This window comes from Carettochelys insculpta, chromosome 19 (assembly GCF_033958435.1).
Source record: "Carettochelys insculpta isolate YL-2023 chromosome 19, ASM3395843v1, whole genome shotgun sequence".
NCBI classification, from domain to species: Eukaryota; Metazoa; Chordata; order Testudines; family Carettochelyidae; genus Carettochelys; species Carettochelys insculpta.
Genome location: NC_134155.1, coordinates 11,799,975 through 11,871,905, shown reverse-complemented (window position 1 = coordinate 11,871,905; position 71,931 = coordinate 11,799,975). Strand labels below are relative to the sequence as shown.

General features: G+C 47.9%; 1 protein-coding gene across 1 annotated transcript; it reads left to right on the top strand.

The window, feature by feature from the left end:
• The first annotated feature begins 15,530 nt into the window (after positions 1 to 15,530).
• On the top strand, positions 15,531 to 57,129 carry CCDC92B (coiled-coil domain containing 92B). The gene is made up of 3 exons (XM_075013334.1): positions 15,531 to 15,681; positions 42,155 to 42,202; positions 56,375 to 57,129. The coding sequence occupies exons 1-3, from the start codon at positions 15,552 to 15,554 to the stop codon at positions 57,127 to 57,129; spliced, it is 933 nt and encodes a 310-aa protein (XP_074869435.1). The 5' UTR covers positions 15,531 to 15,551.
• Positions 57,130 to 71,931: the final 14,802 nt, after the last annotated feature.

Sequence of the window (71,931 nt, the reverse complement as noted above, 5' to 3'; positions counted from 1 at the left end):
GGATTGTATTTCACTACCACCCTTCTCTTCAGTCTGATTGTATCCTGGAGCAATGACCTCATTTAGGAGACATCTGTCTGTCCCTGAATGTCTGACCTTGATCTTTTGCAGATCTGTCTTTTATACAGTGGAAAAATCAATGAAGACTGTGAACGCCCAATGAAACATGATGCGTTCAGAAATCATCCCCTTGCATTTCTCCACCACCCCAGCCCCTTTGTATAACAGATAGTTTTCCAGTGTAAGAACAAAAATCATTTAGGGAAGGGAAAATGAGAGACTAAAAATAAACCTTCATTCAGAGCAGACTATGAATAGAACTACATTATGCATTGGCAAATGTGGATCTGATTGTTACAAATGTGCGGACAGTGATAATAATGCAATAACATTTCTCTGAATTAGTAAGTCTTCATTATGCTCATTTAATCCATCACCAAACTGCTCAGCATTCCAAAAGGAAGTCATTTGCTATAAGCACCTCATTTGGAGAACAGCCCACAGGAGCAGACATGAATGGATTTGTGTGAGAAAGAGATGGAGGTCCTGATTATATTTGCTGGAGACTACCTCTAACACAAGCTCAAACTGAAAATAGGATCCCGCTCCCACTGAATAATTATTCATCACTATTTTTTCTTTATTTGACCAGTTCTGGTTTGGTGTAAATTGAGTTCGCACCATAAAAAAAATTACTCCAACTTCTTGGGCAGGTACTTAGCTTGTGTAAATTAGCTCTGCACCACTAAATAGTGCCATGTTGATTTACACCAGTAGAGGATCTGGCCTTCTGCTTATTAAAATCACCAAGTCTCAGAGATGGAATACACCTACGAAATTACACCCAGTCCATCGTTGAAATCAACGGAGCAGTGACAGTTTACATGAGCTGAAAATTTACCCCATTTCTCGATCCCTGGCTTGGTCACTGTGACCCAGCACTTCAAAGACCTTATTGGGCATGAGGGGCCAAACTGCCTTTGAGGACCTTGGTCTGGGCCACCTGGAGCAAGTTACTTTGCTGCACTTCCCCAGCTGTTAAATGGAGAGAATGACGTTGGGTCATCCTCTGTGAACTGCTTTGAGAGCTATGAATGAAAAGCTGAAAAGTGAGGTGTACAATGTATTATACGTGCAATACCCAAAACAGATAACCTGATGGTCGCTGCTTCTCTGATTGCAGCTTCTAGGAAACACTTCCACCCACTGATCAGTCTGTGACAAGTTTTGGTATCACATATAACTTGCAAATCCTCCCGAATTGGTGAGAACATTTGATTTTGGGTGCTGACACAAGGCACTCTAGCGAGCTCAAGGTGGCTGGCTTGGAGGCCTGCTGCAAAGCTTAGCAACTTTCTCTGACTTTTCCCTTAAGAAGGCCAATGAGAAGAGTTGCATCTGTGTGGTGTTTTGTGAACCTTTTCATAGCTGAATGATCTCAGGGGCAGATCCTCAGCTGATGTGACTACACATAGATTAATGACTTCACCAGATTTACAGCAATTTACACCAGCTAAGAATCTGGCAGTAGTCCCTGTAAGCTCAGTGATTCAGCGGCTGCCCAAGAGAGAGTCAAATGCTGCCCAGATGATTAGCAGACCACCCATAGCCTCCCACATCATGTGTTTCCAGTGTTGGTGCACATCTGTACTTGCCTTGGTGTACATAATAAAATTTATTCTACACATTGATCTGGCATAGTATATATTATGTTTGGCATTCAGTGTGTCTTTTATACATATCAGAGCTACATTATGGAACAACACACATGGATTCCAAGCATATCACACACTAGGCCAGATCCAGGGTAGTCCAGTTTATATGTATACATATACAAAGAAAGTGAACAGACCTTACACCAAATTGGAGGCAAATAATTCCCTAGCAATGCTCACTCATTTTCACTAAGATTTTGATTTTTTTTCTACGTTTTCCAAACTAATCCATTTTCTCCATTATTTTTACCACTTCCCACCAATTTTTTTTTATAACAAAAAATCCTGGTCCTGTATGATATTTGCTGGGCCCTATTGCTACACTGACCAAGAAAGATGTGCTCTCACCTCGTCTGACTGTGGGCTCATAAAAGCTCACATGATGGGGAGCTTATTGTATATGAGCACAGAAATAAACCCAACCTGAACACACTCTTAATTTTGCAGTTATAATTATTGCAATGAGTCTATCCAAGTTATCTTTCGAGACTGCCTATCGGTTTGGTTTGGGGGATTTTGGGGCCGGGGAGGGAAGAAGAGCAAGAAGGGTCAACACTCCAAAATGGATCAGAGGCAGTTTCTGTAGCAAGGAGTATGTCAGGTCTGGCGGTGGAAGAGATGGATGCCAGTGGGGTTCCCACTAGAGCAGCCGTTTACAAGACCTTCTCCCAGGTCTCCTTTTGGAGTTCTACCTGATCTGATTGCTAGTTTCCATGCCAATCCACTGTGGGATGGGATGGATCTGCTTTTGCTCCTTGGCAAGGGAGTCCCTTCCTCTTCCAGGGATAGCTCAGTGGTTTGAGCATTGGCCTCCTACTCCCAAGGTTCTGACTTCACTCTTTGAAGGGCCCATTCAAGGATGGGGCGAATAAATTTGGGGAAAATACCGTTTGGGGTGGTCCTGCTGTGAGTGCAGGGGTCTGGACTCCACCACCTCTCAAGGTCCCTTCCAGCTCCACCAGACAGGTATCGCTCCAAGGCCTGGCCAGAGACTTTCAGCACCACGGACAGCGCTGCGCCACCCCCCACCTGCTCGGGGCGGGTTTCTCCTTCAGTCCCGATTCAAACCCCGCCACTGACGCGGGCCAGCACGGGCGGGGCTGAGATCAGCCCAGCTCGGACTCCCATCGCTCCCGCGTGTAAACCAGGGGAGGGGAGGGGAGGGGCTGGGGGGAGGGAATGCCCCCCACCCCCCGCGGCTGCCTCCCTAGGGAGGCGCTGGGCCCCTCCCGCGCCGCATCAGCATCTTTCAGCGCCGCGGGCGCCCCCCGGGGGATGAGCTCATCACACGTCGGGCCGGCCCGGCTCCCCCCGCCCCGCTCCGCTCACGTTGCGGAGTGTTTACGCCGCGGCTCGCTGGGATCGGCGCTCCGCCCCGAGCGGGGGGCCTGCGGCTTGGCCTGTCCCCCTCGCCCGCCGGACTGGGGGCCCCGCTCTGCCATGGAGGCTGCAGCTCGGCAGGGGCGCCGGGGGCCGAGCCCCTGGGCCCAGTGCGCCAGGGGGGGCTGAGAGAGAGCTGGGGCGGGGGCGCGTTGTCCCCCGGCTGAGGTTGGTGGGGGGGGGGACGCCGGGGCTCGTCTGAGGCTTCCTCCGCCCCTGCCAGCTTCGCCCTTGTCCAGCGCCAGGGCAGCGCGCACCTCCGTGGATGACACCCTGCAGCTGCCAGCAAGTTCGCCTCTCGCCTCCGCTTTCCCCGCAGGTGAGAGCATGTGGGCTGCTTTGGGGGGGCTGCCCGCAGGGAGAGCTGGGCTGGGGGGGTGTCACCATGGAGACCTGGGCTGGGGGGCTGCCCGCAGGGGAGAGCTGGGCTGGGGAGGGGGGTGTCACCCTGGTGATCTGGGCTGGGGGGCTGGCAGCAGGGGAGAGCTGGGCTGGGGGGCTTATCACCCTGGAGATCTGGGCTGGGGGGCTGCCCGCAGGGGAGAGCTGGGCTGGGGGGGGTGTCACCCTGGAGATCTGGGCTGGGGGTCTGGCAGCAGGGGCGAGCTGGGCTGGGGGGTTATCACCCTGGAGATCTGGGCTGGGCGGGCAGGGGGGTTATCAGCAGGGGAGAGCTGGGCTTGGCCATGTGGTGGTGGGGAGACGCAGGAAGTGGGGAGAGCACGACTGCATGAGAACTCTCGGTGGCAGTGTCCTTAGCCGAGTGAGACTAAAGGTCCAGAACAGCCTTCCAACTGGGCCGGCGGGACCCAGGACAGGATGACTTTGCCTGATGCTCAGATCCCTCCTCTTCCTTGGACCAGAGTGTGTGGGGGTGGGGAATGAGGCTGTGCCTTCCTTGCCTGGTTAAACTCAGAAAATACTTAAAAACTAAATTCTACTGGATTTGGATCCTCTTCCCTCACCCTGCCTCAACATCTCTAATTAAAACAATGCCCCGTTTCCCTGCAGGGCTGTTTCCCCAGGGCTGGGGTGGTGGAAGGGTAACCGACTGGGCTGAATCCCAGCTGTTTAGTGGCTTGGGGTAGTCCTGATAGCCCTGCCAATGCTAGCTTCTTGAAAGCCTCTATAACCCTCTTTCTTGCATCTCCCCCCTCCCACCAGAACATTCCCCTGTGTGCACTATCTAATGGTTTAAAGTGGTTCCAAGCTGCAGTCCCCTCCTGCAGGAATTAAAGAGCTAACACAGATTTAGCTTCTCCAGCTAGGCCAGCAGAAGTAGGATCTCCTTAAGAGGCAGACAGGCTGATGGCTCTTCCTTCATGTAGCTGCGGGTGCATGATTCAAAAGCACAGGAGACTACTTATTTCCACTGGCAAGTTGCAGAGTCCATAAGAGTTTTTTGCCACTGAATTCAGGGAAGGCAGGATCAAGCCATAGGAACCACTGACTATGATCTCTGTACAACATTGATTATCAACAAAATTCTGCCCCCACGAATGCTAACATGAACCGAGAGTAATCCCAGAGAAAGCCAATGAAAAGCAGAAGTTGTCCTTGTATGTTTAACTTCAGGCATGAAGTACAAGACATTAGCTGGTGGCTGTAACCCAGGGTGATACGGTGAAATAACTGATAGGTTTTTCATTCACATGTACCCTGATGGAAGGTTTAAAGTAGAGTGCAAAGAGGAGTCGTTAGGTGAAATCCTGGCCTTGTTGAAGTCAAGAGGGTTTTGCTAGTGACAGACTGGGGTGGGGGGTCAGGATTTTGCCTCTAGTTTCTGGTCCTGGCTTTGCCACTGCCTCTGGGACCTGAAGAATTCACTTAAGTTAATCTCTTTTCCCCCACATCTAGGGAAAGTTAAGTGTCATAATACCAGTGCAAATTACAGATGTCAATGGTTAACCAGTAAGCCTCACTCTAAACAGATGAGGTTTACTGGTTACAGTTAATTGGTAGGGTCTGGAGCAGCCTCTCACCAGTCACAGGCAGAGGGCTGCTCCACCCCATGGGGCCCATCGTGTGTGGGGGTCCTCCAGCTCAGCTTGAGCAGACCCCATCTGCAGTGGGGTGTTGGGCTGGAGTGGCCCCCCATCTCTCCCCTCATTTACCTCCACCGCCCATTTCATCAGTTAAACTTAATGTTTAACCAGTTAATTAGTTAAACAGGATTTTACATCCCTAGTGCAAATGAGGTATCAGCAAGCAATATATATAAAATGCCCTAAGATCAAATCCAAGTGCTGTAGATGTATCTAACAGATCAATCTCTATGCTGGGAGTTTGTGTTACTTTAGAAAAATGCAGCAGGAGAGCAGGGGCCAGATCCTTCCAACTTTATTTCCCTAAAGTAGGTCCCCTAAGTGCAAAACTAGCTAGCTTGGTATTTATGAGGAACCAATTTACATGAGTAAAGCGTGGGCCTTAGTACTGTATTGTTCCTTGGTCTGTATATTGGTATTAACGCACACGAAGACACACCCATATGCACGTATTCGAAATACATAATCTCACATCACATCCTTTTTCTTTTCTAAAGCCAACATTAGGGTATTCAGTGTCATGTTTGCTCGAAAGCATCTTCAACTGCTTCTGCGCTGTGATCAGGGGTGGTTCCCCTGCGCATGTACACATATTTGCACTGCTTCTTATCAAGCTCACAGGAGTATAAACTGTGTAGCCTCTATAGCAACAATGATTAAGCCATCCTGAGCACAAACCTCCTCTGCTGTTCATGTGGCTACACTATTTACACTCAAGCTAGTGCAAAATGTGTGTATAGAGGCAGGAGACTCACCCCTACCTCCTTAGACAAGTTGACAATACAGCTAAAGCCATCCAGCAGTAGATTAGAAACTTCATATATCATTTCATCTACTTTTCATCTACTGGTTGAATTATGACTCCATTACTTGTTTCTGTTATTAATTAGTATTACAATAGCACCCAGTGGCAGATACAGAGCAGGGCCCCTTTGTTTTAGGGGCATTATGTACACACAGTAAGAGAAAGTGCTGGCCCTTGCGAGTTTACGCGTTCAAGTGACAAGACAAAGGGTTAAAGAAAGGAAGTCTCATACTCATTTGGCAGATGGGGAAATGAGAGCGATTAAGTAACTTACCCAAGGTCACACAGAAAGTCTGGGACCAAACTGGAAACTGGATCCATGTCTCTGGAGACCCAGTCCAATGCCTTAGCCATGACAGCAACCTAAAATGAACTGATCCTGTTGCCCAAGGGTTCTCAAACAGGGACTCTGACCAGTGGTCCCTCTAATCTTGTCCAACCATGTGTGGATTTTTTCCATTCACATGCAGAATAAATTATTTTATGTGCACTGTGTCATGTGCAAATGTGCACCACCAGTAGAAAGAAAACCAAGCTGTGGACACTCTGCTAATCAGCTGGGTGGCATTTGACTCTCTCCTCAGCAGCCACGCAAGTGCACGGCTTACAAGGAACATTGGCCATGATCTTATTACATGTGGGGTCACCAGGTGTCAGCCTCCACCCCAAACCAGCGTCCCTTCCAGCATTTAAAATGGAGTTTAATATAAAAATGGTTTTTCATTTATAAGGGCGGGCAGGGGTTTGCACTCACAGGCGTGCAGAGTGCAAGAGGTCACCAATGCAAAAGTTTGAGACCCACATCTCTTTTCTATTTTTTCCTTGGTTGTTTTATTTCAGTCTGCAATGTTTTACTAACATAAATCCCCTGCTTATCTAAAGAGCCTGTGCAGTACAAACTCCTTCCAGGTCAAGCACCCATGGGGACCACATGGCATGGTTGGCAGCCAGGATTCTCTCCATTTTTGTCCATCCATAGCTGGAATAAATTTTGTTTTGTGCACCAAGGCATGTGTGGATGTGTACCACCATAGAAACGCACACTGCCAGCTGTGGGAACTCTGCTAATTAGCTGGGCAGCACCTACCTCTCTCCTGGGCGGCCGCCCAAGCGCTCAGCCTACAGGGAACACTGGTTGCAACTGACCAGCTTCCTCCTTATGGCTCTACCAGTCTCTCTCAGTGCAGCGTAGGAAGATCATTTCTAGGGGCAAGAGTCACGTACCTACTTAATGCCCACTGAAAGCTTGGTCCCACTGCCGAGACTGACAACATGAGTGCTAATTAATGCTGATTCAGGGGTAACATTTTGCACTGAAAATACAAAAATATGTAACAGTGTTTAAAGGGCTACTGTGGGCCAGATTCCCTTTGCCACTAAAGGCCCGCTCCATCTGCTCTGCAGGGCATGAGATAATTAAAGTGGGAGTATAAGGTGTTCACTCACATGAAAGGTTCCTTCTAAGTGTCAGCTTTGCTTTGAATCTGGCTTTACTGCCTACTGGACAGACCCCACTGATTTCACACAGCCAGCCAATGGTACAACCTTCTAGTCACTGCCCACATGAATCTGCAACTCTGAAGTGAAAAGTTCTGCTTCTTTCCCTTCTATAAAACCCAGCCTCGTCTTCCTTACTACACCGCCCAGTGCCCCAGATTCCGTCTTTAGGAACAGGCTGGTGGAGGTGGGGGGAAGGCTCCTCTTTTAAAATATAAGCAATATAATCAAACCCAGTTCCTGTATCTTCATGCACCAAACGGAAGGATAATGACATTTCTGCTTCATCTATGATTTAATTGTTTAAAAAAGCAGCTCAGGTGCCACAGAACATGACTTTATAAAAGCAGCTCATTTAGAGGAATAAAAGGGCATCACCTTCCAAGGATCTCTCCTACCAAGTGAGAACTTATGGCCAGTCAGCCAGGACAACAGGGAGCACGCAACATTGTGGTCACAGTTTGCAAGCCTAAGCACCTAAGATTAGGGTAACTAAAGTAATCTTAGCCACCTATCCAATCAGGCTTATTATCAGAGGCCTTGAGCACACACTGACATTGACTGCAATATGAACTGCAGGTGCTCCAGATCCCAGAAATTCAGGCTACTTTCCATTAACCTCCACACTGATTGCACGTTATGGGTAAGAATTAACCCCATTTAATCACTGGGGGCATATTCATACAGAAAGGGCCAGAGTTTGAAAGGTATTTAGCTGCCTAAGGAGCAGAGAGGTCCCTGGTGGGATTTTTCAGTATCAAGAGCACCACATCCTCAAAAGCTTTCTGCACAAGGCTCCTACCTGCACATTCAAGGGCCTGAATAGCTTTGAAAATCAGGCCCTCTATGCCTTGCCAATGAGTCAGTGGAGATGCCACAGTTTCCCAATGTCCACACTTAGTTGCTAATGCCAGGTATAACATTTCCAAAGGGGCCTAAATCCCAGCAGCCCATTGGAATAATGATACTTTGGTCCCTAAATCACTTAGGTGGACTGACCCCCCCCCGTGACCCACAAATGTGCATGAGTACCAACACTGTATCCTCTCCACAACTGGCTTGTGTCGATTTGAATCAATCCCCTGGTACCAGACTAGCTGTTAAAAAGAGTCCAAGAAGATCCAGTTTTGTTTATTCATTGGTGGAAGTGACTCATCAAGGCCTTAATCCTGCTCCCACTGAAGCCAAGAGCAAAACTCCCTATGACTAGTGGTGCAGGATCAGACACAATGTTAACTGGGAAACCTTTAATTTCATCCATCCAGAATAGACAGACAACAGCCAGTGTTCCCTGTAAGCTGAGCACTTGGACAGCCGTCCAGGAGAGATTCAGGTTCTGGCCAGCTGATTAGCTGAGCACCCACAGCCACCCATTGCTGGCAGCATGTGCGTCTATTCGCGGTGCACATCCACACATGCTTTGATGCCCACAACAAAATTTATTCTGCACATGGATAGAAAAAAACTAGAGGGACCATTGACAGCAACTTATCCAGAGCTTCACAGGAAAAACTTTCGAGCCCAATACCTAAGTACCACTTGAGATACATTCAAACCTTCAAATAGGGAGGAATTCCACCAACGATTTGCTCTCTAGCTGGGAAGTAGCAGTAACTACAAGTTTCCAAAATGGAAACCCACCAGAAAGGACATACCAAATCAGACAACCCAAGAGGTGCAAAACATTTCCCCAAACCAAAGAGAAATATCAGTTCCTTGGATTTTATTCCAAAGTTTTGCTACAACCGTAACTCCCCACATAACTCCTGAAATGGCAACAGAACATATCTGCTGCATGTATTTTCACAATGGAGAACTTTTGGCAGACTCTGCCTGGAAATATGCAGCTATTTCAATGTGATATATTACATCCAAGAGCCAAAATGCAGCCTTGTTTTCTGCTGAGATATTACAATTGTGCTAAAAATGTCACAGGCCCATAGAAGGAGTAAGGCACCTGCCTTCCATTGCCAGTCAGTGCTCTTTAGGTATTCACTGGTGTTTCCAAACAAGTGCTCAAAGATATAGACAGGTGCTTTTGAAAATCCCATGAGCTGCTGAAGCTCCTAACTCGCCTTGACTTCAATAGGAGTTAGGCTCCTAACTTAAGTATTTTGGAAAGTGCCACTAGGTGGAAATCAGTGTCTTTAATCAGCTAAAGGATTTCTCTGAGTGCCTCTTTCCTTAGCATAATGTGGAGAGAAAAAAAGTTTTGCCTGCCTGAGGGGATTCAGGCCCATTTGTGTTCTATTTTAAAAGGAAAGGAAGAGAGAGAGGTTGGACCTAGGGATATTAAGTTTGTTCATTTAAAAGTGGCATGTGTGATTAGTGACTAACACCCAGTCCTCCAAAGAGAGCTGTGCAAGAATGCTCTTATACCTTTACAAAGCCGTGTCTACACGTGCACACTACTTCGAAGTAGCGGCACTAACTTCGAAATAGCGCCCGTCACGGCTACACGTGTTGGGTGCTATTTCGATGTTAACATTGACGTTAGGCGGCGAGACGTCGAAGCCGCTAACCCCATGAGGGGATGGGAATAGCGCCCTACTTTGAAGTTGAACGTCGAAATAGGGCACGTGTAGACGATCCGCATCCCGCAACATCGAAATAGCGAGGTCCGCCATGGTGGCCATCAGCTGAGGGGTTGAGAGACGCTCCCTCCAGCCCCTGTGGGGCTCTATGGTCACCGTGTGCAGCAGCCCTTAGCCCAGGGCTTCTGGCTGCTGCTGCTGCTGCTGCTGCAGCTAGGGATCCATGCTGCATGCACAGGGTCTGCAACCAGTTGTCGGCTCTGTGGATCTTGTGTTGTTTAGTGCAACTGTGTCTGGGAGGGACCCTTTAAGGGAGCGGCTTGCTGTTGAGTCCGCCCTGTGACTCTGTCTGCAGCTGTGCCTGGCACCCTTATTTCGATGTGTGCTACTTTGGCGTGTAGATGTTCCCTCACAGCGCCTATTTCGATGTGGTGCTGCGCAACGTCGATGTTGAACGTCAACGTTGCCAGCCCTGGAGGACGTGTAGACGTTATTCATCGAAATAGCCTATTTTGATGTCGCTACATCGAAATAAGCTACTTCGATGTAGGCTTCACGTGTAGACGTAGCTCAAATCTGCCTGGTTCCCAGAAATGTACAGTAGTAACAAGACCCCTAATTTAGGCAGTGAAGTTTATGTTTATTCCAAGTAATCGCCATGGAGAATTTATTTACTAGTAATAACCCTGTTCTGAATTCTTGGGTAGCTCAGTGGTTTGAGCATTTGCCTGCTAAACCCAGGGTTATGAGCTCAATCTCTGAGTGGGATGTTTAGGGATCTGGGGTAAATAGATTTAAAAAACAAAAACGGATGGTGCTTGGTACTGCCAAGAGAGCAGGGGACTGGACTTGATGACCTTACAAGGTCCCTTCCAGCTCCATGAGATGTGTATCTCTATTTATTATTATGAATTTAATTGAGATCAGGCTCCTGCCTGGGCTTTAAAAGGATCAGTTTTTTAAAACCCCATTTGAAATATTTACCTGTCAGTATATCAAAGATTTTGCATTTAATTAACAGATACACATTGAACAGTAGCTAGGGGGCCCTTCCAGAGATTAAGACCTGAAGACACCACTCTGGAAGTGTTCGTAGTGTGCTAGACAATATTGACCTTGCATGGTCCAGCAAATTCTCTTATCTGGCACCGGTCAGGTCCCCAGGGTGCCAGATGAGAAAGGTTCGACCTTTAGTTTCTGTTTAAACAAGGAGTCTGGTGGCACTTTAAAGACTACCACATTTTCAGGGCATTGGGTAATAAGCTTTCATGAGATACAGCTCACTTACTCTGATTCTGAAAAAAAGGAAAATGAAGAGATGGAAGTATGCAGCAGTGACCAGTGCCGGGATTCAAGGGGGGAGGCACTGGCCATGGACCCCTGTCCTGCCCCTTCTCCTCTCCCTCCTCATCCAGGCCCTTCTTTTCCTCCTATGCCCCTCCCCAACCTACCCCTGCTCCGCCCCCACCCAGTTCTTACAGCAGAGGCACCCGGCTGGTTCTGGTGAGTGTGAGCTGTCCCTCCCCTGGAGTAGTGCAGCCTGAAAGTAGCATGCGTGCTCTTGAGCTGCACTGCTCCAGGGGAAAGGCAGGACCATCCCTGCACCCACTGGAAGGGGCAACGCTGGGGTTGCCTATGCTGCCTAGGGGAGTGTGAAATCAGTGCTAGCTAAGTCAGGGTGGGCATGGCTCATCGCCAACAGTGATGAGAAGGCGAGAGCACCTGAAAGGGAAATTACCTATTGTGATGTGCAACCCACTCCGCGTTTCTATTTAAACCTTGTTTCAAGGTGTCAAACTGGCACATGAACCAGCTCAGCAGTTTCTCCTGGCAGTCTGCTTTGGAAGTCATTTTTTGACTGAGACGAGGAACATGCAAGTCTGAAACTGTGTGTCCAGGGAAGTTAAAGTGCTCCCCTACTGGCATTTGTATATTGCCATTCTTAATGTCTGATTTGTGCCCATATATTGTTTAGCACAGAGATAGTCTGGTTTGCCTGCTGTACATAACACAAGGGGATTGCTGGCATACGATGGCATACATTAAATTAAGAGCTGAACCTCTCTAGTCCAGCACTCTCGTTTGGCAACACCCATAATCCAGCATGATTTTAATGAGCCGGACATCTGCTTATCATGGGCGTGGCTGAGTTTCCCGCAATCTCATGAAGTTTGTTTCCAGCCACCAGTCCTGGCTCTCTGTGTTCTGTGCTGTTATTTAGCTGTAATTTACCCCTAAATGTCTTCTAAGAGCCCAATCAGCAGTGGAAGTGTTGGTAATGCTGCTAGACAATATTGACCTCTTGTGGTCTGGCAAATTCTCTCATTCGGCTCTGGTCAGGTTCTAAGGGTTCCAGGCTAGAGAGGTTCAACCTGTGCACAATGGAAAAGTATTATTAACCAGGCCCTAGAGTGTACTCGTATATCAGTATGTGATCACAACACTAGCATATGTAAATACAGCATAAAATATATACTGCTATTAATTTAGCTTTAGTGCCTGATTTTGGAAGTCCTGATTTTAAGGCTCTCACAAACGTTTACAGGCTTTGGCAAGAGAAAGTGTTGAAAGTGGTGTTTGCCAAGGCTTATTACAGTAATCAAACTGATTTGATTGGGAGGTGGGGAAGTTAAAATGCACAAGAGTAAAGATTTGTGTGCTATATGCATAAGCTGAAGGGTTTGCTTAATGCTGAAACTGTTACGGCAAGACATCAGATGCAGAGGAAAAATGAAATCGGAGTAGCCTCTAAATGACGTAACAATGCACTCTATCAGTGTTCCCTGTAAGCTGAACACTTGGGCAGCCCTCCAGGAGAGATTCAGATCCCACCCAGCGATTAGCAGAGAGCCCACAGCTGCTTACAGCCGGCAACATGTGTTGCTACTGGTGGTGCGCATCCGCACATGCCTCAGTGCACCTATCTGCACATGGACGGAAAAATGAGGGGTATGTGCACAAAGGTTCTGAATTAAGGCTGCACGGATATTACAGTTCAATGCAATTCTAGCTGCTTCTAATGTTCTAGGACTTGACTTTGCTATCTTAACATTGTTATAAGTGTGTGTGTAAGTAAAATGCCCTAGTTTCTAAAAGGTAAACAAAAAAAGTGCACTCCATCCTTTGTGCTTGCTGGCAAAAATGTTCCAAGCCATCAACATGGTTTGCTACACATAAGGTGCCACAGGACTTCTTGTTGTTTTTGCAGATACAGACTAACATGGCTACCCCTCTGATACTTGCTACACACAGAAATCTATTGCTTCCCCCCACCTTCTGGATCTCTTGCATGGAATAAGAACGGCTGTGTCACCTCCACATGTGATGGTGTTTCCCAGATTTACAGACTCTTTGAGCAGTAACAGAGAGGGAGCCGTGTTAGTCTGTATTCTAGAAAACTAAAAAAGCAGCCATGTAGCACTTTAAAGACTAACAAAATAATTTATTAGGTGATGAGCTTTCGTGGGACAGACCCACTTCTTCAGATCATAGCCAGACCAGCACAGACTCAATATATAAAGCACAGAGGTCCAAAAATTGTTATCATCCCCACCCCTCCCTCTCTCTGCTCTTCTATCTGCTTTGTCAACAATGATAATTTTTCTGATTTGTCAACCTTGGTCATTTTTGGACCTCTGTGTTTGATATACTGAGTCTGTTCTGGTAAGGCTGTAGATCTGAAGAAGTGGGTCTGTCCCACGAAAACTCATCACCTAATGCATTATTTTGTTAGTCTTTAAAGTGCTACTGGACTGCTTGTTTGTTTTGACAGATTCTTTGAGATTTAGCTTTATCTCTGCTGTCCAGGCTAAGGCACACTGTTACAGAAGAAATTAACATGAAGCGATAAACTTTCTAACCTCTGGGGGCTCAGCCTCCGGGAAGCTGAGCTGACATCACCACTCATCCATCATGTGAATTACCAGCAAAGATGGTTCTTCTTTTAGAAGGGAGCATGAATCTCCTTACCACATAACACTGATTGGGTGCGATAGAGCATATTGTATTTATCGTGCATTAGATCTCATGCACTCAGAGTACATAGCTTCAGCAAAAGGTAACTGATGGGCCAAGTTCATCCTGCTTTAACTCCACACAGGGTGACTTTGTCCCAGATGTAGCTATGCTCTGGACTTCACTCGGGTATCTGCTTTTAAAGCATCGCTTTAAGATGTATGGAAAAGAAAATACCCAGCCACATCTTCTGCATAAAATATCTGCATCTGTTTCAGAACTAAACAAGTTCAGGCCAAGGCAATATTAGGATAAGGGATACCCAAGGAAAACCCTGGAGCTGCAAGAAGTGATCATGTGATTCTGTAACTTGTAACTCCCACCCTGAACTTCAAGCAGTCAGTCCTGAACCAATGTCCCATCATAATTTTCATGAGATTGATAAACTGAGACCTAGAGTGAATACCATCCCTCACCTCTCAGCATGTTGTGCAAATTAATTCAGTCACATTTGGTGCACTGATACGAATGTGAGGAAAGCTATCAAAAACTCCCATGAGAAAATGTGTAATTCTGTCCTCAGAGCAAGGTTGGAATAGTGGGTAATAAATAAGGCCTGGCGCCTTTGTTCAGCAGTGAGGATAAAACAAAATATTGAATAGCTGCTCAATCCATGAGCACCAAACATTCTGTGCCCTGAAGGGAACAGGGGCCTATCAGGTATATGCACAGGATATTATCGTTCAATGCAATTCTAGCCATTCCTAATGTTTTAGGACGTAACTTTGCAATCTTAACATTGTCATAAGAGTGTGTGTGTGTAAGTAAAATGGCCTAGTTTCTAAACAGTAAACAAAAAAAATGCATTCCATCCCCTCACATCAGCAGATACATACATGGTTCACCAGGCCTGGATCGCCTGCTCGATGTCAGATACAGTATGTGAAATTCGTCTGTCTACAATAGGCAAAGTAAGTCGACTGCAGATACACAATTCTAGCTAAAGCGATTGCAGAGCTACAATCAATGTATCTGCACTTGGCTTACTTGGTCATGCTTACTAAAGGCTGAAGGGAGAGTTTCTCCTGTCAACCTCCCTTACTCCTTGTGTCTCGTGAGGCATACAGGGGTCAACTACAACCCCTGAGAGGTCAATTTCACATGTTCCCTACCAGATGCGTGAAAACGAACCCCGGAAGATTGACCCTAAGTGGGTCGATCTTCCAGGCTAGTATAGACATAGCCTTAGGAAGTTTGCTTAATCCCTGCATATCCATGTCCCAGATACACAAGGGGGTTCATAAAACTTCTCTGCCTGGTCCGCCAATATGTACGTGGCAGTATGGCAGCAGGGGTCATCTATGTAAAAAGCCCTAGTGATATCTAGGTAAAGGGACTCAGAAGAGCCCCAGTGTCTGGCAAGAGGAAAACTAGAGTTCGATGGCTCATAATATTTCCTATCTTGGGCAGCACAGGACTCCCCTCCTTCAATGTCTCTTACAAAAGCTGCAGGAATAATTTTCGCCTCCCCCGCTGACTCACAGGTACAGTACAGGGCTGCATGTCTGATCATGAACCATTGGTTTACTCCCTCCAGGCTTGGACTGTTAATTTTGTTGCGATGGAGACTCTGTCCCTGGAGCACCAGATCCAGAGCGTGCAGCGACATATCGCCTTTCTGAAGAAGGAACAGATGGCATTGCTCCATGATCTGCACCTGGAGATCCTTCGACTGCAAAAGCACTGCACAGGTGAGAGTCTGATGTCACCACTACTCTTGCTTAAGAAACCGATGTACATCTTCCCAGAGAATAGGTACCATAGATATGAAAGCTATGTGCACATGGAAATGAGATACTCTACCAGCATGCTGTACAGGAATTGAGTAGTTATCCCTTTGAACAGATGTGAACCTTCTAGTGGTGCTGGCTGTGTTCTATGTTTTAGAAATCAACCAGAGAAGCGTATGTCCATACTTAGGTCCTGCATGTTTCTGTAGGTTGAGTAACATGGTTATCTAGGCCCTAACATGCCGGAGCGCTTTTATTTTTTTGGTGTGGTTATTGCTGTGTAAAGAGCGAAAGACAAGGGGAAAATGTTTTTTCCTGGACAGGAATTTGTGAGTTTCCTTGAGGAGAAGACATACCGAAGCTTAGAAGCCATCAACCAAAGAACAACATGTCGTACGATAATTACTCAATGATAATGCAAGAGCCAAAAATCTACAACTCACCTCCAAAAGCTCCCCCACAATCCCACACTTGCAGGGAAGTTCCAATACATTTTGCAATCCAGAACCAAACTCCACAGATGGCCAGTGTTTCCTGTGACTGTGCTCTTGTACACCTTCCCAGGAGAAATTCAAATGCCGCTCAGCTGATTAGCAGAGCACACATTGCAAGGTTTTATGTCTACAGTTGGTGCACATAAAATTTGTTCTGCACATGGATGCAAAAGATTAGTGGGAACATTGCAGCTGGTCGCTATTCTACCAGCCAAGAAAACTGTGAAGCTTTTGAAGTAATGGCTTTTTTCACAGACAGAAGGTTAAATCCTGTTCAGCTTGCTCAGATAATTTAGGGTGGAGGCTGTTAAAAACACAAAACAGGGCAAAGGCTCCACCATGCAACCTGCACAGGCAAATGAGACCTACCAAAGGTGTAGCTCCTCATCTATTGTGGATGCTCCCTGCTGTGGACCAGTGACCTGGCAGTGGGTAAAGCCAAGGGACTGAGGAGTAGGTAGAGCTTTGGCTCTGCGTCTGTTGCTTGCTGGCCAGATGCAAGAAAGGGAAGAGAAGGTGGGAGGGCAGCAAGCACTTTTGCAAAGACTGGAGTAACTCCCTCTCCACGGAGAGGAATATTTCCCATGCTGCAGCAGAAGGTAAAATTTCCAGCTCAGGTGATTCCCGTGAAAAGGTGAAAATCTGAGGTACATACTCAGGGTGCGTAGCCCTGCCTACTGCCCCACGACTGCCGTTATCCTGCTGCTTTTACATGCTAACTGAAACAAAGGAGCTCTAGCTGAGCTGGAAATTACAGCTCCAGCTGTTATAGACATGTCCAAAGGAAGGTGTCTGAGCCGTCTCCTGGGGATACTTGCTTGTCATGGCTGTGCTTTAAGGCCAGAAAAAAGTACCTAGCCCTTAACTGGCTGCTGAGAATAATGCTGTCCTCTTTAAGCATGTTATTTTATTTGTAGACAACGGAATGGTTCATAGAGTAAGATAGTCTAAAGGGCCAGGGTGGGCAATAAAATTTTTGATAGGGGGTCACTCCAAGAATTTGGAAAGTGGTCTAGGGCTGCATTCTTCCATGATATTAATGGAGGAGGGGCAAGGTCTGGGGTGGAGGTTGGACGCAGAAGGGAACTTGAGGTAAGGGACTGGGGTGAAGGAGGAGGTGTGGGGTCTGAGAGGAGTTGGGGAGTGGAGGTTTGGATTGTGACCTAGGGCAGGAGGGAGATATGACTTTGAGCAGGGGACTTGGGTGCAACGTTTGGGAGGGGATGTGGGTGCAGGAGAAGGGGCAGACAGTATGGGAGAAGGAAGTGGGCAGAGGGTTTGGGTTATGTGGGGCAGAAGGGGAGGAGAGGGATAGTGGTTTGGGTGGAGGGAGGAGCTGAGGTCCCAGGGGCAGGCTCTGGCTGGGAGACTTACCTGGGCAATTCCCAACCAGCACCTGGGCAGACTTCTCAGAGCCCTACCATGCCAGGGGCCATGTGCTTCTGTGAATAGCCAGGAGCCTGAGGGAAGGGATGCTTCACTCAGGAAGCTCCCATTGGCCAGAAGCCAGCCAATGGGATTGTGCTGGGGACAGGGCAATGCATGAAGCCTCTCTCCAATCCGCTCTCTATTGACGAACAGTCACAGCCCTGGAGCTGAGCAGCATGTGATGGAGGCTGGGGAGGCAGGGAGCTTGCCTGAGGCTCCCTGCTGCGTTCGTGGGCCGGATCTGGGCCATGGGCCATATTTTGCCCAGCTCTACTACAAGTCCCCAGTCGCAAGTTCCAGCCTGAGCCCAAACATTCTGCAGTTTGTGCCCCATCTGAGCCCTGTGAGCCTGAACCAGCTGTCAAGGCCTGTTTCACTGCAGCTCAGAAATACCCTGAGCATCCTTGAGCCTGACTCCTCACACTGTTGGCACAGTTTTCATTTTACAAATAGCCCTGCGATCCTCACCAGGCACACGATGATCTCGCTGAATTCCATTTGAATAAGAGCCACTGCAAAGCTGCTCTCCCAGGCTGGGAGACAAAAAACTGCCTTGGCTGAGATATATCCTCAAGACTGTGAGCTGGCAGAGACCAAGACAAAGCAGGTGCTTGTGCTTAGAAGCCATCATTATAAAGCTACCCTTTGTTTTAATTCTACAATAGGCCACAAGGCACTTTTGCAATGTTCAGCCACTGCGTGTTGTGTGACTCACTATTGCTTTATCTTGCATTAGCTATATTGCAGCAATTCACTGGTCTTAGGTCTGAAAAATATATGAGAGATGATCCTGCGGCTTCTGCCAGTGATCTCTATCTTCAGAGGGATTTTGCCTCTTGTTTATTGATTAAGACTTAAAAATAGTTCATTGTTTCTTCCACGTGCCTCAGGACAGGAAAAGGACTAGGCTTCATTGATAACAATTGGGATGAGATCATAGCAAAAGTGTACTTCAGAGCTACAGGAAATGTGGTCCCTTTCTCTCTCTCCCCTTTTGCAGTGAGGAAATATGAAATCAATTCCCTGACTCCCACTCAGTCCAGAGCAGCTCAGTAACATGCAGCATCAGCAGCCCTCTGGTTTGGCTGCTTTCTGAACGAGATGCTGGATGGGTGGGGTAAGGCTAGCAGCATAAATATACTGGGTTCCCCCATACTCACATTGCTGATCTGGAAAATCTTTCCTTGGCATGAATTTTTAATCAGGACACCACCCTGCAAGCTGCAGCTTTTTCTTGCTGCAGAGCAACCTCCCACCATTTCTACGAGGTTTGGCATTTTTGTTGCCTGAGGAACTTTGTTTGATACAATTGTGCAAGTGACACAAAGCAAGGACTAGCCCAAGGTGGGATAACAGTGTAAAAGCAGTTTAATGCCCATATTTTATATAGTACTACCCATCATTAGAATCTCTGCATAATACAAGGCAAAGTCCTACACCCAGTATCCTCTGCTCTAGGCCAGATCATCTGTATGAGCTATATCATCATCCTTCAAATATACTGTACACAGCAATCCAGATCTGACAAGGGCATGGACTAGATTGTGATGAGGCCTTGATCTTTGATTATATTTCCCAGGTTCTAACAACACACAACTAATGCCAGCTCTGATTTCTATGATTCTACTTTGCGCTGATTAGGCCTCAACTGGGGTATTGCGTCCAGTTTTGGGCACCACATTTCAAGAAAAATGTGAAAAAACTGAGACAGTCCAGAGATGAGCAGCAAGAATGATTAAAGGTCTAAAGAACATGAGCTATGAGGGACGACTGAAAGAATTGGGCTTATTTAGTTTAGAAAAGAGAAGATTGAGAGGGGACATGATAGCGGTTTACAAATACCTAAAAGAGTGTTACAAGGAGGAGGGAGAAAAATTGTTCTCTTTGGCCTCTGTGGCTAGGAAAAGAAGCAATAGACAAACTGCGGCAAGGGAGGTTTAGGTTGGACATTAGGAAGAACTTCCTACTAGGATGGTTAAATGTTGGAATAAATTGCCTAGGAAGGTTGTGGAATCTCCATCCCTGGAGATAAGAACATGCTGGACAGACACCTATCTGGGATGATCTAGACAGTACTTGGTCAGCCTGTGAGGGCAGGGAACTGGAATCTGTGACCTCTCAAGGTCCCTTCCGGGTCTAGTGCTCTGTAATTCCATGAATGCAGTATGAATGCCAAACACGGAGAAGTTAAAGAACTACTAAGGGCCCAACTCTGCAAAGTTACATGACATCAGAAGCATCCACAGAGTTGCAGGGAAGGGATGTCAGAGGCCACACCAAGGAGCTTCAGACATGCAGGTCTTATCTGCCCCCTGGGGGAGGGATATCCCAGTGGCTAGAGCACTAGCCTGCTAAATCCAGGGCTGTGCACTCTGTCCTTGAGGGGGGCCATTTAGGGATCTGGGGCAAATCGGTTTAAAAAATAAAACTACCAGGATGGTGACAGACCCTGCTGTGAGGGTGGGGGACTGGACTCAATAACCCCCAAAGGTCCCTCCCAGCTCTGTGAGACAGGTATATCTCTCACTCTATATATAAGATCTTTAGCTGTTCCCCTCCTGTACAGTGCCAAAGTTTTGCAAAATTTTAGCTCCAGCTCTGCACATCTTAGACAGGAAGCAAAGGGCAGCAAGCCCACAGCGTTAACATGTGCTAACTGGAGAGCCACATGAACATTCTATGACCCTGTGGGGTTCACACACCAGCCTTTGGGAAACAGAGTCACTTGAAACTCTTGTTGTGACCATGGCAGGAGATGGGCAGCTCCAGACCGATAGCTGTGCTTCATAAAAGCCTTTCCAGGCGTACTTTTTTGTCTGAAGACAAACGATTCACTGAACTCCCTCCCTTTGCTGAAATTTACTCTTAACTTGTACAGTATCGTTCATCAATAATTCAGCAATGACTAATTGCTCATTGTCTACCAGCTCCTTTCTCTGGCTGACTCCAAGGGAGCAAAGCTCCGTCTGCTGTGATACCATCCTCTTCTCCCATCTCCTTCTGACTTCTGCTGTTCTACTTTCTTAACTAGCCACATCGGCAATGCTTCGAGCTCTGAGAAGAAATAGATTCATCGGGCATAAATCAAGCTTGGAAATGCCCTGTGGTGGTAACTCCATTACATAGTTGGACATTTTAGATCATTGCTGCCCAACCCTTTCTAAGGAGAGTACCATTTTACCAGAGGTACAGCCAGATGTTCAGCTGATATACATCAGCAGTGCTCCAGTGGTTTCAACAGAGCTCGGCTGATTTTCGCAAGTGGAGGTGCTAGTCATCAGACTGCTGCAGGACTGGGACCAGTCATCAACCTTGTGTCCAACACCTTAGCATTGGATTGCCCCTCGAAATCATTGATGCACACCCAAAAATCTTTGTAAATGAAATTCAGCATAGGCAGCCCCAGTGTAAGATCCCACTTTCCAGTGTTGTTCAGTTTTCTCCTGGTTAGGCTCATGATGCATTTCACCCTTGCAGGGCTTTGAGCAAAGACCACCATTGATGTGCTGAGGATAGCTAGCCACTGGGAAACAGCCTGGGACAAGAGTAGCCTCGTCACATAGGCCACTGATATGACATCAGACTGCCGCAGTTAATGGCCATGGTCATTCAAGGATGAATCTGATGTAATATTTCAGCAATGTTCTTTACCTCCCTGGGGAGAACCACATGGCATTTTGTCTGCTCTAAAAAACACTTTTTGCTGCCTTGGCAAATTCTCCCTTTTCCCAACATTACCCTTTCAGAACAGGCATTTTTCTCCCTTAATTCTAACTTCAGATTCCGAAGCAATCCTAGACACGGGTTGCTATGAGTGGCGAGCGCCCAGCAGTAATGCATGCACAAACTCCTGCTTGCAGTCAGTTGTCCCATTTGCTTGTCATGTCGGTTTCACGCTGGTATTGGCACAATGTTGCCAGAGGGTTACTAACAACCACTCATTGGGAAAAAGCCTTAAAAACAACTCCCCACCTCCTCCTGCAAACTGATGAATCCGAGATCAGCAGCAGCCCTTTGTACAGTTGTCACACGTGCTGCAGAATCATGGCCGCTCTCTCTGCACCCCCGAGGCCCGAACACCTATCACGCACCTTCTGCGTGCAGCCCCAGTAGGAGATTTGCCTGCCTGACAACCAACACCACCAGCCATTTCTCTGTAGGCGGTGTCAAGTGGACCACACGAGCGTTCCCTGTAAGCTGAGCACTCTCATAGCTGCCCAAAAAAGACTCACCTGCCCTCCAGCTGATAAGCAGAGTGCCCACCCAGCAGTGTGTTTTTCCTAAAGGTGGTGCACATGTGCACATATTAAAATTTATTCCACCCACAAATGGAAAAAGTTAGAGGGAACACTGACCGCAGGTTGATTAATTCTGGCCCACCCATGCTTCCAGCAGCACACTGTGCTGTCCCGCCTGAAGCATCCAGGCAAGTCAAAGGATTCCAGGAACCTCAGTTCACCTTTTCGCAGCTTTAACCAGTAAAGCTTCAGAAAGAAAAGAACGTAAATTCATAGAAGACTCAAGCATGGGAGCAAAGGGAGCTAAAGGCAGGTGAAGTCTGCTGAATATTTGGCGGTCATAAATTATAATTGGTTAATAGCATCCACAGCAGTCAGAGTGAGATTCCAGGGTAGCAGTTAGTCAAATGGAGTTACCCTCCAGCGAGGGAGCAAAAAGGGGGAGGAAATGCAAAACAAAAGAATTCCAATCCTGCTCACCTGATTAGCAGAGCACCCACAGCTAGGATTTTTGTTGCTAGCAGTGGTGCACATTCACTTATGCTTCAGTGCACATAACTAAATTTATGCCGCACATAGAAAAATCCACACATGGCTGGAAAAGATTAGAGGGAACACTGCCTGCCCGCCCCTCCAGTTGTAACCCAAATGTCACCAGCCATTTCTAGCCCAGAAATTTTACTTTCCATTCTGGAATGTGACCTTGGGCAAAGAACTTCACCCTGCCACGGTCACCGAGACCCTACTAAGCTTGGATGAGACCTCCCACTTGTTCTATGGGGATCCACTAGGTCTGGTTCCTCATTGCCTTGCACACTGGGCCATCATTTATGTCACTGCACAGTGAGGGTAGAGGGCTCCTCTGCCAGGGATAGTTTTACACTCACTTTTCACTGCTGTACATGAGTGCAGAAGGCCCATTACCCTCACTGGAGTCGCTGTGGTTTGCACTTATGTGAGTGCAGAATCGGGCCCCATATTTCTGAAGTGACAGCATCCAAGAAATTTTTCCCAACCTCCCTCTTCTACGTTTAACCCACCCACAGCACATGTTCAACCAGCTATAAGCAGACCAAATTCTTCTGCTTGCCAACATAAGACAATATTGACAGTCAGAGGTTGGGTCCTTGTTTGACAATCCGGATTGTCTCGAGAAATGGCAACATATAAACAGGTGCCTGACCAGTGGCTGCTTGTACCAAGAGAAACGAAATAAGCAAATGTGAATCACTTGTGTTCACATTCAAGATGCTGGGAAAGTTGAGCACTCAGGAGCAAAAGGGTGGTCATTTCCCATTGACACAGCCACGCGGGGGAGCCACCCCATGCTCCCCAAACGAGGCAGGGGACACGGTTAGCTGCAGCCAGGTGGCCATGTTGCAGTGTATAGGCTCTTTACTCAAGCCAGGACGGCCCATGTTTATGCATGGAAACATTGGGAGCTCAATGGCTCTGTACTGCACATGCTTGAGTTTCTACTGTTAGCCAACCTACCTCATCTTCCTTCCAGGTCAGGGCTGTTCCTTGGCTTGAGCATGCAGGCTTGGCAGCATGTTGCTCAGAAGCTGTCCTATTTTCAAATGAAATGAAGAAATCCAGATTAAAGACAGGCCATCAGTGAGGAAGGATTTTAAGCTTTGGAAACAAACCCTGGAGGGCGCTCGATGTTAAAACCACGAGAAGTCCTGGAGCACCTTACAGACTAACAGATTTTTGGAGCATAGGCTTTTGTGGGTGAAGACCCATTTCGTCAGATGTGTTTTTGCTGATACAGACTAACGTGGCTGCCCCTCTGATTCAGTGACGTTGATAAGCTTTAGTTGTAGTCAGCGACGGGCAACCAAGGCTAGAGAGCAGGATGCATGAGTGCCCCTTCCTCAACTCAGTGGGCCACGCGACTGTCACAACCAAAGGGGTCTCTCTGGCTAGGGTAGTTTTGCTAACTGCGCTTGCATACCGAGGACGTGCTGACGGAGCCGCAGCCGCGCTCTGAATGGAAGCAAAGGGAGCGCGCGGCTCTCCCAGTCAGTGCTGTGCCCCCTCGGCAAACACCTCACTTCGCCTGCCTTTGCTTTAGGTGCACGTCACTTTGCTAATGCAGTAAACCCTCGATTTAACAGACCATGATACAACAGACTTCAGAAATAACAGACGCTGTCTGCCAGCCCCTACTAAATAAATGCCAGGGACTTACCAGAGCCACTGCCGGAACGGCTGGGGCTGCTGGAACTGCTGTGGTTGTATTTTAATACAAGATACACTGTCCCTGGCATGGGGCCGATTTAGGTCTCATAGTTTGATATAGGTAGTAGGGACCTTGATCTTGCATTGTAACCACTAAGACTACTCATGTGAATAAGGACTTGCAGAATCTGGCTGCGTGTACATGCCAGTGTTTGAGAGAGAGAGAAAATCAGGAAGAGCAAGTAAGGCTTTGAACCGCAGCGGCTGGGAACACCAGGGCCAAAAGAGCTGGGCAGAGGGGCTGCAGCAGGGTACAGGAGCTCTCCTCCCCCAACCCCGTGTGCGGGGAGCACGTTGGTGCCCAGCCACCACCGCCTGCATTGGTGCTGAGCAGCAGCCATGGTGCAGAAGGCGGCTGCCTACCGGCAGGCTGGGGGCAGCCACGCTCTACCTTCGCGCAGACAGGTCGGAGCCGGAGGAGCCACAGGGCTGAGAGCTGCTGGAGATGGAAGGAGCCAGGCTGGCACTCAGCTCCTCTCCTGGTAACTGGGAGAGGAGATGGAGGAGGGGTGAGGGGAAGAATGGGGCGGGAGGGAGGAAGGGCAGTGGGGGCAGAGGACAGGGGTGAGTTATGGGATGGGAAAGTCAATGCATCATCATACAGTATAACCATTGGGATATAACAGACTTTGGCACTAACGGACGCCCCTCCCCCCATTAGTCTGTTAAATCGAGGGCTTACTGTACCGGTAGGAGCCAACGTGTCAACCTGGTGCATAGGCAACAGTAAATGAAATGTCTCGCGGGCCAAACATAGAATCCCAATGGGCCGCACGTGGCCCTGGGGCTGCAGGTTGCCCACCACTTCTTGCACTGACAGGCTGTGTTTCCTGTAAGCTGAGCACTTGGGCGGCTGCCCAGGAGAAATTCAGGTGCTGTCCAGCCGACTGGCAGAGCGCCCACAGCTGTCCACATCCAGCAGCTTGTTTCTGTTGGCGGCGCACATCCGCACATGCCTCTGTGCACATAACAAAATGTATTCTGCCCCTGGATGGCAGAAGCAGAGGGAACCCTGGTGACAGGGAGTGGTCCATAGCCCTGTTCTCCCATGAGAGATAAGAAACTGCCCGCGAAAGTCAATGCAAGGTATCCTAGAGAGGGTGAATAGGGGAAGCACAATCCAGTCTGTGCTTAGAGCCCATGTTGGTTTGGCCAAAGCAAAGACGCTGTGATTTGGTCCCAGGAGAGGGAGGCAGATAAGTGCTCTGGCTTGGCCTCTCTCGGTCATGCATGCGATCTCTTAACCATATAGGAAAAGCATTTCCGAGGATGGGAGGATGCCAGTGCAGAAGAGAGACGGAGTGTGTGTGTTTTAAAGAAAATTTAGGTCACACATTCAAAAAAAAACAACCCACACACCACCACCACCAAGGCAACGCAGGTTCCTCTGCAGCTGGTGCCAGCCCTGCCTGGAACACTGGCTTTGCTGGAAGGAGCAGAGGAGGAGGGGACGACTGACAGTAAGAGTGGAGCTGCCAGCTCTCCTACCCACAGATAATGTATCATGCGCATCGCTTACGCAACCAGCTTGCCTTCCGCTCCAGTGTATTGCAAATGCAAACCCTGAGTTGGCTTCCTGCTCAGTTCAGAGCTCTCCCCATCTCAGACCAGGCCAGGCGTCAGCAACCTTTCCAAGGCAGAGTGCTGACATCTGACCTCTTGACCTCTATGGACCATCTGAGTGCTGGTGATGCTTTTTAAAGTCACTAATAGTCCTACTCACAACAGCTTCATTAGTAAATCAATTAAGATCCAGAGCTTTACCATGTAGGTGGTGGCTGGTGGCATTAGCTGGTCTTTTGTTAATTCACAGGCGGCCTGCTTTGAGCAAGCTCCTGGCTGCATGGGAGAGGAAGGGTGGGTCTGAGCCTCCCCCTCGTGTGGTGATGAAAATCAGCTCACCTGCCACTCTTAGCACCCATGCTGGCACTTGCTGACCCCTGTACCAGGCCCTAAATAATTTCACCTCGACAGAAAGGCTGTATCATGAGGCATTGCAGACCCAGAGGGACTAGCTCAAAAGATCCACTAGCAGAGCTCAGGTCGGATCCTGCAGCCTTTATTCATAGCAGTAGCCCCTGCTCATATCAAAGCCTTACTTGCTCTTCCTGATTTTCTCTCTCTCTCAAACACTGTGGCATGTACACGCAGCCAGATTCTGCAAGTCCTTATTCACAGGAGTAGTCTTAGTGGTTACAATGCAAGATCAAGGTCCCTACTACCTATATCAAACTATGAGACCTAAATCGGCCCCATGCCAGGGACAGTGTATCTTGTATTAAAATACAACCACAGGAGACTTTACTGCAGTTTTAAGTTTCATTTCAAATATCCCTGGAATCCCATTTTAGCTGTAGAAATATGAAGCCATTGATATTGATTTCCGATGGGCCAGAGTGCTGAATGGTTTCCAGAAATTACAGTATGTTCTCCATTACGGATACAGACACTGCAGATTTATTTTTAAAGACAAAAAAGCAGAGGCCTTGGGAAGAAAAAAAATCAAGCCAAGAGATTAGTTTCTGAAGCGTAGCAGTGTCTAATGGGATGCGCTAGTGGGGGGATTAGAGTCAATATGAAAGCAGATTAAGAGAAAAATCTAGGACAAAGATTAACCATTTAAATTCAGTTTTTGGAGGAAAAAAATCAGCATTACTTCCCCTCCTCCCTTAGCTCTCCAACTGCTGTAGGTTTGGCAGATGCACGATAATTAACGTCAAAGATCATTTGTAAAGGTGAGTAAGTTAAAAGCAAACTGTTAATAGATACAAAACCTCCCCGGCCTAGTAAAACCACATTAGTAACCCAAGGCTAGAAAGAGGGAACGAAATGGGATTCTGGAGTTAACCAATGATTTTTGTAGCATGTATATTATCATTCCTAAAAGATCTTTATGTGATAATGAATGGCCAGAGTTGTTTTTAAACTGATTCACTGAAGTGAGAAGTTGCACATTTGGTCTGGATTAGTAACAGAGAGAAAGCCGTGCTAGTCTATATACTATCAAAACAAAAAAGCAGCAAAGTAACACTTTAAAAAATAACAAAATAATTTATTAGGTGAGCTTTCGTGGGACAGACCCACTTCTTCAGACCATAGCCATACCTATGGTCTGAAGAATTTGGTCTGGAGTAACTTTGTCTTGAACTGAGATTTCCTTATGGTCTCATTCCCAAGCATCCTTGTTCGAGCTGACTGTATAAAAATCCCGTGCTTATCCAGCTGATAGTGTCATCCTAACTCAGAACTGGAGCAACCAAATTTAGGCTCTGATCCTGCAAACACAAGCACATGCATAACTGCATGCCTCTGTCTGGACCAAAATTCCCTCTATTTTTTTCCATCTATATGCAGAATACATTTTGTTATGTGCACTGAGGCATGTGCCGCTGCGCACCACCAATAGAAACACATGCTGTGGACAGCTGTGGGGGCTCAGCCAATCAGCTTGGCCGCACCTGAATTTCTCCTGGGCAGCTGCCCAAGTGCTCAGCTTACACAAAACACTGGTGTAGACCCACTGAAGTCAATGCAGCTCCTCTCTAGAGCTGGCTGAAACTCGAAGTTTCCATTCATCAGGAAATTTTGACATTCCAAAGTTGTCATATGCCCTGAATTTAAAGAAGCAGAACTTCCTGGGAAACGAAACCCTAACCCTTACTGAAGTGTCTCATTACAATAAGGTTCAAGAACTCATTTGGACACACACATATAAGCAACGAAGGGTCCTGTGGCACCTTATAGACTAACAGAAAAGTTTTGAGCATGAGCTTTCATGAGCACAGACTCATTTTATCAGATGCTGGTTATCTGATGAAGTGAGTCTGTGCTCACGAAATCTCATGCTCAAAACTTTTCTGTTAGTCTAAGGTGCCACAGGACCCTTCATTGCTGTTACAGATCCAGACTAACACGGCTACCCCTCCAATACTTGACACATACAAGTGTGCACCAACTCAGCCAGATATTAGTGTTTTTCCTGGCAATCAGTTACGGAAAATGAACTGCAGCATTTTAGAGATGAGGAAATAGAATTAGACCTGTTGGGTTTTATCCTTTTTTCCCCATCAGTGCTGAAGATCCATCCTCAGAGAACTCAACCTGTCTGCCCAATGCACAGAAGGAAACTGATGGACACCAGAGGGAATGACAGCCAGCCCTCCTTGGGTAGCAGAGAGCACTGCCACCAAACTTTTTTTGAAAGTGCTGCTTGGAAAGCGGATTGGGGAAGCCTCACAAATTCAGCAGAGCATTTGCTGCACTGGGCACAAGACAAGCATGGAGATGCACGTGTAAACATTGATGCCATGTTTCCATTGTGTCTCTTGTGATATTTGGCATTTCCTTACAGTCTCTGCTGTAAGGAAAATCGAAGAATCCGAGCTTTCATTTTTCAAAAAGTAACAACGGAGAAAAGCCTGAGAACGTGATCTCTAAAGCCTCCAAGACCGGAGAGCAAAATAAAAACATGCAGAATGCATAAATCTGATGATTTTGTGGGGTCTGACTCACACAAGTTCTGACACTTGGGATATGTTAAGGATTGGTGTAAAGAGCTCCCATTTGCCGTGCACAAATTTTGTTGTTCCTGTAAAATCCCAATCGTGATGCTGCGTGTTCTGGGGCGCCATCTACTGGCACGTTGTCTGTTATCTCCGGAACTTCTGGAAGTGCTTGCATAAATATACACAAGCCTACACGTGTGCATACACACAAACCCACACCCCTGCACAAGCACCCAAGCTTCATTGTGTGCATGCAGACATAGGTGTCCATGCACATGTAACCCACACGTCTAGGGTTGTGGTTCAAAGCCCCATGTAGGGGCACGTAGGCCACTTACAGAGAGAAAAAAAGTCTCCTCTGCAGCCTGAGCTGAGAGGCAGCTGGCTTTTAGCTCAAACTGAAGATGCTCCTGCACTAAGCTCCAGAATTCCCAAGTTCGAGTCTGCCTGTGGGCGGTTACACACACCTGCTTGCATGCATGAACAGGTATGTGTAGAGACATACATGTTTTGACATGCGTTCGTACAGCATGTTTATCTTAGAAGTCAAAAGCTGCCCTTTGTTCAAAGGCAGCCAGCGCCCAGGGGTGTTCTTCATTCTCCATCTTGCAACACTGTCTCTGCTGCTAGCCCAGCAGCCCGGCCTCCCTATGGAACCGCCTCCGGGGCGTCCTGGTTACTCTGTGACTAAAGATCTGTGGTGCAAATGCATTAAGCACAGGCCCTGCTCGTCTCTGGTCTCTGAAGCAGCATGACGAGACCCAGGAGAGTCACAATAAGCTGCACTTGATTCTGGGTTTGCTTTTCACTGTGGTAATGCAGCTCTGAGGCCAGGCATTTTCATGCTTCAAAATGCTCTGCACAGATGAACTTCCCAGCCCTGTGACATAGGAAGACTCATATCTTCCCTTGATATGGGGAGAAATGAGGGCAGAGAGGTAAACTGACTTTTCCAAGGAGTGCCAGGCTGAGGATGTAAAAACATCTGGTGCTTCTTCTTTTCATCAAGGCAGGAGACCCCTTCCCCCCCACCACACGCTGTCTTGCTGTTAGAAGCCACTGAAGAGAGAGGTTCTGAACGATGGCCTTTTTTCCCACACCCACTAGGTCCTCCTAGCTCACAATCACAACCATGCTGTAGCAGAGCTGTGCCCAGATTTTACTGCTCTGCCCGTTTTGGGACTCCGCCCCTGTGCAGCAAACACTACAGGCTGCTGTGCAAACTAGCCCCTGGGTTGTTGAGTGCTGGACATTGTGTGAGTGGTGCACTTAAGACTGCTCCCTGCTAGGCTGTGATGCCATAGCACTTGAAAGGAGTTGGATGAAAGGGAGCATGCAGTGGCAGTTAAGGCAGGATGCCTGGGATTTAAGCAGCAGGAGGCCCTGACACAGAAGTTAGCAAGAAGCAACAGGACATGCTGACAGTTGCTTGTCTGCTGGGGCCCAGTTGTGTTAGTTGGGCTACTCTGAAAAGAGGAGGAAACGGCAGGAAACCCCCGGTCCATTAGATGTATCTAGGACATAGAATCTATTTGGTGGTCCTCAATGTTTTGATGGACCCAGGCCCCTTTAGCTTCAATCCACCCCCATGGTGCTTTTCCAAGGTGCAGGAGAAGTCAAGGGACATATAGGGCCCCTTTTCACACAGCAGTTCTGGAGAGCCTTCTTTTCTCCAGAGAAGCCTTCAGAGCAGCATTTCCTTTCCCCTCCGCTGCCCCTTTCCCATAACACTTCCGGTGTGTAACTAAAGCCACCTAGAAATGAGGCTGACCAGCCACATTTGGTTCACATTGTGGATCTGGATTTCGCAACATGCACATGCAGCACCAACTTCCAAATCTGGGAGGCGCAGAGCTGTGACAGAAATAGAAACCCGGCCGAGGAGAGGAAGGATGTTCCTGCAGCCGGGGAGCTGGTGAGGGGTTCGAGAGATGCAGGTTCATTTAGCCGTTTGCATCACAGACTTCCTGTGTGATCTCTGGCCAGATATGGAGTCTGTCTCACTTCCCCTCCTGAGAAACAGGGACAATAGTGCTGCCCTGCCCCTTGGTGCCTCCCTACGACTCAGTGACGCTGGAGGCCATGTAAGGATCTAACATAGATCAAATCCAGAGCTGGAACCAGGTTTTAATTCCACCTCTGTGAGAGGGGTGACAAGTCTGCTGAGAACCTGGGCAAAGGCAGGGTGCGGCTGTGCTCCCAGGAGGAGGGGGGCCTCAGTGCTGCCTGGACTGTGCAGCACCCCCTGCTGGCCCTCAGAGCTGACCAGAGCGCTCGGTGCAGAAGCTCTCCAATGGCAATTCTTAAAGGGTCCCGGTTTGCAGCTGCCACTGGCCCTTTAGCACTGACAAGCTTGGAGCACTGCTCCCTTGGCCCCTCATCAGTGGGCCTGAGCGCCCCACAAGTTTGAGAAGCATTGGGATGTGAGGATTTGCTTTGAAGCCATCGCAGTCCCAAGCCTTGGCTGTGCAGACTGCAGGGGGTGGTGTCAGAATTTCCTACATCTCTTTCTTGAACTGAGCATCCCAACTTACGGGCCACTTTGGAAAGCTTCGCTTGCCTGTAGCAATCCTGGCCCTGAACCAGTCACGTCCTGGTCAATGAGCAAGACCAGAGCACCTCCTCACCACATGGTAATAGGGTTCCTGCCTAGCGTGTGCCACTGCTGGCACCGCACATGGTGAATAACTCTCGGGAGAGGCTAACCTACCACCCCAAACAGGACAGGGCGATGGAGACCCAAAAGCAAACTCTCAGAACTGTGACAGAGAGCTAGCCGTGTTAGTCTGTATTCTGTCAAAATCCAAAGCTGAAGAAGTGGGTCCATCCCACGAAAGCTCATCACCTAATAAATTATTCTGTTAGTCTTTAAAGTGCTACGTGACTGGTTCTTTGTTTTGCCAGCAGAATTAGTAGCAGAGGTGGAAAAAGGACCCAAAAGTTACTTGAGTAAAAGTGCAGCAGCTTTCATGCCTGAATACTTGAGTACAATCAAGATGTGACCTGTGTGTACTTTCACGCACATGGTTTTCCAGAGGGACACCAGTGACTTGTACTTAAATACATCCCACCCAAGCAGCTGCACTTTTATTCAAGTAGCCTTTTAGGTACTTTTCCCACCTCTGATTAGTAGCAATGTACTGGCGTGTTGATTTGTGCCCCTGTGGGAGAGAACTGCAGAGGCTTCTGGGAATTACTGGTAGGCAAACAACATGCAGCTCAGAGTTCCCTGGAAGCTGGACACTTGTGCAGCCACTCAGGAGAAATTCAAATGCCGCCCAGCTGATTAGCAGAATGCCCATGGCTAAGGTTTGTTTCTGTTGCTGCAAATCTGCACAGGCCTCAGGGCATATAAAAAATTTTGGTCTGCAGATAGATGTAAAAGATTAGCTGAACATCGATGCAGGATTTTTAAATAGCACTAAGCCCAGGACAGAGACCTAATGGAGACCCTTCCCTTAAAATAAAAAGTCTGTTTCCAGACCAAAACGATAATAGGGCTTACCCAAGTCTCCCTGGTTTATTTTTAGTAGATCACTCAGGTTATTGCTCTTACTGCACAGCAGACATTTCATTTGGAAAGTAACTGAACACAGTTGCTCAAAGCACTATCGGAGTCAGACTACTGGGAGCCAGAGGCACTGCCTAAGAAAAGCACATCCTGCCTGCAGAGAGAGGCACGTGGGAGCTGGTTCTGGGCTTTCAAGAGCCACAGCACAGAAAACACAGACCAGGTGGGCCCGGAAATGAGACCAGACACTTTGTTTGTTACTATGCCTACAGTCTGGGCTGAGTGCAGCCCTCTACATATATTAGAGCAGCTACTGGTCATTCTGATTTATGGCCAGAGCCACCACACAGAAGGGAAACAGGGAAGTCCAGCCCAGGCTGCAAATTGTGGTGTAGGGAAGGGGCCCATATTACAGGATTGTACTGGGCCAAAAAAACGTAAGCTCCCCATAAGATGAGCATTTGGGCAGATGCCCAGAAGAGGTTCAGGAGCTGCTTAGCAGATTAGAAAAGTGCGCATGCCCTCCCACATCTGGCCTTTCAATTGGTGCTGCACATAACAAAGTTTATTCCACCCATAGACAGGAGAAATTAGCAGGAATCCTGCTTGGGCCCTGTTTGATGACCTTCTGATGCTGTGCAAAAACTTATGTCACAATCTAGGGTCTCCAGCTCAGTATGTGTGGCTGGGACACCCACTCCCATGAGTGCTGATACTTTTATTCCAGTAGCACTTGGAGCGCCTGGTGGAAATCAGGGCCTCGCTGGGAGAGTACATTGAAAGCTCCAGCTTGGGAAAGCCTGGAGTCTAATTGGTGAGGTCCAGGAATGCTGCAGAACCTTTTTGTAAGGGTGTTCCCTAAATAGCAAGGCAGGAGACAGCATGCTGGCGGCTGACACCAGCCAACAGCTAGAGCAAGGAAAGGGCCAGAGATGCTAATCCTGCTATAGGCAGGACTCACCGTTCTTGAGCACACTGTACTGCTTGGATGCTACTCTACTGTGGTGGGAGGGGGTAAGCAGGTGTGACTCACCCCAGGACACCTCCTGCTGGTCACACGGGAATTAGCACTTCCAGGCTCCAGAGCACCCTCTGTTCTCCACCCACCTATGTCACCACTCACATCCCTCCCAGACCACAGCACTTTTCCATCAGGATACTGCCCTGCCACAGTGCCACACACTCTAGGGTCCTCTCTGCAAGGGGTCCCCAAACCCCTACACCCACCATGCCTCACTGTCAGTCATCTGTCCCCTTACCTCAGGGGCAAACTGCAATCTGAAGAGTCCACTCTTCATCGGTAAGAGGTTGAACCAGCTGCCTTCTCCTGCCCTAGCTGCCTCCCTAGAGCCCTCAGGCCCTGGAGCTTGCCTGGCCAGAGCTTCCCCCAGCCCTGTTCTGTGTTAGGGAGCCCCTGTGGCTTCCCTGGCACCCAGATTCCCTCCTACTTCACAGCTGAAGCAAGAAGCTCCTTTCTGGCTTTCTAGGAGCCCGCATTTATATTGCCCTCAGCTGGGCTCTAACTGGCTGATCTGTGCCACAGCTGTAGACTCCACAGTGCTGAGTTTAACCCTTGTTTGGCCAATGCAGGGCAGAGGCCCCATCACAGAGCATTAGCAACACTGACAGCCGAAGACACAACAGCCACATTCTGCTCCCACTCACACTGGTAAAACCCTGTTGGTTTGAGTGGTGCATTTCTGGATTTGCACTAGTGTAACAAAGCAACCTCCCCTGGGTCTCCCACCTGTGCAATATTAACAGACAGTTAATCCTGCTGGTGACGTCTGTGTGTTTGTAGGAACAAGACACAAGGTATGAAACTCCCCCTGTGGAAAACTAATGACATATTTCTGGGGCTGATGGACATGATCACAGCAGTTTAGCATAACCAGGAATCCCAGCAAGACATTTTTAAGGCCAATGTGCAGTAGGTCTTTCCCATTAGACTAAGGGTTTGTCTGTAGGATGTGTCAGGGCACGACTGGCTCAGGCACACAAGAATTAGCCCTCTGCTGTTGCACGTGAGGTGGCCCATGTCGACCCTGCTGGCAGGCACTGCAAGTGCACAGTGAGAGCACGCCCTGTCACGTGGGACATCTACACACCCTGGGGAGCTGCCAGTGCCCCCCAGCAGGCTCCACGTGGGTCAGTGGCACAACCCGGCAGCGCAGACTTGAATCCACACCCCAGCTGGTGCCCACTAACCCTTTGTCTAGACCTGAGATTCTCATTGCCTCCCTCAGCAACATGTTGTAAAAATGCCACAAAAATGCCACATCCCCCAGTGCCACAACAACGTAAAAGCCAGGGCCAGTGTTAGGGAATAGCAAACAGGGCAGCTGCCAGGGGCCCCAGGCCACAATGGTCCCCACAAAGCTAACCTACTCAGGATTCGATTTCCACCCCCATGGCAGGGCTCAGAGCCTCATGCTTCAGTCACTTGCAGTGGGACTTTTGCTTTCTGCCCTCGACCTCGGTGAGTCTAATGCTCAGACCCCCACAAAAAAAACCTCTGGTTGAGAACCACTGATATAGATAAGATGCAACACATCTTCTCAGTCCCCCTAGTCTCCAAGGGGGACACAGGCTACGTCTACACGTGCACCCAACTTCGAAATAGCTTATTTCGATGTTGCGACATCGAAATAGGCTATTTCGATGAATAACGTCTACACGTCCTCCAGGGCCGGCAACGTCAATGTTCAACTTCGACGTTGCTCAGCCCAACATCGAAATAGGCACAGCGAGGGAACGTCTACACGCCAAAGTAGCACACATCGAAATAAGGGAGCCAGGCACAGCTGCAGACAGGGTCACGGGGCGGACTCAACAGCAAGTCGCTCCCTTAAAGGGCCCCTCCCAGACACACTTTCATTAAACAGTGCAAGATACACAGAGCCAACAACTAGTTGCAGACCCTGTATATGCAGCACGGACCCCCAGCTGCAGCAGCAGCAGCCAGAAGCCCTGGGCTAAGGGCTGCTGCCCACGGTGACCACAGAGCCCCGCAAGGGCTGGAGAGAGAGTATCTCTCAACCCCCCAGCTGATGGCCGCCATGGAGGACCCAGCAATTTCGACGTTGCGGGACGCGGATCGTCTACACGTCCCTACTTCGATGTTGAACGTCGAAGTAGGGCGCTATTCCCATCCCCTCATGGGGTTAGCGACTTCGACGTCTCGCCGCCTAACGTCGAAGTTGGTGCCGCTACTTCGAAGTAGCGTGCACGTGTAGACGCAGCCACAGTAAACATTTTCTCATTGCTATAGGATATCTGACTCTTTAGCAGACTCCGAAAGTCTCCAAGCTGAATCTGGGATTGCTTGGTTCACCCCCGTTCTACTCTTGTGCCTGCCGCCCCTGAAACAAAGCACCCACATGCTGATTAAAGGGAAAAGCTTGACATTGCCTTCAGCAGCGGGGATGGTTGCCTGCCTCTGAGTTTGAATTATTCACTGCATTGTTAATACAACCCCGAGTATTTGTTGCAGAGTCGCACCCGGCAACCCCTAGCAAGACTGAAGCCCCATTGTACATAAGTAGTTGCTGCTAACGCCTTGCTCTCTAAGATGGACTAGAGACAACACTGGAAAAGTTATACCAGCAGTTACTCTCCTAGCTGGGGGAGAGGTTATTTTTAGCACTGTAGTTACATCAGCACAACCAGTAGCACAGTCATGTTGACACTGGTGTAAAGGAACTGTTACAACACTTACTGTTTCAGAGCATCCCCTCCAAGCAGGAGTAGCATTGCAGCCAGTGGGGCCAACACCTGCCCCGGGCCCCAGGGCAAGGGGGGATGGGGCCTGGTTCTGCAAACTAGAAAGGGGCGGGGACAAGGGGGGTCAGCCCTCAGCACTGCCCAGACTGTGGCACTGGAAGGCCCCTCACAGCTGTGTGCAGTGGTTCAGCAGTGCTGCCATGGCAATTGAAAGGCGTCTGGCTGCTACCAAATGCCAGGCTGAGGGTGCCCCCTTTGCCCTCCCCCTCCCCCATCAGTGGGCCTGATTGTAGCACTCCACCTCAGCTTCTCCACACCTGGCTTTGCCTATACCAGCTACTAGAGATGCCTGGCCCTCTAGCCAAGCCACTTTAAAGTATTCTGCTCCTTCTGGGATAAGGGAGTCTGGTGGACTTTGTCTGGCAGACCCACAAAACAGAGGGCTCTTCAGTCTAGCATTCTTTCTTCCAAGCAAGGACCCTATTGCAACAGCCTGTCACAATAAGACCATTGTAGGGAAACTAAATAAATTCTTTACTTTGGTCTTCACAGCTGAGGATGTTAGGGAGATTCCCTAACTTGAGCCATTCTTTCTAGGTGACAAATCTGAGGAATAATCCCAGACTGACGTGTCATCAGAGGAGATTTTGGAATAAATTGATAAATTTAATAGTAGCAAGTCAGTGGGACCAGATGGCATTCACCCAAGAATTCTGGAAGAACTCAAATGTGAAATTGTGGAACTATTAACTGTGGTTTCTAATTTGTCCTTTAAAACAGCATCAGTACCTAATGACTGGAAGATAACCAAGATGACACCAATATTTAAAAAGGGCTCTAGAGGTAATTCCAGCAATTACAGACCAGTAAGTCTAACGTTGGTACCGAGCAAATTGGTTGAAACCATTATAAAGAATAAAATTGTCAGACACTTAGAAGAGCATAAGTTGATGGACAAAAGTCAACGTGGTTTCTGTAAAGGGAAATCATATCTTACTTATCTATAAGAGTTCTTTGAAGGGGCCAACAAACATGTGGACAAGGGGTATCCAGGAAATATAGTGTACTTGGATTTCCAGAAGGCCTTTGACAAGGTCCCTCACCAAAGGCTCTTACGTAAATTAAGTTGTCATGGGATAAGAAGGAAGATCCTTTCATGGATTGAGAATTGGTTAAAAGACAGGAAACAGAGGGTAGGAATAAATGGTAAATTTTCAGAATGGAGAGAGGTAGCTAGTGGTGTTCCCCAAGGGTCAGTCTTAGGACCAATCCTACTTAACTTATTCATAAATGATCTGGAGAAAGGGGTAAACTGTGAGGTGGCAAAGTTTACAGATGACACTAAACTGCTCAAGGTAGTTAAGACCAAATAAGACTGTGAAGAACGTCAAAAGGATCTCACAAAACTGAGTGACTGGGCAGTAAAATGGCAAATTAAATGTAATGTGGATAAATGTTAACTAATGCACATTGGAAAAATAATCCCAACTGTACATACAAAATGATGGGGGCTAATTTAGCTATAACCACGCAAGAGAGTCATTGGAGTCACTGTGGATAGTTCTCTAAAATGTTCTACTCAATGTGCAGCAGCTGTGAGAAAAGCAAACAGAATGTTAGGAATCATTAAAAAGGGGTAGAGGATAAGGCAGAGAATATCATACCATTGTCATCGTCAACAACCATGGGCTCACTGCCAGTTGATGTCTGATGCTTCTCTCACAATTTCCTTCTATCTTTCCCTGTCCAGTGCAGAGTGGCTTAGTTTCTGTAGACTAGCTCCCCACCAATCTACTGTAACATCTACCCATTCTCTTTGGAGTCTGCCTCTCCTATCTGAACCATCCATTGTGCCGAATACCAGGGTCTTGACCTTTCACTCGTAGTTCATTCTGCAGCTATGCCTGAATAGCTGTAACTTCCATTGTATAACCTTCTGTAGTTGGTTCTCTTTTGTCTGTATCTTCCTATGTAATTCCTCATTGATGACATTCAGCATCCATCCTATTCCCAACTCCTCTTGAATGTTAACATTCTTATCTCTTCAAATCTTTCATTATCACTCATCTCACATCCGTACAACATGCTGCTGAATACACATTTGCAAGATGCTCAGCTTTGTTCCTAAGCTAATTGCTTTGCTTTTCTAGATCTTACCCATTGCCTTCAAACTTGTTCTTGCTTTCGCTATTCTAGTCACTATTTTCTTCTTACAGTCTAGACTATACATTATGGTGCTCCCCAATTACATGAACTTCTCTATGTTCTCTAGTTCAATCCCATCTATGCTGATCTTCCTTCCTACTTCCTTATCTCCAAATACCATTGTTTTTGTTTTATCAATGTTCATAATCAGTCCATACCGCTTCCCTTCCTTGTTTAGCACCTGCACCATTTTCGCTTCTCATCTTCCTCACTGATAACTGTGTTATCCGTGAACCTCATGTTGTTAATTTTTATCCCATGAAGAGATATCTCTTCTACCTCTTCCTTGATCTTGTCCATCGCTCTCTCTAGACACATTATGAAGATGCTCGGCAATATCGGATCTCCTTGTCTCATAGCTCTACTCGTTCTAAACCAACTTCCCATCTCTCCACACATTCTCACTAGTGCCTCCACATTGTCTCTGATATCCTTCAACAATCTTATCAGTCTGTTATCCATTCCATGCAACTCCAACACTGCCCAAGTCCATTTCTGATCTGTACTGTCAAATGCCTTCTGAAAATCAACAAAGCAAGTGTAGATGTTCTTGCACTTTCGTCGAGTCTTGTCCGCTGTCATAGTGCCAATATCTGCTGTATGGCACTTCTGTCTTTCCTGAGTCCTGCTTGCTTGTCCGCTAGATGTTTTTCCATCTGTGATCTTAGCCTCTCCATCAGTATCATCATCAGCACCTTGCCTAGATGACTCCTTAGGGCAATCTTTCTGTAATTCTTACACTCCAATATACTTCCTTTCCCATGTATTGTCACTAGCCTGGATCTTATCTACTCTTTAGGTGCCTTCCCTTCTTTCCATGGCATATCATATAGTCACTGTATTTCCTGACTCATACTTTCTCCTCCATATTTAATCTTCTCTCCCGTGATCTTATTTCCACCTCTATATAAATCCATGGTACTTCCATTTCTTGAATACTGTGTACGGATGTGGTTGCCTCATCTCAGAGAAAACATTTGGTAAAGGAAAAGGTTCAGAAAAGGGCAACAACATGATAAGGGGTTTGAAATGGGTACCATATGAAGAATGATTAAAAAGACTGGGACTTTTCATCTTAGAAGAGCGGAGTCTAAGGGGGAGGTGGGATATGATAGAGGTCTATAAAATCATGGCTGGTGTGGAAAAAGTGAATAAGTTATAACAGTTATTTATTTGTTCCCATAACATAAGAACTAGGGGTCACTAAATGAAATTAACAGGAGCAAGTTTAAAGTTAACAAAGGGAAGCTTTTCTACACCCAATGCACAGTAGGCCTGTGGAACTCCTTGCCAGAGGATGTTGTGAAGACCAGGACTTGAATGGGGTTCAGAACAGCGATAGATAAATTTAGGGAGAATAGGATCATGAATGGGTGTTGATAACTGGTTAAAAGACAGGAAACAAAAGGTAGGAGTAAATGGTGTTCTGTGCCCTGAGGCATGTGTGCACCACCAATAGAAACTTGCTGCCGGCTGTAGGCGCTTTCCTGGGCCATGTTTGAATCTCTCTGGGGTGGCCACCTGAGTGTACAGTTTACAGGGAACACTGGTGGCTCCCTGTCCAGCTTCCTCTGCCTCGGACTCCACTCGGACTGCCTGCAACTTATTGTAAACAAAAGGGTTTGAACCCAGTATCTGCCCGGTCCTTCTCCGCACTTCACTTACACACACCCTCTGTTCACTCACTAGTCTCTTTAGACAGTCGGTGTGGTTGGTACCAGCCCCGTTCTCATCAGCAGAGAGGAGTGAGTTTAATATAAGGGCCGTGGGCTGAGCCATTTAAACATGCAGTGAAACAAACTCTTAAAGGCATTTATTCACCTCTTGAGTATACTATTACGCATCAGACACACATCCTGGGCCTGATCCTGCTCCCTCAGCATGGAGGCAAGCAGGGTTCAGCTCCATAGATAACTGTTAGATCATTATCACTGTGCCTGTGTCAGGCAGTCCTGAGTGGCATAATTCATCTCTGACTATTAAAATGCTGCTGGCAGCCTTTTGCGATTGCAAAACCTCTTTCCTACATTCAGTCAGGGGATTTCAGTAATGTAAACATAAAAAGCATGCCGTGCGTTCGTTGTATTTACATGTCTTTATGAGATGAAAGATAAGCCAGGAGCATGGGTTGAGGGTATGCCTGGGTTTTTTTTAGAGCAAAGGCTAAGAGTCCAAAGGCAACCTGATCAGCAGCTGCTTTGTGAGGAGAGTTTAATTCAACTACATAAGCTCTGTGTTTCAGACATCAGTGCAGACCTCAGCCATCCTGGCCCAAGCAAGTGCAGTCCATTGCCCATTTTGGGATGTCAACGCTACAGAAACAACAAGAAGTCCTGTGGTACCTTATAGACTAACAGATATTTTGGAGCGTAAGCTTTTCGTGGGCAAAAACCCACTTAATCAGATGCATGAGTCGGGGTTCCAGAGGAGGTTTAAATGTAGGGGCTTATGAAAAGGAGGGAGTCCCAGTTAAGAGGAGGACCACAGTTGACAAGGTCAGTTCAGTCGGGGAGGATGTGGCCCGTTATCAGTAACTAAAGTGGAGGTGTGAACATCAAGAGAAAAGAAACTGCTTTTGTAATTGGCCAGCCACTCCCAGTCTGAGTTCAATCCTTCATAGATGGTGTCAAGTTTGCAAATGAATTGCAGCTCTGCAGTTTTTCTTTGGAATCTGTTTTTGAAGCTTTTTTTGTTGTAGGATGGCTACTTTTAAATCTACAGAGTTATTCCAGAATAGCTTATTCTGGAGTTACTATTCCAAAATAAACTAGTCCAGAATAACATGTCCACACTACAGGGAAGCCTCAAAATAATAGTGTGTCCACTGCTTCAAGGGGCTCTAATCCAAACTACCATGTCTACACAGCAGAGTTATTTTGGAATAAACTATTCCAGAATAGCTTATTTCGAAATAGCCCCTATTCCCTGTCTACACTGCCCCTATTCCAAAATCCCTATTTCAGAGTAGGCACTATTCCTTGCAGAACGAGGTTTACTACATTTCAAATAAACCATCCGCGATCTCAAAATTATTTTGAAATAGCGGTTGCGTTGTGTGGATGCTCACAAAGTTATTTTGAAATAACGGCTATTATTCCAAAAGAACTTTGCTGTGTAGACACACCCTTTGTGTTTCACATACCCTTCCAATAGGTGGTCCATAGCGGGTAGCAGTCAAATACCACCAGTTAAAGGAATGAGGTGTGTAAATAGCTTTGAGGAGCAGGGCCTTACTCCTTCATCTCAACAGGCAGTGGGCTATACTTTTAGTGCTGGGATTCTCAAGGTCAACCCCACCCCAGGAACAGCACATACGAATATTCACTTACAAGCAATTCATCACTGGAATGAAAGCCCACCGCCTAAGAACTCCGATGCTTAACTCTTGAGCAGATGTCTCATACACTATCTAAGCTACCTTGGGTGACTGGTTTTAAAAGTCTGACAGCACTAGAAAAGTGCTGACAACATCCTTACGACAGCCCTGTGTATGGAAGACAAGAGGGCACCTCTTGCAGAATATGCGGCACAAGGAGCAGACAGACAGCAAGATTCCATCAGAGTCACTCATGAGATATTTCAGTAGGCAGTTGACGCTCTGTTCTGTTTTCATGTCACCACTCTGCTCTTTGTCCTGGCTTAAATAAGCACCTAAAACAGTTCAACTGAATGCTCCAGCGGCTCTGTTTTTTAAAAAGAAGCATTGCCACGTTAAACAATAACTGGTTGCTCCACTGGTGCCGCTGATGGGGCAGCATCTGTAATTATGATGTTGGTTTTACAAGGGAGAGGCATGTCACTCAGGCTGGAAAAGCTACGTGGCTGCTTGATAAGATCCTAATGCTCTCCATCAAGCAAGACATATCTATTTCCACATCCTCGTGTCACTGACTTCTCAGAGGCAGGAACATTTGTCACGAGGGTTTGGGCTCAGTCGAAGAGAAACCATCAAGGGACATAATAAATTACAAGCTATCCAGCAATGCCACTTTTTAAAGCATTAACATGATAATGAGTAAATGCAAAGAGCAGCGCTTGCCAGAATGATACATTTCCTTTTGAATGGCTGTTTGATTTGTCTTCTAGATCTGACCCATGACCTTGAGACAAAGGAACTGGAAACTCACCAGCAAGGTAAGAGCAAAAGCTTTTCCACAGAGGTTGGGATTTGACGGGTGAGCCAAGAGTGACAAGGCTGATGTAGGAAGGAATGCTTAAGCATCTGCACACTGCCCTGCAGCAGGACTCAGTGGTGAACTGGAGGAGCTAATTTAAGGGGCTGGAGTGTAATAGGCCAGGTTTGTGAGTATGAAGTATTTCTCTGTAGCTTTTGGTCTGCAGAGAGAACAAAGGATCTGTTACTGCTACCAGCTCAGAGTGTTATCTTTCAACTCGGTGTTGAAAGGAGACAGAAGTGACTGCAACAACTACCGTGGAATCTCCCTCCTAAGCGTCACTGGTAAACTGTTCGCTCGCGTCATCCTTGGCAGACTCCAGAAGATTGCTTGGGTCCTAGTCCAATTCAAATCCACTACAAACCTCCACTGCAGTGACCTCTAATTGGGCCCTATAGAGGTCCCAGAGACCGAACTTTTATCTCCAAAAGTCTCCCCTGGACATTCAGAGCAGTCATCTCCCTTGGGTTTTCCTTTGTCTCCCCTGCAAAAAGCACCAGGCAGCCCAGTGAGCCCCGTCGGAGAAGGAGAAGAAATACAAGACTGCTGTGATAGGCAGGCAGGCAGACAGCATGTCTGACACAAGAAACATAGGCAGGCGGGCAGCCAGCCAGCCCAGACAGGCAGGCAGATACAAACAAGATAAGAAAGGAAGAAGGGAAGACCTCATGCCCATGAAAGTATGCACAGCATCCTACCTATTTTTATACAGTGCAAAGAAGGGCAAGGGTCTGGGTTCAGATGCTCGAATCCCACCGCAAGGAAAAACTTTCAGTATATATTTGTCCTTATCTTTTTGTCCTGCATTCCTCCCCCATCTGGCTCCTGTCTCCCCCTGTTGAATAGCAGCTGTCTTGACACCCACTCAATGAGAGATGCCATTGGCCAGAGAGGCTGCCTAGGTCTCGGACAAGATCTGACCAGCAAGGGGCACCGTGTGAGCGGTAGAACGGGGAGGGTGAAACTGGTGCACGTTTCTTAAGCTGTGTCTACACTAGGCAAAGTAAAACAAAAAGGCAGTCAGTAGCACTTTAAAGACTAACAAAATAATTTATTAGGTGTTAGTCTTTAAAGTGCTACTGGACTGCCTTTTTGTTTTGATAGAATATCGACTAACACGGCTATCTCTCCATTACTAGGCAAAGTAAGTTGACCGCAGATATGCAATTCTAGCTATGGCAATTGCATTGCTAGAATCGACCTATCTGTGCTCGGCTTACTTGGCTGTCCCTACAGAGAAAGGTCAATGGAAGAGTTTCTCCCGTTGACCTCCCTTACTCCTCGTTTCTCGCAAGGAGTGCAGGGGTCGACTGTGACCCCTGAGAAGTCAATTTTGTGTGTCCCTACCAGATGCTGAAAATCGAACCCCCGAAGATCGATCCTGAGCAGGTCGATATTCCAGGCTTTGGTAGATGTAGCCTTAGAGATGCCTTTGCATGGGATTTGGAACCACGTGCACCTCCCCATTCATGCCACCGCTGCGTCTGGACAGCTCTGCAGCATGGTGGGGCCAGCACCCTTCCCATCAGAGCCATGGGTGAGAAGAGACAAGGAGAAATGTGTCGCTCTCACTTGCCAGTGCTGTTTTCATTGCCTGGCTCTGTCCAATTCATTGCACAGAGTTGTGCAGGGCTGACCAGCCAGACAAAGTGAGTTAAATGCGAGGCGGGGGGCATTCAGACACCCAAACCAGGCATCACTCCAGCCTGTCCCTGTTCCACCAGCTCCCAGTGGGCTAAATCCCACCTGGGAGTCGGTGCGGTGGCCCGGGGTGTGAATCAGAGCAGGGCTTTGGTACATCGGGCATGGAGGAAAGGAGGAAAGGAGCGATGGGGGAGTGAGTGGCAGAGGGTGCAGGGAAGGGGCTGGGAAGGAAGATGTGAAAGGGAGGGGAGAGAAGGAAAGGACGGGGGTTGGGAATCATGGTGCTGGAATGAGGAGGAAGGGGGTCACAGATCATTACCACCTGCAGGCAGCCAGCCAGCCGCAGTGTGGAGGAGTGTGTGGAGGAGTGTCACCGGCACTGGCATGAGGTAGGGGCACTCGCCCTGCCTCCTGGCCACAGACGAGGTGCCAGCCTAGCACAGAGCCCTGGATGTGGACTGAAGCAGGAATTCTCAGGGGACTGGAATGCGGAAGGATGCAACCAGCTGACTCCAAGGCTCTCGCCCTGCCCTGGGCTCACCCAGTGAAACTGCATCACCTCGCAAATCCCCCACACCTCCAGCTCCTTGTTCCCTTTCAGCCTGTGACAGCGGTAACGACCCTGCAAGAACCTTGCTTTCTCCTGCGAGTGGTGCACAGGGCTCGGAGCGCTGGGAGCAGGCTTCTGACCAATGTTTCCGCTAAGTTTTTCCATCCATGGGTGGAATAAATTTTATGACGTGTAACGCCAGAGGCACCGAGACCACTGACAAGGGCGTCCCTGCTCTTCAGCTTTGGCTGAGAGCCAGCTGGATTTCAGCTCATGTGGTAGCGTGCAGGGCTTTTGCCCCTAAGCTTGCAGGTTCATTCCTTCCTGCTGCTGACCTGGATCCGTCAACCTTACGAGGGCACCAAGGCATGTGCAGATGAACAACACTGATAGAGACACATGCTGCTGGCTTTGGGCATTTTGCTGGGCAGCTGCCCAAGCACTCAGCTTACAGGGAACACTGGTTCTGACCCACTTGGAGCAAATAATTTGACCTCCCCAAGCTGCAGTTTCTCCAGCTGTAAAATAGGGATAATGAGACTTGGCCCAACCTTGGTAAATTACAACTAAGTAACAGCACAGAACACGGACAGCCAGGACTAGGGGCTGTAAACAAACTTTATGGGACTGCGGAAAACTTGGCCACACCTATGATAAGTGGTCGCCCGGCTAACTAAAATCATGCTGGACCACAAGGTGTTGCCAGAAAAGAGATGCTGGACTAGAGAGGTTCAACCTGTACCAGTGTTAGCAAGTTCGCCTTTCAATAGGAGCTTATTCTAGGAAACAAAGTAACATCTCCCTGTCTGAGCCCAGCTCTCTGGGAGCGCTTCAGCTTTGCAAAGGCCAGCTGCAATATAGCTGAGCAGGGAAAAACATCACCGTACTCTGCAGTGAGTTATTACCAGGTCTCCCAAAACCATGCAATGGGCTATTTTTCTGTGTCAGGTGTGGGACAGCCTGTGGGGCACCACGAATCGGGCAGATCCGCTGCATCTCAGGCTCATACATCGTGCTGGTGCCAAGTTTGCACTCAGGGGGAGGGTGAAGGTCATGCGAGCTTCTTCTTGTTTCTTTTCTTTCCTTCCCTTTCCCCTCTCTGAAATGGTGCCTTTCCGTTAGCCTGAGCACAGCCGTTGGCAGCAGATAGAACCCTAAATGTCGGACCTCTTTGGGGCACAGAAACACCCATGTGTACTGCCAGAGCTGGCTCATCCATAGGTCCAAGTGGGATGGCTGCTCCTGGCTCTGCGTTTGGGGGCACTGCAGCTGCTGTCCTGGCCGTCCTATGGACCGGAGGGGACTGGAGGATTGAGGGGGGCCTGGCGCTGTGGCAGGAGAGGTTGCCCCCCCATGTGGACTTCTCTGTAACAGCAGGAAGAGAAGCATCTTGGCGCTAGGGCACTTTGCTTCCCACCCCCATGGAGAAGAGGGATGCAGGGGGCCAGGAGGGTGGTATGGTGCCCTCATGGTGAGTGTGGGGCACCCCCTGCTGCCTTGGCACCAGGTCCCAGACTCCCCCCAGGCACCGCTGCTTGGGGGAGGGGATGGGCAGAGGCAGAGGAAAAGCAGGCCTAGGGGAGTGGTGGGGCCTGCAGCGCAGCAGGTGGGAGGGTGCCCCAGACCCCGTCCCTCCCCTCAGGACAGCCCTCTGCACTGCTGTGTACGTGCACTGTGACCACAACAGCAGCGTGCACAAGTGCTGGCAAGTCCCACCCCAGAAGTGGCTGCTTGTAAGCGGCAGACAGTGTCTCTTTATCTCCACGGGGTGAAATTCATTCCCTTGGTTGGTCTGTGATTTGAAAGCAGAGCCCCAGGGGCAGGAAGTCTCTGAGGAGTGGGGAGAGGCACAGCTGCCGGGCTGTATGTCGCCTCAGCCGCCTCCAGGGCCTGGAGACCGTCAGAACAAACTACCGAATGGACAAGCCAGATGGGGAGGGGCTAGGAGGAGATGCACTGAGATAGCACATAGCCCAGCGAGTCGCCACCAGCGGGGGTCAGACACAGCTGCCTCCCCCTGAAACGACCCTACCAGCTACCGACCGGTGGGAAAGGAGGTGAGTACTGCAGTCCCAGCCTGCAGAGAGGTGAAGCCAGACCTCAGTCTGCACCTGGCTTTGGGATCTTTCAGCACAAATGTTGCTTAAGGAATGGAGCTCAAGATAATGACTGTTGCTATTATTAGTGGGAATTCAAGCTGTGCCTCTTTCACAGCTCCCACCGGGAATGCACGACAGTGCAGGCAACTGCTAATTATCCAGTCTTCCTTAATGCTACCTCTGTCAAGCAGCGAACTAGTAAAAAGACCATTTGGGTGCTGTAAAGAAAATAATTCTTGTGCAGTGTTGCTGTAAGCTGAGCACTTGGGCAGCCGCCCAGAAGAGACTCAGGTGCCGTCCAGCAGATTAGCAGAGTGCCCACAGCTACCCACAGTGGGCAGCCTGTGTTTCTTTCAGTGGTGCACATCTGCATGTGTCTTGGTGCACATCACAAAATTTATTCCAAACACGGATGGACATATTACAGGGGACACTGGTCACATGATAATTTTGCCCAGAGTTGTCTGATGCACTAGGGGTTAATAACGCTCACCTTTCCCCTCTCAGTCAAATCCTGGTTAAAGCACAAGTGAAAATAAAGGTGTGATCCACAATCCCTGTTACGGAGAGGGCTGGAACTGTAGGGATTTTTTCAGACCAGGAGTGTGTTACACTGGCAGAGCTGGGGCGTGGAGGTTTGTCCAGCCATGGCTTGCACTTCTGCTTAGCCTTTGATAGTTTCATAAGCAACAAATTCATTAAGGAGGGCAGGAAGAAAACAGAACCTTTTAAGATACAAGACTTGTTTGATATTTGCAATTATGGGATTACCTTAATCTTTAAAGCATGAGTGATTGCAGTACAGGTTGAACCTCTCTTATCCAGGCCTCTCTCATCTGAGAATATCCGTAATCCAGCTTGCTTTCAGTTAGCCACACGACCATTTATCACGAGTGCGGCCAAGTTTCCAGTGGTCCCATAAAGTTTGTTTCCAGCCACCAGTCTTGTTTCTCACTATTCTGTGCTGTTGTTTAGCTCTAATTTACCCTTAAATGCCTTCTAAGAGCCCAGTCAGCAGTGGAGGTGTTGGCAGTGTGCTAGACATTATTGACTTCTCATGGTCCGGCAAATTCTCTTGTCTGGCACCAGTCTGCTATTGAGGGTGCCAGATGAGAGAGGCTCAACCTATATGTGAGATGAGCCTAAACTGACACTGAAGCTCCATACACCCCAAAACTCCTGGGAGAGTTTGGATCTTTTATTCAGTGCCATAATATTTCATGGTGCTGCACAAACACACCGTTTTCTACACCACTGACCATCATGATTAGGGTCTAATTGCATTCAAGAGAGGGGCGCTTTGGACAACCTCTGCCTGAAACACTGCAGTTCAGTTTTTCTCCTCCTGGCAGGTTCACACCCGCCACAAAAGTGACGAAATTTTGGAGCCAACCAGAAGCAGGAACCAAGAAGGACTCAAATGGCAGCTTGTTCTTCAGCACTTTCCCTCCCCATTTTCTAGCAGTAAGAGGTTCAGGAGAGCATATGCACTTCATCTGACGAAGTGGGTCTTTGCCCATAAAAGCTTATGCTCATACATTTCTGTTAGTCTATAAGGTGCCACAGGACCCCTTGTTGCTTTTGCAGATCCAGACTAACATGGCTACCCCTCTGATACTATGCAAACCCTGTCCAAACCAAATCTCAGTCCTGATACTTCCAGGGCCTGTCCACAGCATTGTTCCCAGTAAACTGAGCCACCTAAGAGCGGTTCAGATGCTGCCCAGCTGATTAGCTGAGTGCCCACAGCACCCACAGCCGGCAGCATGTGTTTCTACTCGTGGTGCACATCCACACTCCCTTTGTGGATAAATAAATAAAATTTATTCCATGCATGGGTGGCAAGAAAGTAGAGAGAACACAGACCCACAGCACAAGAGCACTCATGTCTTTGAATCTCCCTTATCCTTCAGGTGGAGTGATATTAAGATCATTTCCTAAGCATGGACTTATACACCACACTAAAAATGGTCATACTTAGCACTTATGTAGTGTCTTACCTTTGCAACGGAAAGACTGTCCTATTGCTAGGTTGGCAACAAAAGAACTGAGATATTCTTGGTTCCATCACAAACTTCCTGGTGAGCCGGGCAATCGTTTCATCTCTCTGTCCCTTGGCTTCCTCATCTGTAAATTGGCGATAATTTCTGTGCCTCAGTGAGGTGCTGTAAGACATCATTCATTGATGTTTTAAACCCTCTGAGATCATTAAGCAAAAGAGGTTATAGAAATGTAAAGCGTTATCCAAATTGCATACAGACGTAAATTAATGCAGCCACATCACAACGCCTCTGTGAGCGGCCTGGGTAAATGCCACATTATAAACATGGCATACAAATAGAGCAGTTGGAAAATTGTAAAAATGCTCTTGCTGGAAGTTTGTGTCATAATTCTACTCTGTTCCTTAAAATCCAGAAACTTGGCACACAAATGCTAAAAGCAGAGAGAGAGAAAGCAGGCTGCTCTCTAAGGCAAAGCAGCATAACTCAATCCATCTTGCTCTAGGCTGGCTCTCTGCAGAGCGACTGCTGTGCTAAGAGACAAATCACACACTTCCTTACAGAGCTCTCTACCCTGCAGGCAGGACCAGGAATAACTTTAGTTTTACCAGTTTTCAATACGCCCTTGAGGGTAGGAAAATGAAATTCAGAGAAGACAACGGGGTGTGGTCATCACCACAAAAGGAGCTGTATCTGCTTATGCCCTTGAGTGCTGTGGGCCTGGAAGTGAGGTGTGCTGAGTCTGAAAGACCACATGCTTCACGGACTTTCCGTCTGCCTTTAATCTGCCTGGCCTTTTCTGAGTCATGGCATGTGGACGAGTGAGAGTCAGTGATGGAGTTGTGTGGTGGGAGTGTAGCTCCTATCACCCTGAATCAAAGTATTGTGCAGTGAGTTGGCTGTACCTCACGCGAGAATGGTGGGAGCAAAGGAGAGTGGGTAGGTCTCCCAAGAGTGCTGGTATGGGTGGGGCCATCCTGCTTTGATCCCCAAGTGCTGTGCCCCACTTGAAGTGTGGTAGTACCCAGGTTATGCTGGGTGTGTACCATAAGCACCTTCACCCATATGCAGCTGCACAGGGCACCTGAAATTTTAGGGCACCATTCGGTCTTAATGTCCACCCATCCACTCTTCCTATCCCTGGTCTGCAGTTCACCTTCCTCTGGAGAGGATGTAGTTAACTTAAAAGTGGAAAAGCCTGTCAGAGCTAGTGGTAATGAAGCTATTTCACAGGGATTTGCCAAACCCAGGTAAAGACTGTCACTTTCTGGGGTTTACTCTGTCAGTTGACAGCATCTTATTTAAAATGTGCTTTAAAATATTTCCTTAGTGTGTTGCTGAAGATTATAAAATCACAACTCTAAAAAATTGTAGTTGCCCTTCCCCCAGGCTGCCGTTGGGCTTAGTAACACTAGTTAAATGGTAAGGGTTGAACCTCTCTAGTCTGGCACCCTCAAGACCCGACTGGCGCCAAATCAGAGAATCTCCTGGCCTGCCGGAGGTGAATATTGTCTAGCAGCATTACCAACACTTCCACTGCTGACTGGGCTCTTAGAAGACTTTTAGGGGTAAATCACAGCTAAATAACAGCAGAGAACACTGAGAACCAGGATGGGTGGCTGGAAACAAACTTCATGCAACTCTGGGAGACTTGGCCACACTCACTATAATTAGATATCCGGCTAACTGAAATCACACTGGATTACGGATGTTGCTGGACAAGAGTGTGCCGGACAAGAGAGGTTCAACCTGTACTGCACAGGGCCCATTATTCTTAAGTATGGCCCTGCAGGAGAACAACAGATTCAGATGCTCCAGGCTGTGCTCTGTGGCTCCAGCAGAACATAGAGGTCGGGAAGGATGCTACTCCCCCGATGGGCTGGGCTGGAGAGCAGGGGCTGAGCCTGGCATGGACTTGATGGGACCAGCAGCTCCCATGGAGATGGCTCGACAGTGATCTGCAGTACCCAGTGGCATTCTGCTTCAGCCACTTGAAATCCTAGGGGGGGCATCTGCTTCCTTCACGGAGCCACCATCTCAGGCTTGATTACAGAAGACCAGGTATTGGAGGAAAGCCAGGCAGCAGCCGAGGGGATTTAATGGAGCAAATAATAGGCAGCCAAAGCAGGGTGAAGTGCGGGACAGAAGGATACAGAGGTGGATTAAAGGCATGTGAGTGCTATCGCTGTCTTACCGATTAAAGAACCAGGGCCTGGCAAGGCTAGGAACTTGCTGCTAGAGGCGCAGTAATCCATAATCTCGGTCCACTGCTCTGTCTATTGGACAATCTGCTCTTCCAATGGTACAGCTCAGCAGGGCTCCAGACGCACCAAATCTTTGCCCAGCCTCCTCTTCTGGGCAGACCCTTCCTCTCAGCCTCACATCCCGACGGGCTCTTTCCTTCCCTGCCTCTGAGTGCTGGGTCATCCCTCTCACACAGAGCTGTCAGAGCCAGCCTGATACCTTCCTGGAGGGAGTGAGAAAATCCCCAAGCTCCCTAGCTATGGGCTCAGTTTCTTAGACCCCTCTTGCCATCACTGTCCCCAGGAAGATCCTGCTGCCCCTCCCACCCCAGCCATTGGCTTTTCTAGTTATTGCCTCCACTCCTGCATTACGCTCCCGTGGGGGTCCTGATATATACATAGCCCTCACTTCTCCCCAGCACCAGGCTGTTCCAGCTCTGCTACTCTCTACGTACTCATTTCTCACGCCCTCTTACCCTGGGGACTGGCGCCGAACGACGATTTGCATTATGGTAGCACTCCGAGGAGCCAGCTGAAGGCGTTTATCATGCCAGGGGCTAGATAACACAAAGAAGAAGACAGAGCTGCACTAAAGCTCTTACAGTCTAAAGAGACAAGCCAGAGCAAAGGTGAGCTTTGGGCTCTGAGAGCCTAGTCCAATGCCTTTCCATTTATGGCACTCAACCTTTTGCACAGGGAAGCAGGGGGTGGGAACTGATGCTGTCTGTGTGCTCAAATGTAAGAAGCTGCAAAAGTAAGGCCAGGTCTACATTAGACCTGGAAGTCGATCTTAGAGATGCAATTCCAGCTATGGCAACTGCATAGCTGGAATCAATGTATCCAAGATTGATTTTTCTGGCCGTCCACACAAAGGGAGGCAGATGGGAGAAACTCTCCCATCCACCACCCTTACTCCTCATGAGTATGAGGGTCGATGGTCGAGCCCGGATGGTTTGATTTAGCGTGTCCCCACTAGGTGCGCTAAATCGAACCCTGAGAGATCAACCCTGACCAGGTCAATCTTCCAGTAAGCACAGATGCACTCTGTAAGCAGGTCCTGCCTTATTTCACCATCCTGCTTTCACCCACCCTTTCCCTTGCCCCACTCTGGTTTCAGAAACGGCCATGGCTGCCTCAGACAGGAGGACAGTAAACCTGAGACTGCGTTTTCTTTCCTCTGCACGCTCTAGAGAACAAGCCGCACCCGACTGGTAAATCTGTTTGGCTCGAAGGAATAAAGGCACTGACTGAGGTGTGACAAATTCACTGGCAGGCGGCCAGTCAGAGTGGACGTGCGATGGGATGAGGAGTCCAATTTTTGGCCAGGAGCAGAGAGCAGCTGTAACCCACATACCTATGTGTGGTTAAGTGTCCCACGTAGTAGCATCTAGACCACGTCACAGAGAAAGAATAAGTGTCGTCTACAGCTTCTGCTGAGAGCCAGCTGGCCTTTAGCTCAAGTTGTGGAGGCACCTGTGCTAAACTCTAATCTCATTAGGGCTGGAAGAGACTTCAGGAGGTCGAGTCCAACCCCCTGCTTGAAACAGGACCAATCCCATTCAATCATTCCAGGTTCGAGTCTGCCTGTGGGCAGTTAAGCAGCGTCTGCTCTGAGGACGTCTGGACGGCACAGTAATCTGCAGGTGTTGCCGAACCCCTGTTTGAGAGAGAAGAGGCCTGGATTCATAGGTGCTAGAACTAGGGGCCTTGGTTGTGCTCTCACACATGCTGGCTCGAGTGGTTTCCATCAGATAAAGGGTTTGCCGTTTGGGTCAATGGTTCTCAGCAACTGCACTGCCCATTGATTCCCTCCAACTTGTGCAAAGTGCCAGTGGAAACCCTGCAGAGCCAACATCAAACATCTGGAGAGTTGCCCCTACCACATTCATTCAGATCAGTCCCGGAACGGAGCATCGCCCTGCCTGATTACACTTTGGAAAATGATGGAGGGCCCTTCAAGCTGTGACTAGAACAGCCACGGAGAGAAAATAAAACCTAGTGCTGATACCAACACCTACCTTCATCACTGCTAACAGCTTCCCAGGCAAACACTCACTACTCACAAGGGTGCTGGGAGAACTTTACCATCTCAGGGCACAGAGTCTGCAGAGGGTGGGTTAATTTCTGCCTTCTATCCAGCCCTCTGGAGCAGAAACTGGCTCCTGAGCTGTGTTTACACTCCATGGCTCCCCTCCCTCCCTCATCATTAATGTAACTGAGGGCAAGTTGAGACAAAGTAACATGATGTCATTACCCCTGCCAGAGATTGTGAACATGTCTGCACCCTGACAACCGGCAGACACCATTAATACTTTTTAGCAACCGCTGTGTTTCAGTGATTAGGGTGTTTTATGACAAAGATCTCTCTCCCGCTCTGCTTTAATATCCTGCCCTTTTTATTAAACTTTACTGATGACAATCTGACTGCCTCATCTTTGGCGTCAAGCCCCACTGCTCCGCACTCGCAGCCGCGTAACCGCATCGACTTCCCAGACTCTCTGGCCTAAAATGAGTGCCAGCAACTGGAGAGCCAGCCTGATCTATTGCAAGGGTGACCACAGACTCATAGAAGATTAGGGCTGGAAGAGACTTCAGAAGGTCGAGTCCAGCCCCCTGCTTGAAGCAGGACCAATCCCACTCAATCATCCCAGGCAGGGCGCTGTCAAGGCTGGCCTTAAAAACCTCTAAGGATGGAGCTTCCACCACCTCCCTGGACAACCCATTCCAGTGCTTCACCACCCTCCTAGTGACATAGTTTATCCTAATATCCAATCTAGACCTCCTCCACTGCAACTTGAGACCATTGCTCCTTGTCCGGTCCTCTGTCATCACTGAGAACAGCCTGGTTCCATCCTCTTTGGAGCCTCCCATCAGGTAGAAGGCTGCTATCAAATTCCCTCCTCAATCTTCTCTTTTGTAGACTAAATAAGCCCAATTCCCTCAGCCTCTGCTTGTAAATCAAACACCCCAGCCCCCTCATCTGAACACACAACAGAACAAAGACAAGACTGCCCAATGAGGGGCTATGTGTGTGTCAAAACCAGCTATGTTCACCAAGCCTGGGATTTTCAAAGGAACCAAAGGGATTTAAGCACCAAAATCCTATTCAGGCTTAGGTTTCTAACTCCCTTAGGCTCTTTTGAAAATCCCAGGCCCCTGAATGAGAGGCCAGAGTGGAATCTTACATTCCTTCACAGACAATGGGAAATAACTATGAATGCCAAAAATAAAATAAAAATCCCCAAAACAACTGATACCGAAGGCCAGGCCAATAAAAGGCTAACAGAACCATGGGAGTTTCTGTAGAGGATTGTACCAATGGTGTCTTGTTTCTGACGGGCCCCAGAACAAGCTACTGCGAAAGAAGGTGCAGGGATCTCAGTAGAGGACAATTATGGAATAACCTGCCCAGACAGGAGGAGTCTTAGCAGTCAGCTTGTGCCTTGAGGCACGAAGGTTTGTAGTGACAACAGGTCTGCTGACAAGGGCCGGGGGCAAAGGGGCTATTGCCCCTGGGCCTGGTCATTCAAAATGGCCCAGGGCTCCAGCTGCTGTTACCACAATAGCAGCCCTGCAGCTTTTAAATCACCACTGGAACACCATCACAGCATGCTCTGGGCAGCTCTGAGCGCCGTCTGGGGGAGGGGGTGCGGCACGGCATGCTCCAAGCAGCACTCAGGGATGGCTGCCCTCAGTTCCGCCGCTTCTGCCTAGAGTCCCACCCGCTCCGGGAACGCAAAGCCAGCCCCTACTCCACCTTGCCCAGGGGCCCGGCACGTCTGGTGGCTCCCCTGAGTAACAAGGAGAGCGCGTCACCAATTCTCCCTGGGTACAGCAGCTCCCGTCTGTTCAACCAGTTTTCTAGGTATCTTTTTGTTCTTGAGGTTCTGTCCACTGTGTTCCTAGTTCCTCTGTAATCCTGGATTAACACTTTCTGTTCTCTCTAATCAGATTGTGGAGTATCTGGAAACAGGTCAATAAAACCTTCTCATAGGTTTAGCTGAATGTTTTGCAGTAATTTTTTCCTCTTTGTCTCCCAACCCATGAACAGCACTGCAGGACTCAGCTCTGAGGTCAGGGGTGCAAACACAATTTATACAACCAAAGAATAATATCTCCCATTCATACAACATCGCTCTGTTCAGCATATCAAGCAGGCTTGCTTCCTCAGACACCATCGCCAGACTGAAGGTTCTGGCTTCAGTTCTGGCTACAATACATTTAAGTGAGAAAAATAGAGGTGGAACACAGATCCCGTGTTTGGATTGAGATTACGTTTAAATTAGGAGACAGGGACGTGCTGCTGCTTTCAAGGGATGTATTATTATAGTTTAGGGCCAGAGTTAGCTATGTTCCGTGCACTTCTGTTGTTCCCCTTTTATTGTTAAAAATTATTCACATATGGTATTATGAAACTGGGGCTATAAACGAGCTAGCTGCACTACACATGTGGTCCCTTGGGGTTCTACCTGGGTCCGTGAGACATTTTGCAGGGTGACCATATTCTGCTAGTCTCCATCTGCATGGGGTTTTTTTCCTGCCATTATTACCACAGCAACAGGCATGTAAAGCAAGGGTACGTGAAGCGAGGGGTGTGCTTATCGCACGCAACACTGACTGCAAGGGTCGTGCATTCCCCCGCCACCCAATCAAAGCCGTGCAAGGGTTCCGTCAGCACAGCCCCTGTATTCTAGGTCTGCAAATGCAGTTAGCAAACTGCCCTATCCCAGGAGGCCATCTTGGCTACAACAAACTTGTGGCCCACTTTGATGAAGGAGGGCCACTCATGCAGCACGCTCACAAGCATAAGTTGCCCATCACTGATCTAGGACAGCGGTTCCTAACCTTTGCGAGACAGCGACCCATTTTGACAATTCAGTAAGACTTTGTGACCCAAGACAATTCAGAAATGGGGGGAGGTTCTTCCCTGCAAAAAAAAAATTATAAATCTTGATTCACCCTCCCCTACCCCCAGGCTTAACCCCCTTGCGGCCCCAAACTGCCCTCCTGTTCCCAGGCTTAACCCCCTCGCAGCCCCCAAACAACGCCCACCTAACTCACATCAGCACCACTGCTTCCCCTGCTGCTCCTTCCCTGGGCCACTGCCGCCGTCACCTCTGTGCAGCTCCCCCCAGCCCTCCTACTTTCTTCCTCCACCTGCAGTGCGGGCAGTTCCCTGCCCAGCCACACTGAAATGGGACTCAATTTAATTGGTTTAATGGCCAGATCCCTCATGCTGGCTGTTAAACCAGCTAAACTGAGCTCCATTTCAGCGTGGCAGGGCAGGGACTTGGAGCTGAAGGAGTGAGCGGCTGCAGAGGTGGGAGCTGCAAATGGCTCCTTAAGGACGCCCAACCAGCAACCCTTACAAAATCTAATGGTGACCCACGTTTGGGTCCCAACCCATAGAATGGGAATCCCTGCTCTAAGGGAATAGGATTCTCAGCATTTTTAGTTTCCACCTTCAGTTTGGATGCCACCTCCATGCAGACTTGAAAGGCTCCATCTATTCCTTGAGTGATCCTGTCCAGTCCTTCCCCACCCTACATTTCACTGCAAACTGCTGAACGCTGATTCTTGTCCTATTCTCCTTAGATGACATTGATCGGGAGCTGGAGGAGAAGTGCAAGATCATGGAAGCCCAGCTGCAGGAAAAGGAGAAGGATAATCTGGAGCTGGGGAAAGAGCTCAAACACAAGGAGAGCCTGGTGGCCGCGCTGAGATGCAACCTACGGAACAAGGAGAAGAAATTCCTTGAGGAGCTGAAGAGAAGGAGTCACCGGGTGACAATCCTGAACACGGAGCTGCAGAAGCAGACGGAGGCTGCTGCTTATCTCTCCTTCCAGCTGCATGCCACCAAACAGAAACTGCTTGTTTCCCAGCAGGGGGGCAAGCCCCCCTCCGACAGGCCTCCGGACAAACCATTCCCCACACAGCCTTCCAGCGAGACAAGGCCCAAAAAACGAATTCACAAGTCTCACATTCGGAGGCTGGTGACCGACTGCTCCTATAGCAAGGGGGCCATGAAGGACGACTTCCAGAGGGAGAGGCTAGGCAGCTTTGAAGAGGCAGACCCTATGCCTGACCCAGCACTTTTTTTGTATACTAAAAGGCACCACATTCCCCATCGTCAGAAATCTGAGCCCAGGCCCCAGGCCCTTCGTAAAGCGGGGGCTGATCCAACAGACAGTGCTGCTGAAGGTGGCAGGCTGCCGAGGCCCTCCTGTCTTCATTCCCAAGAGCAAGAAGAAGGTACAAGCACCAAACCCTCAGCCAAATCGAAGTCCTCAAAGGGGGAACAAGGCAACAAGCCTGGGTCCAGCCCCAGGGATTCAAAGGGTCGGGAGTAAAAACAAAGAAAGAGGAACAGTGTGGCTGCTAAATCCAGAAAGTGAGTTGGGCTATACCAAAAAGAGTAACCAGGGTCTACAAAGAAGTAAAACACTGGAGAGGAAAGTAGATTTGGTTTGGATTCCCTCGGGAAGTTAGAAACAATGTGGCTTGTCTAGGGTTCCAGGATGACCATGGAATGGCTCTGTGGTAGGGCAGAGGAGTGGGAAGGCAACAATGCTGAGGGCATTTTGGAGGTTGTTCAGGAGGTGACAGCGAGAGAAGACGGGCGCTGATATGGAACGTGGCGAGAAGGTTTGAACATGGAGGCAACGGTTATTAACGATTGTCTAGTGTTTCCTTTTCATACAAAAATAGGATTTCGGAGACTAAAATCTCTTAATGATATTGTTGATGTTGCTTCTAGGTAAAACTGCTCTTACTTTCATTGGCACTAGGTAGAACTGGGGGTTTGGGGGGGGGCGGGTTCTGCAAAATGGCAAAATTGCACATAAAGCCATTCACTAAAAGTGAACATGGCCATTGGCAGGATGAGCCAAACTCATCCTTGGTTCTAACTTCATGGTACCACAGAAGTTGGGACAGGGATGGATTTGGTCCAACATGTCTAATATAATGTATTCCAGGTTCTGGAGAACGCAGGCAGTTGAATGACAATCGGTCAAGGGAGTCAAAGAGAGATCTTTGAATCATCTGCAGAAACAGCATGGCCAAGCCAAGCAAGTCTGAAATAGTCACTCAGCAAGGTTGAAATTCAGATTTCACTCCAATTCTTCCTTTTTTAATAATTACGCAAATCTTAATGGACAAAATTTTGAAACGTGACCATCGATTTTGGACACCTCCATTTTTGGGATGCCTAGCATGAGCCATCATAAAGGGGCTGATTTTTTTAGATCTTAAAATCAGGCCTCTTTATTTCTAAGTGGGCACCCAACATCGCTAGTCATGTTTTGATATCCTCAGCCGATATTTTTGTTTTGCATGTGATTACAGCAGGTTTTCTAAATGTGTCCTAGTTATTGCACTTCTCTTGTAATCACAGTCTGTGTACTACTGTGCTTAGGATGTTATTTTAAGTCAAATTACTAAGCTTGCAATAGTTCCCCACTGAAGTCCTGTTCAACAATCAAATTAGCAACAAGCTGGTTGAGAATGAGATCTCACACACTGCAAATATTTTGTGGCAGAGCCAGCCACTTGTTTCTGCCATCATGCTGAATGGGAATTACAAGGAAATCGCAAATCTGTCTTCTTTGGGCTTGAGCCCCATCTTTCTAGATAGGTTCTTGCATAGTCCTTAGTACCATGGTACCCGAGCGCCTTCCAGTCTTTATTGGATTGTATCCATGTAACAGCCCAGAGAGGCATGAAAGTGCTATTATTATTCCCATTTACCAGATGGAAATCCCAGGCATGGAGTCAATCAAGTGATTTATGCAGGATCACACAGGAAGTGTGAAGCTGAGGTCTTGTCTACACTTATCGGTAGAATGACACTCCAGAGATTGATCTCCAGAGGTTGATTTAGTGTGTCTAGTAGGAATGCACTAAATCGACTGCTGACCACATTCCCATCAACCCCAGCATGCCATGGGGTCACAAGGAGTAAGGGAAGTCACAGGAAGATTTCTCCCATTGACTCCCTCCAGTGGCGTGCCTGGTAAGTAGAACTAAATTACATCCACTCTAGCTGTGCAATTCATGTAGCTGGAGTTGCATAACTTAGTTTGACTTTGTCACCTAGTGTAGATCTGAATCGGAACCCAAGCCTCCTGAGTCACAGCCAGCTGCCCTAACTACATCATTATCAAGACCCCGAACCTGTTAGAGCCAATAGGCACATTTCTATTGATTCGGTAGGCTGTGGGTCACACCCCGGAAAAGGTCCGATGCACATGGTGGTTAGGATGGCTGAAGCACACTAGGACGCATCAGGACTGTTGCGTTGTCGAGCTCTTTGTATCCACTGGAAGGCATAAACTGTGACTAAAGGCCTACGGGAGAAATTGTTCACTAACACCCCTCCCGGAGCATCTCTGGTTATTGTGCTATAGGTCTTCTGTTATTTACAAGCCATATTTTCAAAATGAAATTCAGAAGTATCTTTTGGTTGGTTAGTTTTGTTAGGAGATGAAAATGCATAGGAGGAAAAAGAAGCAACAAGAGATGATGAAAACCAAAGACAGGGCTGGATTTCTCATGAGGCCTGACAGGTACCTGCCTAGGGGCGCCCTACCTCTCTAAAACAATGTGCAACGCGAATGTCAGCTGTGGGGAGGGGAGGCATAAGGTATAATCTGGCTCTGATCAAAGGGTCTAAAAACAGCCCTTTCTTGAAGCAGTGATATCATTTGTTTTTTCTCTGAGTCCTTCCAGGAAGGACCGTCACCTTCCACGTTGGTGCCTCTTATTTTTCTGCTCCTACTGTGCCCTGTGGACCTTCTATGTCCACTTCTGGATTCCCACAACCTTTCAGGAGTTAGCACCTTCTTGTTCGCTCACTGACCCATGAGGGCATTATCCTTGGACCCCAATGAATCTCTGGTACTCTTCAGCAGTGCCCTGGATCCTCACTGTGTCACTTCAAAGAGGTAGCGCCCCCAATTCAACACTATCTACCTTCAAACAAAAGGCACAAATCATCTGAAGACTTGAGCCTCCAAAAGAAAGCTTGAAAATCTGTGATGGGTCTTTCACCTCTTGCAAATGTTGAGTAATTAGAGGAAGGAAAAATGATAGTGAAGACTAGAGAGAGGGCCAAGAGCTGATTTCAGGAGTTCAGTAATGCTCAGCACCTTTCAGGATCCTCTGTTATTCTGCAGTATCTGAGGGCACGCTTTTGACCCATGTGGTTTTGACTAGCTGTTCTAACCCATTTTTTTCCCTGCCTCCCCTTATTTATTGGTGGCAGGAAGTCTGGCTACATTAGTGGCTCTGACTATGTCTTACCAATACACAAACACATGCCTTGGTTAAATATTACAAACAGCAAACCTGTCACTTGCTGTTCTAATATTTATGGACACATTTGCAAACACAGCCCACCAAAATGTGGCACTTTTCCCCCCACCAAGGCACAGCTGTTTGCTTACGCACATATGAATATCTAGTAACCAGAGCTAAAATACCAGACCCGCTAAAATCAATTGGACATTTTGCAACTGAGCTCATTACAGCCAGGATTTTGTCTCACATATCCAGCTAGCTACTCCTTTTGCATGTGAATATAGGTGCCTCTAGGAAAAATAATGCAAATTCCATTCTTCCAAAGCCAGTTTGGAACCTCTTAGAAAGTCTAGTCCTAACTGACCAGACCTAGTTACCAATAATTTGAGGTCATCCCTGTAGTGCTCATGTGTATAAATGTAATTATTTTTGTAATGCAGTATTTATATATAATATTAAAATACTTTTATGAGATTCCAAGTAACAATTACTAGCTCAACTCTTTGAATCTTAAAAATAAAACTCAGAATGTAATATTTATACTCTTTGAGGCAGAAATTTGCATTTTTGTACCTTTTCTTTCAGAGGCTGTTTCTAGATTGCCAAGAACTATCGGCAAAAGATACGCAAATTACACACTGCATTTGCATAGCTCTTGCTGACAGTTCAGTCAGGAGAGGCTTTCCAGACATTCGGCCCATCCACGTGGGGCCATATTTTGGGAAAAACCCCTTTGCTGAGACATCCCTTCTTCCTCGTGGAACGAGGAAGATATAGATGTTGGCAGAACGTGCCAGGTATGCCAGACTTCTGCTAAGAGATCGCCAGGCTACCAACAGAAGCTGAAGAGAAGATTATCTCTTCCTTTATCATCCCCTTTCCTTTGCCCTGTGTAGCCTATGTCTTTTTTGGCTGGTGTTCTTTAAACACGGTTTTGAATTCAGTAGGGAACACCTTGGCATCATCCATGCAGTCCTCTGTACAGCACAGGAGTGTTTTATCAATTAAGCACTAAGGGCCAGATTTACAAAGCTATTTAGCATCTGACAATGTATATAGGTCCTAAGCGTGATTTTTAAAAGTGCCTAAACCTTTAAAGCACCTAACTCACCTTGATTTCCATGCCAGGTGCCTGCTTTTGAATATCACACATGGTCCCTCTCTGCACCTTCAGGCACTTTTGAAAATCTGTCCCTCCGTTGTCTGACCACTTCCAAAGCAAGAAACAGACGAATGTAGGGAAAAGAGGCAGAGCTGTACTTCTTAGGGCAGGTGACTGCAGTTGTGGTTTTCACTAGTGTGGGTCACCAATCACCACCCCAAACCATTCACAGACCCCCTCAAAGCCAAGTCTAGCCATTATACACACTTCATGGCTATGTCTACACTAGACCCTCACTTTCAAAAGGGCGATGCTAATGAGACACTTCAGGATATGCTAATGAGGTGCTGCAATGAATATGCAACACCTAATTAGCATAATGGCAGTTGCAGCACTTTGACAGTGCCACTTTCGATGGCATGTGGCTTGTCTACACGGGGTGCTTTACGAAAGGACCCCGCACACTTCAAAATCCCCTTATTCCTATCTGGTTACAGGAAACCACAACATAGACTTTCCGACAGCCATTAATAACATTATTGGAAGATATTTAATTTTAAAATAATAATTGATTGTAACTTTACAATTGATTTACAACTTATTTTCTATGATCATTTTTATTTATTTTCATGGACCGCCTGCAATACCTTCAAGGACCCCAGGTTGGGAACCCCTGAACTACCACATGAGCTGGAATAGCAATGCTAACTTTATTCTAGCTAGCTCAGCTACCAAGCACAGGGGGCTTCAGTGCAGACTGTACAAGCACACTAATGTACAAACGAGGGGTGTGTACTTCATTACTGGCCTGGGCTGAAGCTCATACTGCCACATCTTCACTGCTCTTTGTAGTTACGCTAGCTAGACGACATCTGCTGCATGCTGCAGTCCCACTGCTGCCTGCATTCACAGCAAATGGGCAGGAGGGGTACAGTTATCAAGTCCTTCTCCATTCCCTAGCTTGCTCGCCACCTTCTGCTTTTGTGAAAGAGCTCGTTAGACTCCTTCTATTGACTTATTACGCAGAAGTAACAGACTGTCTTTTTAGATTCCACTCCACTGCTCTTCAAAGCTCTCCATGTGCAGCAAGGGCTTGCTGGAATCATTAGGTGGGGCAGAGCTGTTTCTTCTGCCAGCAAAGCTACCGGGGCATTAATTTCTCCTGACAGTTGTACCTGCTGACACAAACAGGGCACCCTGTTTGAATCTTGTCTCCGCTTCAAGGTCGCCTTCCTCTCTTGTCTAATCCCTGCTCTGCTCCTGCCTAGTACCTGGAGGTGTCAGTGAGCCAACGAATTAGTGACAACCCATGCAGTGAGTTAACACGTGGCAAAGGAACAAAAGGAGGCTTAACTTAGGGTGCGAGGGAGGAAGAAATAATCCAAGACAGTTATCTCATTCTATTTATTGCACTAGCTGAGGAGCAAGTGGAAGGAGATTTGCAGCTGTGTATCTTAGTGGGCTTGCTGATGCTCGCCCTGATGCGGAGGAGGGAGTGGTGGGATGCAAAGAGGAACTCAGGCATTGCACTTGCCATGCTGAGCATCACCGAGACCGCCATTTCAGCATCCAGAAAGCACCCTGCTCCAAAAAGCTAACTTGGGCTCCTAGGCTCCGCATACAGTGAATGGGGAGGGAGAGGGACCTAAGGATGAGATCCACAAAAGCCAGCCTGCTAGGCAGGGGATTGCCTAAGCTAGCCAGGGAGAGGTGCTGCTGATGGGTGTAGCCCATCTCTCACAGACGTGGGTCCTTTAAATTGCCATGGGAGTGCTACACCACACCTCTGAAGGCTGGGGGCGGGGCCCAGAGTTGCGTTCTGGACAGTGCTGAGGGCTGGATGCGCTTGGTCCCACCCCTTCCACCCAAGGCCCCACCCCTTCCAGGGGCATGGAGCCAGCCCCTCCCCCCGTAGACTCCTTACCCAGGGACCTGTGGAAGCTGTCGCTCCCTTCCCGCTCCCTCCCCACATGGCACCTACCTCCTTACCTTGAACCCAGGGGTTAGCACACTCAGCGGGGATGTGGGAGACCCCAGTCAAGTCCCACCTCTCTGCCAGAGGGAAGGGGAACGGGTTCTACCGCTCAGAGGATTTCTGATATGGGCTCCCTCCTGTGGGCATTACCCCAATGAGGGCCCATGAGCAAAGAGTTGGGGGAAGGAGCGAGTTTCCTGCTTCTCAGGTGGGTGCTGTAACCACTGGGATATGAGTCGCTCTCGCTGACCGAATGATTGTTCTGCAGTAGATAAATACTTAAAACAGTCATTGGGCCAGAAGAAGGAAATGGTTCTGCAGCCCAGTGGGGAAGGCAGTAGGGTGCAGTGGTGAGCCTCTCTGCTGGTGACCATAGGCAGGGAAATGTCTCTCTTCCCTCCCTTCCAGACCACTCTGGAACTTGGATGATAGATGGGCACCTGGCCTCTAGAAAGTTCCTACTTCTGCATATGCCCAGAAACAGAAACATCGGCACTGAGGGACTTTTATCCTCCCCTGAAAAAAAGTTCTTACCAAGAGGAAAATGTGCACATGTAACCATCCACAGGCGCAGTCGAACCGGGGAGCACTGGAGCTTTGTGCATGAGCCTCCACTGCACGAGCTAAAAGGCAGTTGCCTCTCAGCTAAGGCCGTAGAGGGCACTCACTCTTAGGCTACGTCTACAGTAGGCAAAGCAAGTCGACGGCAGATATGCAATTCTAGCTATGGCACTTGCATAGCTAGCATCCACCTACCCGTGCTTGGAAAACTTGGCAGTCCCCACTGAACAAAGTCGATGGGAAAGTTTCTCCCTTTGACTTCCCTTACTCCTTGCGTCTCATGAAAAGTACAGGGATCGACCAGATGTGCGAAATCGAACCCCGGAAGGTCGATCCTGAGCAGGTCAATCTTCTGGGCTAGTGTGGCCATAGCCTAAGTGGTCTAGGTGCCACTACTTGGGACGGTGAACTGCACCCTGACACGTGTGGGTTAAACACACTGAAAGGAACAGCTGCTTAGGGGTCCAGTTTTCCTAGAACACTATCCTGAGAGGCTCTGTTGTCTGTTGCTATCCAGAATGACTAAAAAGGGGAGGCCCTCTGCTGGCGTAACAGTGTAGTTACGATTCCTGTGACTGAGCGTAGATGGTTCACTCCCCAGCTTTGATGACACTGGATGCAGAAGAGCAATTAAAGCAATTAGCAATTTGTCTTGCACTTTGCAAGTTACACCTGTGGAGATGCAGCTTCCCTTTGATTGGATTAAGATTTGAACCTCGCCTTTGTAAATGGGTCTTTCTCTCAGGTTCACCGAGGTTCTGCTGAGAATGTTTAATGTTTTGTGTTTGGGGAGTGGGGAAGGTTATACAAGAGGAGCTGATAAATTCACTGTGCACTGCTTTAGCTGGGTTTTGTTTTTGTTGGTATTTGCATGACTTCCCTTTTCACTTCAGGACAACCCTAACGGGCAGCCTCCATGAAATATGGATTATAAAATCACTGATGCAGAGGCCGTAGCAGACATCAGTATAGATTGAACCTCTCTAGTACGGCACCCTCTTGTCCAATAACACCTGTAATCTGGCACGATTTTAGTTAGCTGGACAGCCACTTATCATGGGTGTGGTCAAGATTCCTGTCATCCCATAAAGTTTGTTTCCAGCCACCAGTCCTGACTCTCTGTGTTCTTTGCTGTTATTTAGCTGGAATTTACCCCTAAATGTCTTCTAAGAGCCCAGTCAGCAGTGGCAGTGTTGGTAATACTGCTAGACAATATTCGCCTCTGGTGGTCCAGCAAATTCTCTGGTTCAGCACCAGTCAGGTCCTGAGGGTGCCGGACTAAAGAAGTTCAACCAGTAGTGACTCTGAAGCTGCTAGACAATATTGACTTCCCGTGGTCCGGCAAATTTTCTTATTCAGCACCGGTCAGGTCCCGAGGGTGCCAGATTAGAGAGGTTCAACATGTATGAAAAAGAGACGGGGTACAATAGTTCTCTTTTGTAAATACTTTCTGAAATCTGTTTCGCAGTGGCTGGCATGTAAATGGAATAACTCCATCTGAGCTGTAGGATCCTTCCTGCTTCACTGACAGTTACGAGCTCATTGAAGGAATTTATTTAATTTCCAGCTCTCTTCAACCATTCTTCCCCTTCCCAGTCTCCTGTCCGCATCTTCCTTTTAGCCCAGCATGCAAGCTACTCATACACTGAAGTGAAGTGGCCGTATGCCTCACCAGCAGGTATGACTGCAACCTTGCAAAATCCTGATCAGAGATTAAGGAGGTGGCGGGGGAGCAGGGAGAATAAATTCCATTAGCCAAAACACAACAAACATACAAAGCACATGCAAAATTGGGCCTGATGCTGACCTTGCTTACACCATTGTCACCCCCTTGACGTCACTGGTATTACTTCTGATTTGCATCAGTGCAACTGAGGAACAAGAACAATGCCGGTGTTTTTTATGAGCCATAGACAAGATGGAGGAGCTAAACAGAGCTAAACTGAAGCCCTGACTCAGTGATCTTTCACGCATGCCTCTGGCTAAGCTCCTGCTGGCATCATGAAGGGTTTCACCTTGGCTAGGTCATAGTACCGATTCAGGCCTTCAGATTCTGACTTGCTACGATAAAGGATATTGTGATCAAGCCCTGAATAAGGACATCAGTATTTGCCCTTTTATTAATACTGTAGATTGAAGCTCAGTGTAAGGGCCAGACCCTTCAGCCCTTTATGTGGGAGTCCTTGCCTAAGAGCTTGCAGGATCAGCCTCTAAACTTTGTTACTGGCCTTTCTAATCATTGCTGTGTTTCTGTGGGGCGGCTACATCTGACTCTATATTAGTTTTAAAGAGAAAACACTGTAGCTGGGTCTACACTACAGAGTTCTGTCAACAGCAGATGCCTTCTGTCAACAAAACTAGGGAGTGCCACACTACAAATGCGTTCTGCCAAGAATCTGTCGACAGAAAGCCGCAGGTTTCCCAGCAGAGTTCTGGGAAACTCATGAACTCTGACCATTTGAGGCACAGCGCCTCTGTCGACAGATTCTGCGTAGATGCTCCGGGAGGGGCCCTGTGTCGACAGAGGGGGCTTCTGGTTCTCGGGGTAGCCTGGTTTGCAGAGCTTCCAGTTGGCTGCTCTATCCACAGAGGGCTGGGCAGTCTGGCTGCTCTCTGTCGACAGAGGGCATTGACAGAGGGAGCCCGTATTAGGTGTGGACGTGTCCTGCAGACGGAGGTGCTGTCAGGAAATATCTGTCTACAGAACTCTAGTGTAGACAGCTTATGATCGAAGCAGATTTATTGAAAAGAACTTATTTTTTTATCTTTGTATTTATATATATATATACATATATATATAGATATATGATCAAAAATGAAAGTTGGTGGTTCTACTTTTTAATCTGAAGCCTAATGTTAGACACAGAGACCAAAAGATACACCCACCTCATGAGACACAGATGTTTTTAAACTGTTGTTGATGGGTGAGTGTTTTTATAGACTCCCCAGCATCTGAGTGTAAATTAACTATCGGAATGTAACATATATATTAAAAGAGATTTGTACAGTGCATTTATCCAGTACTTTCACAGGCTCCGCGTGAGTCACAAATGATAAACACAGCTTATATCTCCACTGTATATCTCTATACATACAGGCACATATCAGGGAATGTAAGAATTGAAATCTACATGCTTTATATAATATCTTTAATGTTGACTTGTGAAGCTTCACAGCTAGATTGGAAATGGATGCATAGCAATAACACTTTGTAGTTAAATGGATGTCTTGTATATACATGTGCTGGGAACTTTCTACACACAGCCTAGCAGTCATGTGACAATCCTTTCCTTTTTAAACTGTAGTTTTTGTTCTGGAACTGTACTCTGGCCTAAGAGGGTTGGTTTTGAATTTTTAATTCATAATGTTCTCTGCCAATGAGAGATTTCGCGCCCTGGGATCACACCAGCTGGACTGTAACCAAGCAGCTGGGTAGAGAAGAGAGAGGGTGTAGTTACGTTGCTTGCTCATATTGTGCTCATGACCCAAAACATGTCTGGAATCCAGCCATGCTGACTGAACCAAAACTCAGATCGTTTCCTCAGTCACTGATTCACTGAAAATGATTCTTGTTTCTTTGCCTGGGCAAGTTGGGATGGAAATTTTTCCCATTGGCATAAATATTTAAAAAGCTATATTTTCCAATGGGTCCAGTGATGAGGTTAAACTTTGCATAAGCCCAGTGTTTGGTAGGTCTAATATAAGTGCTAAGGGCTTATAAAATACCCCTCTGTCATCCAGGTTTACAAGTGTGATTGTCGGTCTGCATATGTCATTCAGAAGAGTGACTCTGAAGACAGGCTCAGGAGGTTGCCCATTTGCACAGTGACAGAGGCGATTTGATAGCAGCCTTCAACATCCATGAGAGGCTGTTCTCAATAGTGACAGAGGGCAGAAGGAGCAATGGTCTCAAGTTACAGAGCAGGAGGTATAGGTCAGATATTAGGCAATTTCTAAACTATTTCACTGGGAGGGTGATGAAGCACTGGAATGCGTTACCTAGAGAGGTGGCAGAATCTCCCTCTCTAGAGGTTTTTAAGTCCCAGCCTGTCCTGGCTGGGATGATATAGCTGGGGTTGATCCTGCTTTGGGCAGGGAGCTGGATTTAATGACCTCCTGAGATCCCTTCCAACCCCAGGATTCTATGAGTCTGTATATCAATGATGAAGTACTGACTCTGTTAGGTTTGGCCACTGACTCTAATGAATTCAGAGTGCCACTCCCAATCTGCTCCCTTTACAAGGGTCACGCCGCCCCCCCCCCCCCCCCCACATGCATAGCAGCTAGGGCCAGGAAAAATCAAGCTGTGCTCTTTCTGTCTCTTGGGACAGCTGCATCAAAGGCTGCAGCTCAGCCAACAATTCTGCTGAGTGAGGCAGAATAGAAGAACCCAGATGAGTTGACGATAGCCCAGTAGCACCAACGCAGCTAAGAGGAGCAAACATTGGACAAGAGTGAGCAGATGGGACTTTGGCACACAGGAAACGGGAAATAAAGTTCCCTTTTACCAACTTGCTTTTTCCGAGGCTGGGCCAGAATCACTCCGGGATCTCCACCAGTGGCCATGTCAGAAAGCTGGAAGCAACTTCCATTTATGTCTTTGAGGTCAGCAAAGCTAAATGGGGAGGGGTAATGCTCCCAGGAAAATTGTATGGCTAGACTATGACCTCATTCAACTTTCCTGGCCTCCAGCAGCACTCCAAGGAAGCTCCATCAGGAATCAAAACCGCCATTTGCCTTGTGAGAAACCCAGTGGCAGGGTGCAAGTAGACACTGCCTGCCTTGCCCTGGCCTAAACTCCCATAGGGCAGAGAGCTTTGCTGTCACTGAAGGTAGGCAAGTGTCTGTAACTAGGTATGCTTTGGGTTCCTTCTTCTGTACACCACTAGCATATAATGCTCATAGCTATCAGAATTCCCGCAGACTTCAGGGGAAGTTTTGCCCCCGGACACCAAAATTACAATGGCTACAGCTACACTGCCCTGAAAATCGACCCACGTCTAGTAGGGACATGAGAAATTGACCTCTTAGGGGTCACAGTAGACCCCTGTACTCCTTGCGAGACATGAGGAGCAAGGGAGGTCCACAGGAGATCCTCTCCCATCGACCTTTCACAGTATGGATGGCCAAGTTAGCTGACCACAGATATGTCGATTTTAGCGACTCAATTACAGTAGCTAGAATGGTATATCTGTGGTTGACTTACTTTGCCTAATGTAGACACAGTCTTCGTGACCCCAGGTGGGGGACTGAATCCTGACCTGCCTGAGCCCAACAGCCCAGAATGGAGGAGGCAAAGCCCCATGCCATTTGGGAGAGCCAAACAGGTGACCGGTCAGGGGGCCTACAATGTAAGTCCTAAACGCTTCCTGCTTCAGCCTCAGGAGGTGGGGCTCAGGCTTCATCTTCAACCCAGGGCCCCAGCACATCTAAGCCAGCCTTGGCAACCCCACTAGCACAAACTCGCAGCCCATTTTGGGGTCCCAACTCACTGTCTGAGAACCACTGGCTTATTATAAACTGTCACATTGAAAACAAAGTCAGCTGGCGGGGCAGCAGAGGTGCCTGGCCTACATGTACCTGTGGGGGGCTTTTTGGGAGCAAGATAGCTACTTGGGTCCTGGTCAGCAGACTGGAGGCACAAGGAGACTGAGAGCCTTGCCCAATGTAGTTCAGAGATTCAGTCATTTCATCAAATTCCAAAGCAGGAGAATACTCCTGCCTGGCAGCCCTCTTACTGACAACCCGAGACTGTGCTTTTTGCTTGAGCTGGTGCAGGCGGCTTCAACGCATTCCATTGTAATAAAGATGCCATCTCCTTTGTGCACGTCTGTTCTTGTCTGACTCTCTGCTTGCATTGCCATAAAGCTGACTGCAAAGTGGTGAGGGAAGGGAGGTGTGTCCTTAGAGTCACACATTGCTTCACTTATGCTGGACAACATCAGCATGTTGTGATTTTGCCTTCTTGGGCAGGACCCAGGCTGGGTAACCAAGTGATGTTCTAGATATGCTTTTTCTTATGTGCTTATGTAGTTACCCAGAGGGAGTCTTGAACCTGGGACCTATGGAACTTCATACAGGTGCCTCTACAGCTTGAGTTAAAGGCCAGCTGGCTCTCTGCTTAGACTGTAGAGGACACTTATTCTTTCTCTGTGAAGTGGTGTAGGTGCCACTGCATGGGACAGTGAACCACACATAGCTGTGTGGGTTACACTTGTATTTCTAAAGGCCCATTAAAGATCTCATAGGCCTCACGCACAGTTCTCTAGAGATAAACGTGCCTCTTCTTTGGATGCGTGAGACCCTGCCCCTTTCAACCTTTGCTCCCAATTGCCACGTTTGTTCTTTTGCTCCTTCTCCGCATGAGCTGCCCTTGTGGCTGGCACTGGCAAGGCACTAGCTGAATATCAGCACAGAGAGTCCCAGGGCTCTGCTCCGCTGCCTGGAGACATTCTGCCAAAGCCAGGTGAGTACCCTGCACCCATCCATAAACACCGAGGACCCCAGAACTGCACTTCTAGAGGGGAGGGGAAAGCTAATGGGAAACCAAACTCAGAAGCGGACACAGAGCAAACCCCATGACATCTCCCTGGAATTTGAGGAGACAACAATCACTTGATCTAATAAATCCTACCTTAGTCCACTCTTCGGCCGTGGTTGGGATACTCATGTTGCAATTGGACACCTGAAAGAAAAGGGAAATCCAAGTGCATTTGGAACATTCACAACACTAAAGGCTGTAGTTGAAGGTCCTCCTCTTCCTCACTCAATGTGACTGCTACAGTATTTTTTTAAAAAAGATGCACTTTCCTTTGATAAACTTTACAATAATAACCAAACCACAGCATGAACCCCGCCAGAAGTCCTCTCTAACAGCCAAGGCTGTCTTTTGAGGCTCTGCAGAGCTGCCTCAGTCCCAAACCAATGGGAGTTGAGGGTGCTCTGCACCTTCCAGGAGTTACTCAGCACCTTGCAAAATTAAGCCCCAAAGTTGCTCTTCTGTTTCATGGTAACACGGGCTGTAGGGTGGGTCATACAACATGGACTCGACTGACGAACCCTTATTTCACTCAAGTGCTCCCATGGCATGAAGGTTATGGGGCTACTTGCATGAGTCAAGGCTAATTGGAGCAGATCTCAGCAGGCGCTGGTAGGTGCATTGAAGTCACCCTCTGAGAGAGGGGTCCTGCACTGAGGATGAATTGCACAATCATGTGAGCTGCCTCTATGGCTTGCTATGGGGAATCATTACAATGAGACAGAAGCCAAAGGTCTGATATTGTTCTGTATGAACATTCAGTTTATTACAGGCCATTCTTACTTACAACAAAAGAGGAGCAATGATGATACTGTTATTGACTGTGCTTTACAAGCTGGCTTCTCTTCAAACCCACAATCTACAATATGAACTTGTACTTAAGATGCCACTGGCATATGCCCTTTTCTCAATAAAGGACTCAAATCTGTATGGAATTGCCTCTTCTTTCTCCAGACCTGCCCCTTTGGGAAAGAAACTCAAGAGTGCCTGCTCTGAAATGAAATAGCCTATGTATTCATTGGGCAGAAAAGCTCTTAAAGAGGAAGCCTTGAATACTTTTAAAGACAGCACAGAACACCACTAGCTAGTTATTTGGGGCCACGTCCCTTGAGAGGCCCAGCACCTGTCATCTTGATCAGGGGAAGGGATGGAATGGGGGATGCCCAGAGACAAATCAGTTGATCTAAAGGACCAACTCCTTGTATCTGGTGCCTGCAATGCTTTTAGAACACCTGCAATATAGTTTAGAAAACCTGTAATGTATTTAGAATACCTGCAGACTAGCAAAAGAGTAAGAAAAATAACAGATGGTTGCATTGGGCCCTTAAAATCAGCACATCCCGGGCTAGATCCCACTGCCTTTAGAAATGGAAGCATGCTTTAACGGTGCTGGAGGACCATCAGAAGGTAACCAGGCCCCTGCAACTGTTGGATGCGTAATATAGCCACATTTGTTTGTGCTACCGATATTTTATTTGTATTGTAGCCCATTTGTAAGACGGTTGACCTCACTTACAGTTCACATCAGCACGCAATGGGCTAATCTGGGATTCTCAGGTGTGTGGGTGTATAATATTTTAACCCTAGTCATGAGCAGAGTGGTAGGGCTTGTCTCTCCAGGAAAGTTGTTCTGAATTCACGTAATTTCTTTCAGGATCCGCAGCCTTGCATGCTCC

Excerpts from the sequence above, each read along its gene's own strand:
- CCDC92B (XM_075013334.1), top strand. The coding sequence starts at position 15,552 with ATGGAGACTCTGTCCCTGGAGCACCAGATCCAGAGCGTGCAGCGACAT. Across the intron at positions 15,682-42,154 it reads ACTGCAAAAGCACTGCACAG|ATCTGACCCATGACCTTGAG; the intron begins GTGAGAGTCTGA and ends TTTGTCTTCTAG. Across the intron at positions 42,203-56,374 it reads ACTGGAAACTCACCAGCAAG|ATGACATTGATCGGGAGCTG; the intron begins GTAAGAGCAAAA and ends TATTCTCCTTAG.